The sequence below is a fragment of the Impatiens glandulifera genome, chromosome 8 (genome assembly GCF_907164915.1).
Source record: "Impatiens glandulifera chromosome 8, dImpGla2.1, whole genome shotgun sequence".
Classification (NCBI taxonomy): domain Eukaryota; kingdom Viridiplantae; phylum Streptophyta; class Magnoliopsida; order Ericales; family Balsaminaceae; genus Impatiens; species Impatiens glandulifera.
The window spans coordinates 11,853,680-11,925,768 of record NC_061869.1 but is presented as its reverse complement, the minus strand read 5'-3'; the positions used below and the strand labels follow the sequence as shown (position 1 = coordinate 11,925,768).

The 72,089-nt window shown below is 32.8% G+C and overlaps 5 protein-coding genes and 1 long non-coding RNA gene across 8 annotated transcripts; 2 read left to right on the top strand and 4 right to left on the bottom strand.

Moving 5' to 3' along the window:
• The first annotated feature begins 444 nt into the window (after nucleotides 1-444).
• On the top strand, nucleotides 445-3,756 carry LOC124912215 (beta-glucosidase BoGH3B-like). The gene is made up of 8 exons (XM_047452782.1): nucleotides 445-658; nucleotides 731-935; nucleotides 1,188-1,278; nucleotides 1,374-1,519; nucleotides 1,730-1,973; nucleotides 2,058-2,162; nucleotides 2,415-2,802; nucleotides 3,224-3,756. Exons 1-8 carry the CDS (start codon nucleotides 445-447, stop codon nucleotides 3,712-3,714), a joined length of 1,884 nt encoding a protein of 627 aa, XP_047308738.1. The 3' UTR covers nucleotides 3,715-3,756.
• A 45,662-nt stretch (nucleotides 3,757-49,418) lies between these two features.
• On the top strand, nucleotides 49,419-51,936 carry LOC124913002 (ARS-binding protein 1-like). The gene is made up of 2 exons (XM_047453628.1): nucleotides 49,419-49,961; nucleotides 51,871-51,936. Exons 1-2 carry the CDS (start codon nucleotides 49,419-49,421, stop codon nucleotides 51,934-51,936), a joined length of 609 nt encoding a protein of 202 aa, XP_047309584.1.
• Nucleotides 51,770-54,898, bottom strand: LOC124911841 (pentatricopeptide repeat-containing protein At5g18390, mitochondrial). Of its 3 annotated transcripts, none has more exons than XM_047452370.1 (4): nucleotides 54,715-54,898; nucleotides 52,337-54,035; nucleotides 52,151-52,227; nucleotides 51,770-52,074 (listed from the first exon to the last, which is right to left on the bottom strand). In XM_047452370.1, exon 2 carries the CDS (start codon nucleotides 53,991-53,993, stop codon nucleotides 52,554-52,556), a length of 1,440 nt encoding a protein of 479 aa, XP_047308326.1. In that variant the 5' UTR covers nucleotides 53,994-54,035; nucleotides 54,715-54,898; the 3' UTR covers nucleotides 51,770-52,074; nucleotides 52,151-52,227; nucleotides 52,337-52,553. The 3 variants fall into 3 exon arrangements, with proteins under 3 accessions (XP_047308326.1, XP_047308327.1, XP_047308325.1); XM_047452371.1 differs by having other exon boundaries at nucleotides 51,770-52,071; XM_047452369.1 differs by having other exon boundaries at nucleotides 51,770-52,227.
• Nucleotides 54,899-57,238: 2,340 nt separating this feature from the next.
• On the bottom strand, nucleotides 57,239-58,648 carry LOC124911842 (F-box/kelch-repeat protein At3g23880-like). Its single transcript, XM_047452372.1, has one exon. It carries the CDS (start codon nucleotides 58,609-58,611, stop codon nucleotides 57,418-57,420), a length of 1,194 nt encoding a protein of 397 aa, XP_047308328.1. The 5' UTR covers nucleotides 58,612-58,648; the 3' UTR covers nucleotides 57,239-57,417.
• A 445-nt stretch (nucleotides 58,649-59,093) lies between these two features.
• LOC124913000 lies at nucleotides 59,094-64,137 on the bottom strand. The gene is made up of 14 exons (XM_047453626.1): nucleotides 63,975-64,137; nucleotides 63,613-63,697; nucleotides 62,572-62,626; nucleotides 62,186-62,236; nucleotides 61,561-61,659; nucleotides 61,374-61,484; nucleotides 61,210-61,278; nucleotides 61,011-61,124; nucleotides 60,280-60,426; nucleotides 60,091-60,093; nucleotides 59,573-59,875; nucleotides 59,365-59,447; nucleotides 59,218-59,293; nucleotides 59,094-59,138 (listed from the first exon to the last, which is right to left on the bottom strand). The coding sequence occupies exons 1-14, from the start codon at nucleotides 64,135-64,137 to the stop codon at nucleotides 59,094-59,096; spliced, it is 1,404 nt and encodes a 467-aa protein (XP_047309582.1).
• A 466-nt stretch (nucleotides 64,138-64,603) lies between these two features.
• LOC124911511 lies at nucleotides 64,604-65,279 on the bottom strand. The gene is made up of 3 exons (XR_007096618.1): nucleotides 65,139-65,279; nucleotides 64,793-64,844; nucleotides 64,604-64,694 (listed from the first exon to the last, which is right to left on the bottom strand). It is a non-coding gene; the product is annotated as an uncharacterized LOC124911511 (long non-coding RNA).
• Nucleotides 65,280-72,089: the final 6,810 nt, after the last annotated feature.

Sequence of the window (72,089 nt, the reverse complement as noted above, 5' to 3'; positions counted from 1 at the left end):
TAGACCCTAATATCAATAATTATATGTGGTAGTTATTGTTTAGACAAAGTAAACACATTTACTTAAAAAGTTTAATAATATTATATATGGTATTTATCCGTTTAGACCCTAATATCAATAATTATATGTGGTAGTTATTGTTTAGACAAAGTAAACACATTTACTTAAAAAGTTTAATAATATTATCCATAACTATTTTCTATAAAATTAAACCCAATAAACATGTTGGTATATATGGTATTTATCGGTTTAGACCCTAATATCAATAATTATATGTGGTAGTTATTGTTTAGACAAAGTACACATTTACTTATTCACCTATTTTCTCTCTCACTCACTCTCTTTAGTAATATATATAGATGTATACTTTCTTCACCTCTTTCCATATAATTAAGTTTCATATATAATTAAGGTTTTTTATTGATAGATTGAAGAAGCTAGGAAATGGGGAGGAACATCACATTTTTGTTTTTAGGGTTTTTGGCAACATGGGTCATAGCAACTGCAGATCATATCAAATACAAAGATCCTAAAGAACCGTTAAATATTCGATTAAAAGATTTAATGGACAGAATGACTTTAGAAGAAAAAATCGGCCAGATGGTGCAAATCGACAGATCTGTTGCTTCAACAGATGTAATGAAGAACTACTTCATTGGTAATACTTATTTAATTATAACTCATAAACTTAATATTGAATGATTATTAATTTTTTATTTATTTTTTTCAGGAAGTGTTTTGAGTGGTGGAGGCAGTGTTCCAGCTAAACAGGCATCGCCTCAAGTATGGATAAACATGGTGAATGAATTTCAGAATGGTTCAATGGCTACTCGTCTTGGGATTCCTATGGTTTATGGAATTGATGCGGTTCATGGCAATAATAATATCTATAAAGCCACACTTTTTCCTCATAATGTTGGGCTTGGAGCTACTAGGTAAGTAAATCCGCAGTTTATTCATTGAGGTTACTTGAAAACTGTCATTTTTTCGTGTTAGTGTCGTTGTCACAATTAAATTTACAATTGTGATTAGCTTTTTCTAATTAACATGATTGGTCTTAATGTTTCACAAAATATTTTTATATTGTCATAAAACTCACATAAAATAAAACTATAAAATACTTTCCTAGTAGTAAAAAAAAATAAAACTTTAATTGCTTGATTAGCTCTATATGTTCATGCTACTAGGGATCCTGACTTGGTTAAGAGAATTGGAGCGGCGACTGCTCTGGAGGTTAGAGCGACCGGCATCCAATATGCATTTGCACCTTGTATTGCGGTAAGAACCAAAAGGAAAATAAAGAAAACAAATGTCAATGGTTTTGAATTTTCCCTTTATGATTTGAAATGTATACATGTCTTTGTTCATGACAGGTTTGTAGGGATCCGAGATGGGGACGATGTTTCGAGAGTTATAGCGAAGATCATAAAGTGGTTCAAAAAATGACATCTATTATATTGGGATTACAAGGAGAACAACCTTCTACTGTTGGAAAGGGTGTCCCTTATCTTGGTGGCAGGTAAGTTATGTTAAAAGCATTGCATGGGACCGGAAATGTTATAGTGTAACACTAAGTTTTCGAATTTTGATCTCTTATTTTTCTTGATACTTATTTTTGTTTTGTTTCTATGACATGATGTGAATTTTCAATAAACTACCATATTTAATATAAGTATCATAATAATTTATTCTTCAAGTACTTAATAAAAATGTCACCTATATTGGTTAGGGACAAAGTGGCTGCATGTGCGAAACACTTTGTGGGCGATGGAGGAACGACCAAGGGAATCAATGAGAATAACACGGTGATCGATAGGCACGGCTTGCTTCGCATTCACATGCCAGGCTATTACAACTCTATTATTAATGGTGTATCAACCGTAATGATTTCTTATTCGAGCTGGAACGGGGTAAAGATGCACGAACACAAAGAACTCATCAGCGGTTTTCTCAAGAATACGTTGCGTTTCAGGGTAAGATATGTTCCTAAACCTCGATATCTTCGTTGAGATTTTACATTGAAAATTGAATACAAATTTTATCTTCTTCTTTTTCAGGGTTTTGTCATTTCAGATTGGCAGGGAATTGATCGGATATCAACTCCAGCTCATGCAAACTACACATACTCTATTTTAGCTGGAGTTGGTGCTGGCATTGACATGGTTAATATTATATTATTATTATTCCTTTTATTTATACTTATTTGGGAATTATTATTTTGTTACAATCACAAACACTTTTCAAAATTGTCAAATTAAAAGATGAAATTCATTTTGATTGAACATTTTTATAACTAATATTATTGGTTTTGATGTTACACAAAATGAATGTTTTTTTTAGCAAATAAGCTAAAAAAAAACATATTAATATTATCTAATTTCAAATTCTTACTGAAATTAATGAACATGTTATAGATTATGGTTCCTTTCAACTACACCGAGTTCATTGACGGATTAACCACTTTGGTGAATACAAATTACATACCCATGAGCCGAATTAACGATGCGGTTAGAAGAATTTTACGAGTCAAATTTGTGATGGGCTTGTTTGAAGAGCCATTTGCTGATACTAGCTTTGTCAAATATCTGGGATGTAAAGAGCATAGAGAATTGGCCAGGGAAGCTGTTAGGAAAAGCCTAGTACTTTTGAAGAATGGTGAAGCTACAGATGAACCCCTCTTGCCACTCCCAAAGAAGGCAACAAAAATTCTTGTAGCCGGAACACATGCACACAATCTCGGAAATCAATGCGGTGGTTGGTCGATCGAGTGGCAAGGAGTTAGCGGAAACAATCAAACCGACGGTACCTATTTTCTCATACACACTAACTCAGCCACAATAAATTTTGTTTATTTTAAGAGGAATTGAAATTACTTTTATTATACAAGTAGACGAATTTAAAATACGAAACTATTACTTAAAGTTACATATACAATACTTTTTAACCATTTTTTTATTTAACTTATTGTGACAATTTTAAAGGGATTTGTTAATTTACTTGATTTCCACTTTGAACAATTACACATTCTTCAATCTTTGTTCATATTTATTTTATCATTCTATTCATGCTCCCCAAAACTCTTGAGTTTCTTTCCTTCCAAATTCATTAAACTATTCATGTTGATAACTCTTTTGATAAAGTTCTAGTATTTAGGGACATCATTAATCTTCATACACTTAATTATAACTATGTATTTTCTTGGCTATCTTGTGGGATGTTTTAGGTACAACTATCTTGACCGCAATAAAGAACACTGTCGATAAGGATACCGAAGTTGTCTACCAAGAGGACGTTTCAGATATAAAGTTTGTTGAGAACAACAATTTCACGTACGCGATCGTTGTGATTGGAGAGCCACCCTATGCCGAGACTCAAGGGGACAGTTTGAATTTGACGATCCCCGAACAAGGATTAAACACATTACAAAACGTTTGTGGGGCAGTCAAGTGCGTTGTGGTTCTTGTTACGGGTAGACCGGTAGTAATTGAACCGTTGGTTCATCAGATGGATGCCTTGGTTGCGGCTTGGCTGCCAGGATCGGAAGGGCAGGGTGTTGCCGATGTCTTGTTTGGGGACTATGGATTTACCGGAAAGCTTCCGAGGACTTGGTTTAGGACGGTTGAGCAACTACCTATGAATGTAGGGGATGAAAAATATGATCCTCTCTACCCATTTGGATTTGGTCTCACCACTAAGCCTATTAAGGCTAATTAGGAGGGGGTTTTTTGAACTCATTTTGAGAAACTTTTATTTTAGCTTTTTGTCATGCTTTATTATAATTAGGAAGGGGGTTTTTTGAACTCATTTTGAGAAACTTTTATTTTAGCTTTTTGTCATGCTTTATTATTTTTTAAGTGATTTAGAATAATTACATTTCTAGTTTGATTGGCTGCCTAAGTTATTATTATGAAGAAAAATATCCATTAGAGAATAAACATAAATTTGTAGCATCTTGTTTTTTGAATTAAGTGTCATCATGTTCAAATTATTGATATTAATAGGGGAAATTGAATCAAATCCTTCAAGTCTTCAAGAAAATATAGACGAGGAGGACAAATGGGAGTGGAGAAAGGTGATAATGGGAATTATCAAATTTCATTTGGAGTATAATTAATAAATGCATGATTTTTAGGAATACTCAAGTAATTGGACAAGAATATATAAAATTTGAAGAGAACTGAGAAATTTTTTTGATAGAGAAGAGATTTGAAAGGAAAGGAATTCTTAGTAATATAAAAAAATTGTGAAAACATACTCCTAATTAATACCAAGAAATTATGATGTTGAACTTTCTTTGAATATATATATATATATATATTTTTTAATGTAAGAATATTTTATTTATTTTTTAAATTAATTTTTTTTCTCTAGATAAATTTGCACTTGTCCTGACTCCAGTGGATTAATTTAGTTTTTTCTTATTATTAATAAGAATGTTCTTATTTTTTTGTTGTGTTTTTTTATTTGGCCATTGTTAAACATTTTTGTGTGGATGATTTCTTTAGATTCAGTCAAAATATTTTAATGTTTTTAATTTTTTTTTACGACTCTCATTCATATTATTCTGTTTGGATCATTTAAAAAAATGTTCTCATTTTCTCAAACAATTATTTAGTATATGAAGTATAATCATGTTTCATTTATCAACTTGCCGATTATTTTCTATGGGATTCTCATTATCAATATTGGGTGCAAGGCATTAATTCACATTGTTCATATAATACAATAGTCTCACAAGTAAAGTATGATTAAAAATCAATCATATATTTGGCATTTTGTCTCTCTTGATTGTAATCAAAGCAAGAGAAGCATGATTAAAACACACCATAAACATGTCTCTCTTGATTGTAATAAAAACAAGATTAGGACACACACAAAAAAACATGTACACCCTTGTCTCATATATTTATAACATTATTTTTCGATTTTTAGTTAGAATATTTTACAACTTTCTACATTAGATGTGAGCATAACTTTAAAATTGAAAATAATAATAGACTTGTACTAGACCTTGTCAGACACAAAAAGAATGAATATTTGATTAGTATTTTGTTATTTGTGTTTTGTAAATAAAATAAAATTGTCAGATAATAATAAAATTCTTATGAAAAAATATAATAATTAAAGGGTATGTTTGGATGATAGGAATTGGTATTGAAACTTTAGTTTCACAAGAATTGAAATTAAATTACAATTTCATTCTTATATTTGAGAAAATTATAATAAATGTAATGTTTGAAAAAAGAATATAATAAAAATAATTTTAATATATATTATTTATTTTATAAAATATTGGCTATACACAACCATTTATGATAGCTCAAGTGTCAAGAGTTTTGTTTAAGTTTAGATTTTCAATAAATAAAAAATATCGATTTGATATTTTAACTTCAGATATTAAAAAAATATCGATTCAACAATTTAAATTATTAAATTCAAAATAAGATATAATTTTACCTGTTAACTTTTTAAATTAAAATTATATATATTAATTTAAAATGTTAACTTAATAAATTAAAAAAGAAAAAAAATATGAGTTCGATATTTTAACATCCTAAGTAAAAAAAAACATGCACTCCCTTATTGATACAAGGAATTGATTTTCATGAAAAAAAATTCACCAGTTGCTAAGATAGTACAATCATGATTGTAATTGCCTTAGCAGCCCAAGATTGACACCTTCACCGGGTCGATCTAAACAATGCATTTTAAAATAAATACATTGTCAACAATGCATTTTAAAATAAATACATTAATGAAGATATGTATATGAATCCTCCTTCTACTTGGTAAGGTTTGGAAACTTGTTAAAAGTCTTTCTGGACATAAACAAGCTTCTCGGGAATGGAATAAAGAATCCACTTATCGACTTATTTAGTATGGTTTCAAACCATCTTCTAATGATAACTATCTTTTTTGTTAAGAATGATGAATCAAAGATCATTGTTTTGCTTTTTGTATGTTGATGACATATTACTGTGTAGAAATGATTTAGAAGAAATTAATAAGGTCAAAGATTTCATCAAAAAAAAATTTTATTAAAGATCTTGATGAAGCTAAATATTTCTAGCTTAGAAATAAAAAATAAAACAAGCATTATAATCTGTGTTAATAAAAAAAAAAAAAGCATTACAGATATTTTTAAAGAAAAAATTGGTAAGTGTAAAACCAAAAAAAAATAGTATGCTTAAAGGTTTAAAACTTGAAAAAGAATCTCACGCACGTTGAAAAGAACCTGATAAATATAAGAGACTGGTTGGAAAACTTATATACTTGAATTTTAAAAAATTTGATATTAATTTTAGTGTGCAATAACTTAGCAGTGTCGGCCTTAAGATTTGGGCTGCCCCAGCCTGGGGTAAAAAAAAGATCGAAAATATTGTTGCTCTAAATCTATTTTAAAAATGGATTAAAAAAATAATTTGTAATGAGATTTGAACCCACAATCAACTAAAGATTTTAAATATTTATCTTTCACCACTAAGATACAACACTTTTTTTTTTAAAAATTATAATATTATTTTATAAAAATATCATACTAATTTTAATAATTGAGCTGCCCTAGCCAAAGGCTTGTTAGGCTTAACTTTGTCAATTTATTCATTCCCTTAATACACATCATTCATAATCATTGATAAGCTGTTTTGAGAGTGGTTAGATATTTGAAAGAATGTCCTTCTTTAGGACTGTTTTATTCTACTAATAGTTGTACATGTTTAGAATTTTTTTCAGATTTTGATTGAGTCAATTGTTCCAATAGTAGAAGGTCATTATTAAGTTATTGTATAAAGCTAGAAAAAATCAGTCATTTATTGAAAAACAAAAAAACAAACGAGCGATAGTGTCTCGATCTAGTGATGAGGCTGAATATAGAAGCTTAAGATCATTGTTTGTGAGCTTCTCTAAATTTTATATATTCTTACAGACTTGAATCATACTGTTGTTCTCCCTACTACCCTTTAGTGTGATAATAAATCTGCAATTCAGATTTCTGAAAATTTTGTATTTATGAAAGAACTAAACACTTGAAAATTGACTGCCATTAGGTTGGGGATAAATTTAAGAAAGGGTTTATATTCTTAAACACATTCCTTCCAAATCTCAAATTGTTGATTTCTTCACAAAGTCTTTGGAACATGTTAAATTTCAAAATCTATTGTCCAAGATGAATCTTGGAGAGTCATCTTGAAGAGAGTGTGTCAAATTATGTTCTTATAATCTTTGAATAATTTTGATTTTATATGGGTATGCCATGATTGATTGAGTACGTAAAAGTAGATAATTATTTTTATCATAGTATAAAGTTTAAGGACCAATTTAAAAAATTGAGAAAGTCTAAGGACTTCAACAATATTTCATCATCAATTTGAATAAACGCGAGCATAACCTCATTTTGAGAGTTATCGCTTCTTTGTTATTTCTTCATTTTTTTACAACTTAGTTTCTTGGTATTGATATTGAATTTTAATAAAAGGTAAATAAAAGAATAAGAGAAAAAATGAAAAAAATAATAATAAAAGTGTTGGCATAGTGGTCATAATTTCCTGTAAAATGAAATTGGTGTGGTCATAATTTGTTAGGTTAATTTTGTTACTTATCTTGTGACTTTTTACATTTTATTTCCAAACTTTAACAATAATGAATTAGTTGAATTTTCTATTTGATCAAGTTCCATAGATGATTTGTTGATGTAGTAGAGTTTTTATCAAACTTCTCGAATTAAGGCAAAATTCACAAAGTCTGGTTGACGATGCATCGCAACGATTTCACGATTTTCATTTACTTTGGATGGCATGAGGATCCGTCGGAATCGGCGATGTAAGTATATAACCAGAACATATATAAGTTTTGTTTGTTGTGTTAAAAATATTTTTTCATTACAAAATCGTTGAAATGTTCTTGTTTTTTTGCCACATTTCATCGCAATGTCACCCACCAAATTATTTGTTCTTGACTAATTACAAATTGTCCAATTCTTAGTTCAACTAGATTGCACTTGTCTGAAAACAAATTTCTAACCATTATAACTCCAAATTGCAAAAATATAAACAAATATGTGCTCTATAGAGATAAATTCATTTTTTCTATCATTCCATACATAACCAATCATTAGTATCAATTCAACGTGGCTTAATGTTGAAATCACATGTTCAAGATTGCGTAGACTATTGCAATTGTTAAAAGTTGCATTTTCAATAATTTTTTCTAACAAAATCTTTAACATTTGAAATTAAATAATATACTTTCATTTTATTAGGTATCAGTTATCTTCTTTCCTCAATTTTCTATTTTCTGAAAACTAATCATAAACTTTTTCGTGTTTCCAAGGGAAAAGTTTGTAGAATAATATCAATCTCTAAATTCATTTCTTTATATAATCTATTAATGTGTTTCTTCTAATTGTTTAGGGAATTTGAATTTGAAAGTTCATTGCAACTTTCTGAAGTTCTATGGACTATATATATGACGGATAATCTCCAAGTATGTTTATCATTTTTGGGGACGATGGAGCCGCACTCATTCCTCCTTTCACTCCATTTTCACTTTCAAAAGAACAACTCTTACTTATCAACTTCATAATGCAAAGCTCCCTTTAAATTTGGCAGTACTTATGAAAAATGCTCAACAATTATAGGTATATTCAATATGCTTTTTTGAAAAATGTTGCTTTTACATTTTCTGTAATAAATGAGTTCAAGTTTTGTTTCATGTCCATTTCTAGTAAAAAAAATATTTTTATTAAGATTTATTTAATTTATACTTGATTTTAAATTTTACAAGACAGTTGAAACTATAATAATTAATGTCTGATAATAATTTACTCAATGTATATATTAAGCAGGTTATGAGTTTATTTCTATTTAATAACTTAAACTATCTTTTATATTTTAGTATTTTGGTTGATTTGAATCATTTGATTACTGAATAATGAGTTATTTAGATTAAATCAAAATAAAGAAACAAGTCCTAACTAATTTATGTGAAATTTATCAGAAATGTTAATGCAGCGCCTTGGATAAATTTTAGTAACAAATCCCAAATTTATTTCTTGATAGATTATCTTATGTCAATATTGATGATGTGTTTCTTCTACTTGTTTAGGGAATTTGAATTTGAAAGTTTATTGAAACTTTATGAAGTTCTTTGTACTCGATATATGACGGATAATCTCCAAATTTATATGGCGGTCGCTATCTTGAAAAGATATCGACATGAAATAGTCGATAACAAAATGGATTTCGGAGATATCCACATGTTCATAGACAATTTGTCAATTAAACCTGACCTGAAATCAACCCTATGAGATGCAGAAGATCTGTTTATCTTTTTGTGATGATGGATTAACGTTCATTCCTAGTGACACACCATTTTCACTTCCAAAAGAACAACTCTTACATGTTAACCTTGAGCTAAGTTCAAATCATGCAAAGCTTTCTCTTGAAAAAATATCGAAATGAAATAGTCGATAAAAAAATGGATTTCGGAGATATCCACATGTTCATAAACGATTTGTCAATGAAACTTGACCTGAAATCAACCCTATGGGATGCAGAAACTCAGTTTATCTTTTTTGGGATGATGGAGTCATGCCCATTCCTCGTGACACACCATTTTCACTTCCGAAAGAGCAACTGCTACGAGTCAACCTTGATCTAAGTTCAGATCATGCAAAGCTTCCTTTAAATTCTACTTGTGAAAAATGCTCAACAATCACAGGAATATTCAATATGTTTTTTGGAAAATGTTGTTTTTACATTTTCTATAATAAATAAGTTCAAGTTTTGTTTCATATATTGTCTCCATTTCTAGTAAAAGAATTTTTTTTTTATTAAGATTTAATTATTTTATACTGGATTTTAAATTTTATAACATGATTCTCACCGGCAGTTGAAACTCATTGTATTAAACAAATATAATTGGGTATTTTGGATTAAATATAAATGATGAAACAATGCCTAACTAATATAAAACTGGACGCGCTCCTTGACAGAATGCCAAACACACATCAATATAATACCGAAGTTGAATAAAAGGACAGAAGCGCCTATCCAAAATACCGATTTGGATATAAAACCGAAAGCGCCTCTTCAGAATACCGATGTTAATCAAATGCCGAATTTGATCAACTATCGGGCAACTTCGTTTCGGTTTTCTTCACTTTGATCATACATGTAAACAATAGCACAACTTAGTCTTATTATACACTAAAACTTAATCAAAAACTTTAACTTAACAATTTCTCCATTTTTGGTTGTTTAACCTAAATTATCAAAACCCATAATTTTATAATTGATTAATTATTCTAAGTTAATTAACAATTTTAATCTAACAATAATATATATATCTATATATATAAGTGATCAGTATTTAAAAAAAAGAGTTTGATCAAAAATTTACGAATTATTTTAATAAACACTCAAAATAGGTCAATGATTAATAAACATTTTAATAAAACACCTTAAGAAAATATTTTATGAAAAAGTTCCTAAAATTTCATATTTTAGGGGGATGTACGTGTTTTATTCATAACAATGGGAAAAATCATTTGACTGATTTTGATGCTAAGGCATATGCTGGAATTATGTTAGGTTATTCTTCAGTTAGTAAATCTTATAGAGTGTTTAATAAACAAACTTTAACTGTTAAAGAATCTGCTCATATCGTTTTTGATGAGTCTGTTGAAAGCAACTCCAACGAGATCATTGAAGTTGCTAACAAGTTAGAAGCGGTTAGTCTTCAATCTAATAGTGATGATGAAGTTCTGATCAATAAGAACAACACGTCTGATCAGCTGGGTGACTCGGTTGATATCCAACCAGTCTATAAGTCAGCAGATGACTAACAGTCTGCATGTCATGGGGTCATTTGACCAGACGTCTAATCCTTAAGGACCAAACATCAAATGGAACATAAATTTTTCACCCGAGCTAATAATTGGTAATCCTAATGCTCCTTTTAGGACCAAACACCAATTAATTGATGAATTTATAAACTCTTCCTTTATTTCTTAAATTAAGCCTAATAAAATCGATGAAACACTGCTTGATCCAAATTGGATCAATGTTATGCAAGAGGAGTTGAATTAATTTGAAAGAAATAAAGTGTGACATCTAATTCCAAGACCGAATGATCAATCGCTTATTGGAACCAGATGAGTTTTTCGAAATAAGCTTAGTGAAGATGGCTTGGCTGTGAGAAACAAAGTCAGTTTAGTGGCCCAAGGTTATAGGCAGGAGGAAAAAATTGACTTTGAGGAGTCATTCGCCCTTGTTGCTAGACTTGAAGCTATCTGAATCTTCCTAGCTTATGCATCTTTTAAAAACATCAAAGTTTATTAAATGGATGTGAAATGTGCATTTCTAAATAAAATTCTTAATGAGGATGTGTATGTTGAATAGCCGCCAGACTTTCAAGATCACTCATTTCCTAATCACATTTTCAAACTCGATAAAGCTTTATATGATCTTAAACAAGCTCATAGAGCTTGATATGATACTTTGACTAAGTTCTTGTTTGATCATAATTTTATCATTGATACAATAGATAAAACATTGTTTAGATTTGTTCAAGATTCACATATATTACTTGTTCAAATTTATGTTGATGATATCATATCTTGATCAACTAACCCCAAATTATGTAAGAAATTTTCTAAGTTGATGTAGGAAAAAATTGAAATGAGTATGATGAGATAACTGATGTTCTTCCTTGGTCTTCAATTTCGTCAACTTTAAGATGACATATTCATCAATCAAGCGAAATATACCAGGGAGCTGCTGAAGAAATTCGACATGGAGAGATGCTTTGCTGCTTCAACTCCAATGAACTCATCCAACAAGATGGATAAGAATGAAGATGGTCAGTCTGTCGACATCACTTCTTATATAGGAATCATTGGATCTCTACTTTATCTAACAGCTAGTCGGTCAGACATCCTGTTTGTTGTCGGCGTTTGCGGAAGATTCTAGGCTAACCCAAAACAATCTCATTATATTGTTGTTAAACGTATCTTGAAGTATTTAAATGAAACTCAAAATATGAGACGGTGGTATTAGAAGGATTCCAGTCTCAATTTAATTAGCTATTCTGATGCAGATTATGCAGGCTACAAGATAGATCAGAAGAGCACCAGTAGAACTTGTCAGTTACTTGGTGATCGTCTGATTTCTTGGTTTAGCAAGAAGTAGACGTCTGTCTCCACGTCTACAATAGAGGCATAGTACCTTGTTGCAGGCAGTTGTTGTGCTCAATTGTTATGGGTTCAACATCAGCTCATGGATTACGACATCCATGTAGACGAATCTCCGATCTTCTGTGACAACACCAGAGCAATTTCCATAACATACAATCCGGTGTTGCATTCCAGAATCAAGCATATCGACATTCGACGCCATTTCATCCGGGAGCATGTCAATCAAAAGCATATTCGACTGGAATATGTTCTAACAGATCAGCAAGTGGCCGACATATTCACGAAGCCACTCCCCGAGACTAAGTTTTCTTAATTTATAAATGTTTTGGGTCACCTAAACTAATTTAAATTAAGTATGCACAAATTGAGGGGGAAATTTGTTGATAAGTTGAAAGACAAACGTGTTAAGACGGATGTCTCAAATCGAACTGAATATATCAGTCGTCTGAAGACGTTGTACATCAGACAGACTGTGCTTAAGAAACTTGCAATTTAAGCGTAGTCAGACGTCTAAATGTGAGGCAGGTGTCTACTGACCCGGCTGTTTCTATGTATTAGCAGACGCCTTCCGAACAGACGTCTTACTTAGCTTAGACGCAAGGTATGCGGATAGTACAGACAAACGTCTGTCTACAAGCGCTCTTCACACACCTCATCTTAAGACGAGTGGGACAACTGTCCTATTTATTAATGAGTTATCTTTCTATTTTCCCTTTTAGACAGTAAACATTCATATTTCGAAATATTTTGAGGGAAAATATTTATAAGATAAGATAAAATCTTATTAATATCTTCAAATAACGAATAACATGAAGACGCGTGTCTATCATTGTTAAATATATGATCAACACGTCTAACGGTTCATTACCTCATGTTTTATAATTAATTATAGCTTTTATGTTTCTTTTAATGATGACTTTTATAGATGTTTTTTATTTTAAATAATGACGGTTTATTATAATGATGTCCTTTGGGGCACGTGTCAGTTCAAAGCTATATAAGGTTTCCTTGTACGCCTAAAATATTTTCATATTCTCGAGCTTTTCTAAAACCCTAAAAATCTTTTTATCGCCTCTCTAGAATCAAGCTTTATTCTTCATTGTTTACTTTTCTAAATCCTAAGATGACTAAGAAAATCATTTCCTTCGCTTAAAACACCGTGTAGGTATTGTATCGGATTGTAGTGCCCTCGCGGGAACGCGGAGAAGAATTTCAAACACGGAGCAGAATTGGAATATCTATAGGAACTGGAATTTACCGTTTTTTGAACTCACTAGAACTGAAAGCATTGTAATCAGATAATTCATTTACGTTTTTAGTTTTTTAGCTTTTATTCAGAATGTTACGACTTCAAAATCATTCTAGGCCTGTCTAGAATGATCTCTTAAACTCGTGGTTTTTTTCCCGTTTTTGGGAATTTTGAATGAAATGACGTTAAGTCGTTTTTTTCAAAAAAACACCATGTAGGTAGATTTGACTCTGTTTATTCGTCTGGGCTGCCGGAGATGGTGGTGATGTTCAGATCCTTGGAGGCTTTCGGCCTCAGAAATTTCTTGGCGGTCCATTCTCTTCGTGACTCGGAGGTCCGTGAGTTCTTTGAAACAACGAAGCTGGTTGGTGATTCTATTTCAACAATGGTGAAGGGTGCTGAAATCTCCTTATCTAAAGATCTATTTGTTAGATTAAATTAATATTGAACATTTAATATAATAATTCTACAGGATTTTGATAATTTATCTTAAATAATCAAAAAGGGAGAAATTATTAAGTTAAAGTCTTTTATTAATTTTAAGTGTAACAATAAGACTAAGTTGTGTTAAATTGATTATGTGTAGGTTCAAAGTGAAGAAAACCGAAATGGGAATTAAGTCTGGTAGTTGATCAAATTCGGTATTTGACCAACTTCAGTTTTTGGAGAAGCGCTTTCGGCATTTTGTTCACTTCAGTTTTTGGAGAAGCGCTTCTGGCTTTTTGTTCACTTCAGTTTTTGGAGAAGCGCTTCCAGCATTTTGTTCACTTTGGTTTTGGGAGAAGAGCTTCCGGCATTTTGTTCACTTCGATTATTTGAGAAGCGCTTCTAGCATTTTGTTCACTTTGATTTTTGGAGAAGCGCTTCGGTATTTTATTCACTTTGGTTTTTGGAGAATCGATTCTGGCATTTGATCATCTTTGGTATTTTGAGAAACGCTTCTATTATTTAACCTCTTCGGTTTTATATGAAGCGTTTCCGGTATTTAACATCTTCGATTGTATATGAAGCGCTTCGGGTATTTAACCTCTTTGGTTTTATATGAATCGCTTCTGGTATTTTAACCTTTTCGGTTTTATATGAAGTGCTTCCAGTATTTTAACCTCTTCGGTTTTGTATGAAGCGCTTCCGGTATTTAACCTTTTCGGTTTTATATGAAGCGCTTCTAGTATTTTAACCTCTTCGGTTTTATATGAAGCGCTTCCGGTCTTTTAACCTCTTCAGTTTTATATGAAACACTTCTGGTATTTTAACCTCTTCGGTTTTTGAGAAGCGTTTCCGGCTTTTCATTATCTTCGATATTTGCTAAGCACTTCTAGTTTTTTCCAAAGCTCCAGTTTTATGAAGCGCTTCCAGTATTTAATCAAAATCAGTGTTTGATAAAGTTCTACTTTTGTGAAGTACATTCAGTTCTTGATCAAATTTGATATTTGATCAAACATCTGAAATCCCTCTTCAGCGCATTAGCCGAATCCGTTGCTGGCAGTCTAACACAGCAGCTGAACTAAATCTATAGAAGACTGCCATGTGCCAAACGAATTCAGACTTCTTGTGACGTATGTTCCTAGTACACCACGATCTCTTAATTAATATTTGGCGCACTACCATCATCTAGTACACTCATGATCAAACACATATTCTCTGATGTACTACCCTAACACACATCAACCAAAATAGGACACGCAACAGCTGAAGCAAATTTGTCTGTTGAGGAGTTATCTATTTAAAAAGAAGTTTGAGGACAATTTTCAACACTAGTTTTTCGCAATCTCTCTCGATAATCGCTCGATTAACATTGGTCTTTCACACATACAATCTTGCAATCAATCTTCGTGAACCAACTCAAGCTTTCAAACATTTTACAATATCAAGTTTTCTAAGATTAATATTACCCTATAATTCACATACTGTTCTTTCTATGTGAGATATCAGTATTGTAAGTTGATAGAATATGTTCTGTTCAACAGAGTGTTGTGTGCTAAGAGTTCGGAAAAAGGCATTGTCTAAGTCATGGTTGTCCGACCGAGTTTGTGTAACTTTTTTATTCAAACCAAATCTTCTAGTGAATATCCTTCTACTTGTAGAAGAAGAGGTGACATATGAGAGTTTATTCCAAACATCCATAAACAAACTATGTGTCTTGTGTTCTTTTGATTCTGCATTTTTCAATCCTTTATTTACCGTTTCAAGTCAAAATAAATAGTTCTGCACTTGACTCCGGTCAAGAGTTTGTGAAGACTTGTGAAGAATAGAAGTAGAATCTAACCTCTAACAGGGTTATATTCGTCTTGAAGTTAAAGAAGTGTTCAACATAGTCAGACCCCCGTCTCTATTGTTGCACCTGATCCTAAAAACTATCCATCACGTTTTCTATGACTGTTAAGTATAGGATTAGTGGCACGCTTGGTCTTGGTGGCATCAGAATAGGAGGATTCTTGAGGTACAACTTTATCTTCTCAAATGCGTTCTGACAAGCTTCATCTTATACGAATCTTTCATTTTTCCTTAAAAGTTTAAACAAATGATCACATGTCATAGTCAACTTGTTTATGAATTGACTTATATAATAGATCTTGCCTAGAAAGCCTCGCACTTCTTTCTCGCTTCGTGGAGATGGCATTGTCGCGATCGCTTCTATCTTGCTCGGATCAACCTCAATATCTTTTTGTGTGATTAGGAAACCTAGCATTTTCCCGTCGTTACTCCAAATGTGCACTTCTCCGGGTTGAGCCTAAGTTGGAACTTCCGGATGCATTGTAAGAATTTATCAAGATTCTGGATATGCCCCTCCCGATCTCATGACTTGACAATCATATCATCCACATAGACTTCTACCTCCTTGTGGATCATATCGTGAAGAATCATTGTAGAAGATTGTTGATACGTTTCTCTTGTGTTCTTCAGCCCGAAAGGCATGACTCGACAACAAAATGTTCTGACTTCTATGATGAACGTTATCTTTTCTTTGTCTTCTAAAGCCATGAGTACTTGATTGTAGTATGAGAGTTCGTCCATGAATGATAGGAGTTGATGATCTGCTTCGTGATCCACTAGAATGTCGTGTGTGGAAGTGGGAAACTGTCTTTAGGGCTTGCTTTGTTGAGATCTCGATAGTCTATGCACACTCGGATCTTTCCATTTTTCTTCATTACTAGGACTATATTGGCGATCCACTTTGAATAATCTACCACTTTGAGGAATCCCGCATTAAGCTGTTTTTGAACTTCTTCTCTGATATTGTCCACGATGTCTGCCTTCATTCTTTAGAGCTTATGCTTCACTGGTTTTGTATCTTCATAAATGGTATGCAGTGTTGGATGAATCTAGATCGATACTTGACATATCTTTATAAGACCATACAAAAATATTTTTGTTTGTTTTCAAAAGTTCAATTAGATTTTCTCGTTTTAAATCATTTAAAATTTTATCGATTAAAACAATCTAAGGATCTTCTTTAGTGTTAAAATTTATCTCAATTGTTTCTTCTGTAGTGGACAAATCCTCCTCTTGTTTATCTAGATAATGAATCATCTCATAGAACATTTCAGATTTAAACATTTCATCGGTGTTCATATAGTCAAATGTTTCTTCTTCGTTGTTAAAAACATTGTTTAAAGTGTCCATAGACTTAGAGTTATTAAAATAATGTTCTGCATGTGAATGAAATTCATAACGATAGATTTTAAGTTCGAATAATTTTTAGAGAATGCGTGTTTCGTCAGGTATGCATCGACCTCCTCGCTATTCGTGACGTCATCATAGTCAGAATCTGTGTGGATCAACTCTTCTGGACTGAATGGCTTAGAAGGGCTTGTGTATACATCGTCATTAGAGTTGTTCCTTGATCTCGGTTCACGTTCACATTATAGTTCGTGCATTTCCTCCAGTACATCCTGTCAATCATTTGGTTCCCCATAATCATGAAAGAAAAGGGGTTTGAGTAAGAAGACAATCAGAAAAGATTTCCAAACCTATAAATCAACATTTGGAGGTTGGGTGTATGAACAGTTCTGGGAATTGGAATTGAGGAAGGGTTTCTCCTTGTTTTACGAACTGGCCATTCAGGGTAGGTGGGATCGAAATGTATGTGTCAACTATTTTACCTATGATTCCCTCATGGATCCCAGATATCTTGTAACCCATACTAAGTCGATTCACATTTCCTACCATCTACACTAAACCCAGTATTTCTGAAGATTGTGGACCTAAACCAAAACCTAGAAAATAATTCATCATGTTCATGAAATACAACACTAGAGGAGAAAAATAGTCAAATACTGGTATTTTGTACGGATCGTTACCTTTCCCTGATAGCATACCCATGGTAAAATCTTTGAGGTGAACCTCTTCAGACGTAGCATGTGCTAAGCTAGTACCTACCGTGACATACGACTCAACATTTATTGTGATCAACTTTTCTCGTGACACAAATCAAACATTCTAATGCAAAGTTGACGATACTGCCTTCATCTAGTATAACCATGGTCGACCCAAAATGATATTATATGACGACTTCATATCAATGACAACAAACTCTACTTCAGACGATGCTCCTACTATTTTTACAATTGTTTTGAAGGTACCCATGATTTCTTTTTTCTCGCTATCGAAACCGCGAACACATAAGTCTGAAGGTACAATACTTTCTCTCTAAACACCGATCTTCTCTAACATTCTCCACAGACAAGTATTCAAGGCTGATCCATTATCAACTAAGTCCATCGGAACAGATTTCCCTTCCATACTCACAGAAATGTATAATATTTTAGAATGATCTGCATCATATGAAGGTAAATCTTAATCATCAAATTCTATCTTCGGTTATGTTCCTACCCTAAATACCATTCCAACCATATGTTCTGGGCAAGTATTCACTAGATATTATCTTGGGAAAGCTCGTTTAGTAAAGCCCGACACACTACAACAAAACATAGATTTAGTGACCTATAATTGACAACGCTTAATAAGCGTTGGTAAAAGTCGTGAGAGAAAATAAGTTTTTCCCAACCTTTAATATCTATTACAACCTTTAAAATTTTATTTAATTTTTACTTCTTTTTAATTTTTTTAAAAATAAAATAACAGGTCGAGTCTTCTAATTTGAATGGGTCAACCAGGATAGGGTTTCTTAGGTGAGCCCTAATAAACATTCATTTCCTCTTCTCTCTAGTATCTCTCTAATCTTCCACACGATATCTCTCTAATCTTCCACACGATAGAGGTTTATCAGGTGATCCCTAACACTCAACCTACGTAGCTTCCTTAGGTAACCAATCAACTCTGGTAACTCGATAATCTTGTCTTTATTTGTTAGATCTACTTGGAATCTAAGAGTATTATTAGTCCATATAAGTTGTACAGGATGAGGGCACACCTTGTGTATCGATTTTCATTTCCAATAATTTTATTCAAGCTGATTATGATTCTGTTTATTGCTCGCCTTCATATTTCCGCAACTTTTTTGATCTCTAGAACCAAGCTTGCCTTCACTCTCGTGGCTGATGCTTTTGTGTTGTCTATTTGATATCCTTTGATGCGATTTTCTTCATTCATGTGTTGATGCTTTTCATTTTGACATCTGAAAAACAAGGTAAGGAAGCAAAGAAAGAACTGGTGGTTTATCTGATTGACGCCTCTCCCAAAATGTTCGGCACCACCTGTATAAGGGTTAGGAACCGAGAACCCACTTTTTAAGTACATGGGCGTAAAAACATTCATATATGGAATGTGAAATGAATCTTCTAGCGTATTCATGTCTCTAGTCATTCTATATGGTTATGGCATTCCATATTATATAACATAGTTCTTTGCTTTAGGAATTTTAGATGCACAAGGATACAAAGATACTGTGATAGTCAATCCATTGGAACAACAATGTTAATGAAGAAAAAAACTTGTTATGAAATATGAACTAAGTTACATGATTGTTGTAATTGAAAGTTTCTTTCACACTATATGAAGGAAAATGAAAGTGAAGAAACTCATTTTCATGTTGTCATTAGTTGTGTTGCTCAGGCGCTGAAGACTCGGATTATTAATAGTTCTTACGATAAAGTCGCGATATGCTTCTTTAACACGGTGATAATTTTTAATGCATTCCTCTTTAAATTTAGGCTTCTTAGCTATTTTATTTTAATTCATTATCAATTCACACTAATTTTATAAATCATATTATCATTTAAGAAATCTTACATATATAGAATGGAATGGAATAGAATGGAATGGAATGGAGTGGAGTCGATGGACTAACATTTTGTTTCAGAAAAGCATGTGAATTATCATGAAGAAGTTGTATTAAAGCCTTATGTGGCGACATGTATGTACCATACGTCTTACTATATTTGCGAGTTGATAAACCTTTTATTGTCTCTTCAAATTTGTCAAGTTATTAAGGAGTTTTTGTTCTATATATATATATATATATATATATATATATATATATATATATATGATGAAAAAGCTGATAGAGTTTAACTTGTCTTCTTTGTTATATCAGAATAAATGTTTAATTTTTCTAGTTTTTTCATTTTTTTTTCAGGTATCCAGCATATTAAATATTTTTCTTCACACAGAGAAGGATGACAATCTCGACTTAGTTATTTTGAAGGTAAGCAGCACATAGAAATCTCTATATATGGGTGATCTTTGTTTATTATTTTTTTTCTTACATTTTTCAGTTTGTAAGTTGCATTTTGCTTTCAGAGTTTAATTTTAATTTGACAAATGTTTTATTCTTAATAGTAACCAATATGGTAACAGGGTAAAGGAAGAGCTTTTTGTGCAGGTGGTGATGTTGCAACTGTGGTTCATGAGATTTATAATGGTATAGTTATCCAGATGAAGGAAAATTGAGCTGATATGGTTTTTGTTTACAGAATATATAAGAGTCTATAACTAATTGTAGTTTGTTACCTTATTTTATACATTAGGAAACACAAAATTTGGTACTGATTTTTTCAGGACATAATTCACTTTAAATTATGTGATGGCCACATATACCAAGCCCCGGGTGATTAAGCAATCAACATGGTTTCTTTGTTTACTTTTTGTCTTTTTTGTTGTTGCACGTTTTTATCTTTTCCTTTGATTGAAAATTTGTTTGAAGATTTCTATTCTTAATGGAATTGTCATGGGAGGTGGGGTAGGCGCTTCAATACATGGCAATTTTCCAGTTGCTACAGAAAATATTTGGAGATGCAGAATGTCTTATATATCTACTCTCGAAATATGATTTTATTTCAATTTAGATTCTTTCAATATTCATTTCCTATTTCTAAGAGTGTTACAGATAAATATCTTTGCTTTGAATTACTGAAAGGGCTGAAATTTTTTCCTAACATGAATTGGGTCTAGCTAAAATTGATTTCTTTTTCTTTATGTATTTTTATCTGAACCTGCAGGTATTTGCAATGCCAGAAACCAGTATAGGACTCTTCCCGGATGTGGGTGTCAATTAATTTTTACGCAGGCTTCCTGGATTTTTGGGTATTTTATAGAGTAATTATTTTGGTTTTAGGATTGATATGCGTAAACATTCAATTGGTTCATCTTATCTCTTTCATGTTGATTAAGATAAATTTTGACATAATGTGGCAGGTGAATATGTTAGCCTTACTGGTTGTAGCTTGGATGGTGCCGACATGCTAGCCTGTGGCCTTGCGACCCATTTTGTCCCCGTTGAGGTAAATTTCATTAAAATCAGTCAACCCAAAAGTTGAATAGCATCAGCTATGATAGAAATACAACCAAGTATAGGTACAAGTCATAAGTAGTCGTGAAATGAAGAAAATACAACAAGGTTCAATGAAACTCACTCAAAGCGGAAATTCTTACAATAACGCTCATTTCCTAATGTCATAGTTGACTACAGAAAAAAAATCATATTTGTTCTCTTTTTTATTTTTGTCATCTCCTTCTTCATTCTTCATTATTATATTACCAATATTAGTAAATTTCGTTACATTCTTCTTTCACAGAAGCGATTAATTATCTTTTTCTACTTTTCTGCCATCTTTCATTTGGCAACTAAAAACATTGATGATCACAAATACATCATTAATGTTTTCCCTCTGTCTTCCATTGATGAACAGAGATTGCCTTCATTAGAAGCTGCTCTACAAATGTAAACTCAAGAAATCTAGCCATTGTTTCTGCAATTATTGATGAATACTCTGAGCTACCAAATCTAAAAGAGACGAGTGCATATAGCAGGTAATTATTTATCTGATATTTATTGCATCCTTTAGTGATTTTCTTACTTTTCTTCACTATTTCTTCCGTTTTTTGCTTGCATATTTAATCTTTTCTTTACTTTATCCCCTTTTGGTTTTGATTTTGAGCTTTTGCTTGGTGGCAGGTTGGATATTATCAACAATTGTTTCTCTAGAAGAACAGTTGAAGAAATCTTAGATGCACTAGTAAGTAAACCAGAATCCTGTATTAATCATCTAAATTTAATATCTTCTCTACCTAATAATGATCACATCTAGAATTCCTGTATTAATCATCTAAATTTTCCTAACTCAAAAAACAACTTTGATCATTTGCAATATAAAGCCTTTTAGGGCTCTTGTGACCATTTTAAGAGAAGTGTGGATCTCTCTTGCAAGTACATATTGATTCTGAAACTGTATTATCATGTAGTTTAGAAATGGAATGTCAAATATCATAGCTATTTGTTCTTTTAGGTTTCTGCAACATGTAGTTTATTAAAAAAATTCTGACTGAAGTGTTACGCTCCTTCAATATATTTTTTTTGGAAAATTAAAGGAGAACTAGCATTGAGTCACTTTTCTATCTAGGATTTCCTATGTTACTTCAGGCTCATTGTGTTCTTCATTTCTATGGACCAGCTTTCTGATTCAATAATTTTCAACCATGACCAACCCCGGTGTTTTGGCTACCTGGTTTGTTTACTTATTTTGTTTCCATTTGTAAACAAGGCTCATATTATTATTATTGACTTTGAATTTTCTACCGGTAGGATTATTATTATTATTATAGGAAATTTGATTAAACGTTTGAAATTTACAATTTTTTTTCTCTTTACAGGTATGTGCAGATCCTTCAAGATTTCAGGCTTACCCACGAGACATCATTTGTCCGAGCACTAATTTCTGTAGTCGGAGTCCATTCTTCTTCAATATTGTAATTATATCTCTTATTTTTTTGGCTGGTCCATTGATAACAATATGTTACAGGGATGCTTCTTTCAATAATTTTTCAGATCAGTGACTAAGTCTGACTATTTAACGTTGTGAAATGGTTCATAAGTGTAAGAGTTTCCTCTTTAGAATGAATTTCATTAAGAGAGGATGATGATGATCTTCATTTGTTCTACTGGTGCATGTTCATATGGGTCCAGAAAGTGAATTTAACTTCCAAAAGGATAGCCAAAGGTCATTGGAGAATGATTTCAAGACAGTTGTAGGAGTAAGTTTATTTATCTAAACAAATATGATTTTTTGGATTAAAAAATGCGTATTTTGCTGAAAATTGTATTGTTTTTAATATTAATAGTCTTGTCTTGTGGGCGTCATTTGTGATCTTCTTGCTCCTGAATATTAATGGTGAAACATGGTTCTTTTGGGAATAGTTGTGGCTTTTCTTTCCAACATGAATTATGAACTCATAAAAATCTTTTTTTAGGATGGCATATATTGTTTTGGGGATCATTGATTCATGTAGTGGTAAGGATTAAGGAATCTTTTTTTTGAACTTGTCATTTTTATGAATTCAGATGTATACTGCATTTTTCAGATAATCTTAACAGTTGTGCTTCAAGTTATTATGACAAAAATGGCTATGGAAATCACCCAAAGACATGCAGTTGGGCAATGAATTCCTCTCGTGCAGGCATTGGATAAGCACTTTTGGTTTGGACGGCCACAATTAGTTCATCATCTTATCCATTTTTCACTTTTTCAGGTGATGAATTAATTGTTCGTCTTTGAATTCTTGATATCTGTTTGATAATCCTTGTTTTTCTTCTTCTTATACAGAATGCATTCCAGATATAGTTAAAATCATTTATCTTAAAAATATTCAGTAAACTTAAGTTTTTTTTTCTTTCAAATTTTGTCTAGGCATTTTTTATTTCTTATCTTAAAAAGAATATTCTTTTATATAGTTGTAGGAGGCCCAAAAAGAAGATCAAGTAGATGAAAATATTATCAATTTTCAGTTTTCAATTTCAGCTTTGTTGTACAAAATAGTCAAAATTATTAGAGAATTTATGTTAATTTTGTTATAATTAAATATATCAATAATTAGTATGAAATAGTTTTTTAATGATTATTTAATTTGTAATAAATAAAAATAAATATTCAGATAAAATTGTCAAAAAAAATTAAAAAAATCAATATTAGACATTTTGCAACGCTTGCATTCATGATACCGACGCTTAAATAAGCGTCGTTAAAACTTGCGCCCACCCTACTTCTGGCGACGCAAGAATAAGTGCCGGTAATATTTTTGGCGACGCTATTAAGGGTTGGCAGAAGTCTTTTAAGCGTCGCCGAAAGTCTTTTTTGTTGTAGTGACAGTGCTCAATATAATACATCAAGAGTTCCCACATTGACACATTGGTATTTGTCTTCTTTAGTTGGGTGAATAGACTGTCGTCGGCATTCTGAGCACGTGGAACATCAACTCCTCTTACCCTTTTCTTGTTAGTTTCAATTTGCTTATCAAGAGGCACTACTTTCATGAACATGAGCTGATAGTCTATGCCTCTTCGTGTCGCATTTACCTTCCAAAAATCATGAAATTACAAAAACTTCACATTCTTCAGTTTGAAACTACCAATCGTTTGCGAATTCCACATTTGCTTGTACTTGCTTACCTTCCCACCCATTTTCTTGGTCAGATTCTTCGAAATCACCAAAATCGAAAACGACGATCATCCAATTATCAGTATTGATCGAGCAAGGGATGTCCAACATCTTTTCTATTTCCGCGTCTAACTCTACATGATTGACATTGTGTTTCGCTAGAGGGTTGGACTTTACTTAGTATGCTAGGATAGTACCATCGTTGATAAGATCCTGAATTTTATGTTTGAGGGCGAAGAAAAAGTCAGTAGAGTGCCATTTCGCTTGGTGGTATTTACACTACTCATTGGTAAATTTTCTCATTATTTACTTCCCCGAGTGAGGGGTCAATACTTGGATGATTTTTCTCGGTAACAACACTTCTAGAGCCTTGGATATTGATATTCCCAAATAAACGAACGTCCTGCAAGGCTTAGTAGTATTGGTTCCTATTTGAGGTGACGTATGAACCTACCTTGGTGGAAACAGTTATCTTTGAGGAAACATTTGTTTTGAAAGACGCGTCGCTTCATTGTTCCTTTCCTCCCAGACGTTGGAAACATGACCAATTTTCGCCTTCTTTCGTGGATTATACCTAGGGGCGTTGAGTATGGCTTTTCCACCTTCTTTAGCTTCCTTTCTAAGGGCATCATCATACCCATCATCAACACTTGTTAAGTCTTTCAAGAAGTGATATTTTGGACTTAGGAGTTTCTTCGTATACTGTACGTTCATATTAACGTAAAGCATTTCGACTTGTGCTTGTTCACTAGGCAGTTTGTCTAATTTAGACGCAACTTCTTTATATTTGTTCGCGTAGCCTTCAAAAGTTTCGTTTTCCCCTTGGTGAATCTGACGCAGCTTCCGCTCGAGTTTTTCAACCTTGACAAACATAGCGAACTGACTAATGAACACCTTGGCCAATTCTTCCATGGTCTAGTACTTTGCAATATTTTGACGCGTATGTCCTTCTAAAGTCGTGTCTGACAAGTACCTAAGGAATATTTGAGTCATTGTGATCTCTCCTAAATTACGTGGCATCATATTTATGATATACTCATTTATGAAGGTCGTAGTATCCTTCTTTCCCGAGTACTTTGGAAGTTTTGGCAATTTCAGTCCATGAGGTATGGAAGCATTTTTCGCAGCTTCCATACTATACCTCCAGGATTCCATGGCCCTGGACGTACCTCTAGTAGTTGGCTCACTTTTCTTCTTTAAGATTTTAGCTTGTACCTTCTTCATGTTGTTAATTTCCTCAGCTTGATCGAGAACAACATCAGCTATTGAACCACGTTGTCCATCAATGGATCGAGATACTTGACTCCCTTTTCTCATTTTCCTTCCAGCATTTGCTCTTTCGTTGACCTCTTTAAACTCAGCATCACGCTCTTCTATTATCGCTTTCCCTTTTTTGATTTGGGCAATACATGCCAATTGTCTATAGGCCTTAGCTTCTTCATCAGAATCATACCAATCTTCTGCATTCACTCCTTCATCATTCTTAGGGTTTGAAATATTTTAGTTAGATGAATTCAGGTTAGAAGTATGAGGATGAGGTTGTGAATCAATAGGAGGAACCATCGCTTCCACTCGTGCCATTAGAAGTGTTATCTTGTGTTCTAGAACCCTCAAATCATCCTTGGTGGTCATAGATTCTGATTTGATGCTAGTAAAGTAACTTGTCCTTCGACCTGGTGTAGATTTCTCCTCCGAGTTAGACATAGCTCTTGCGTAACGTCCAGAAATTGGGTCACGTACATAGTAGCGACATGTGATTAGATCTCGTGAAGTGGCCAAAGATTAAAGATTTGTGTTCAAAGGAATACAATGAGTTTGAAACCTTTAGCGAGATAAGACAAGCAATGCGTTGCTCGTATGCACATAATCCCTAATACGCAATAGACGCTCAATTTACCCATTCGTAAATATAGAGAGTAGAAAATGATGAGTAACATAGGAATGAGTTATTTTAATAAAATCCTAAGTGTTTTGGATAAAGTCACAAACACATGACATAAAATGAAAACAAGCACCCCTTATCCTCTCATTAAAAATTTTGCTCTCAAGAACGATAAGGTTTAAATAGAGAGATGTATTCCCGCGATGTTCTGAGTGGGTAAGATTTCCTCATGCCTCGCTCATCTTTCTTGGCCTTCCTCCGAGCAAGTCTCGTGTCTCTTTTCCATGCCTCGAGATATTTCAATGCTTATTGTTAATTTTTTGGCTCTCATGGCCTCGAGTTCCCTTTGAATACTCAAAATTTGTCTACGTTTCCCGATGGTGCTTTTCTTGACCGTGCTTACCTCTAGAATCAAAGTAATAAATATACAAAGAAAGAAAACTAGTTAAATTAGATTCTTCTTTTAGCTTTTCTAGGTTTTCTCGATTTTCCTCCTTTAAAATTATTAGATTTAGCCTCAAAGTTTTGGAATTGTACACATATTTCATAGCATTTTAAAATTTTGAATGGGGAGCACCTAGATATATCTATATGCATACATGTATTTATCATATAGATAGTAGTCAAGTAAAGGGCTTCGTGAGGAGGCTTTGTTGCTCGACAAGACGAGACGAGGCAACGATTGACAAAATCGGATTTTTGGAATTCTGATCTAAAGTTGACGTGGCTTAAGAGAAGAGCTTGTCCGTCAACAAGGAAAGTCCTTAGACCGTCAAGGCAAGTGGGGCTCCTCAATTTTGATGTTCCCATCATCACTATTTCAAAATCCCTCAATTTTAAGAGTAGGGGATATTTGAAAATAAGAGAGGATTAGTCCAAGGTTTTTCCTAGGTTTTTCTCAACTCACAAAAATTGCATAAAATCCTCCTTGGCTTAGGTTGAGGGTGTCATCCACATTGACTACCCCTAGCACATAAAATGTAAATGTGTGAGCTTCATCCACGATGTATACAACGATGTAATGTTATCATGGAGTATGAATTAAAGCATAAGAAAATTTAAATACTTGGCCAAAATTAGTTTTAGAGTTAAACGTCCAATATCCCTAGTGATCGATTTAAAAAAAATTGATCGACGAGTTTGAAAATCTGGGACGCTCTTTTTTAAATTTTGCTAACGTGAGGAGAATTAATTTTAAGGTTTGAAAAAATTAAATTTATAAAATTAGGCTTTGTAGACAACTCCATAACTTACCATCTAGTCGAATCTAGAAGAGATTGAAATTTTTTAATGGGATGTATGTCACATGCCTACTTTAACTTTTTCAAAATTAATTAACCTCACAACTAGAGAATTTTCACCTAATTTTAAAAATTAGGAAATTAAGAGAGTGAGTTCGGCGTTTGTTTACGTGTGGGAAAGGGTTTTTAGACGTTATGTCCCAATACTCCCCTAAAGTCTCTACTAATTAATTTTGACCGTTTTTTAAATTCCTTACGCTTTACAATTTAGAATTTTCTATTTTAACATTCATAAAGTCTCTACTAATTAATTTTGACCGTTTTTAAATTCCTTACGCTTTACAATTTAGAATTTTCCATTTTAACATTCAAAGAGTTGGCATTAGATGAAAGACAAAGAAAGAATAAACAAAGACCATACTTAAAGAAAAAAAAGAACAAAAAAATCACACATAAAGTCATTTTAAAGAATCAAAACTAAGAAATTATTAATAAAAATTTAATTAACTTAAGTCTAGATTATTTTAAAAAAAAACTTTATTGAAATGAATTATATAGAGACTCAAAAAATTTTGATTGATTTTTTTTTAAATGATTTTGAGTTTAAGAGGAAAAAGTTCTAAGTCTAAAAAAATCCTAAGTCTAAGTTAGGACTAGGTTCAATTTTAATTAAGAATTTGATTTTTAAAAAATAATTTCCAAGGATCAAGAAAACAACAAACTATTAATTCAAAAAATAAAAAAAAAAAGGTCAACCAAACAATCATAAGTCTAAAAAAATAGAAAAAAAAAACTGAAGTAATGCATCAAGCGTCGCTAGCAGAGCGTCAGAAGCCTGGTTCGGCAGCTGCAGCAGAGCAAGTGTCGTCTGGAAAGCGTCGGGACCCTTGAAGAAGCGCTGGAAGCTGAAGAACAAGCGTCAGGAATCCGCCGCTACTAGGGGTGTTCAACCGTCCGGTTAACCAGTTAACTAGTTAAACAGTTCCGGTTAAGACCGGTTTTGACTTTTATTTTACAAACCGGTTAACCGGCCATTAATATAATCAGTTTTACAGGTTCTGTTTCTACCAGTTTTGGTCAGTTCCGGTTGGTTAATCGGGTTTAACCAGGAACCGATAATTCAATTTTTTAAATTAAGTAATAAATTTTAAAATAATTGTTTTTTAAATTATTGTTTGCACTTTCATATTATATTATTCTCCATCCTTTCTTGTTTATATTATATTATATTATATTATATTATATTATATTATATTATATTATATTATATTGATATATTTAGAAATATGTTATAATATATTATTTTATTATTAAAATATAATATATTTTATAGCTATTTTGTTGAACTATTGATTTTGTTAATTTATAATTCTAAGTCATTGTATCTTTATAAAAACAATTATACATATTTTAATGAAATTATTTCAGTTTGTTTTTAATTTATTTTTGTTAAATTTTATATAAATTATAGTATTTTTAAAAACTAATTCTATAAAAATTATAATTTAAAAACAAAAAAGATTTATAAATTATAAATATTATTTATAAAATAACAAATAAAAATTATAAAATATAAAAATATATAAATAAATTATTACCGGTTTACCGTTAGAAAAATAGGTAAACCGAAAACCGAACCATTTAACCGGTAAAAAACCGGTTAACCGAAACCGCTAGAACCGGTTAACCAATAAACCGTTAAAATGAAATCGGTTAACTATCGGTTCGGTTGGGTTATCGGTTTTCCGGTTTTTTTGCACAGCCCTAACCGCTACAACAACAAAGTCCGCAGCTCCTAAATTTGAACCTATATTCTAACTAACTAGGATATTGGTGATTCAAATGGATTGCAAATTAAATATAACTTTATAATAATGTTAATAACACATAAATAAACAAATATATAAATTAAAACCCTAAATCTATCATCCATGGTCGATTTTGTTTTTCTCTTATATCCTAAGTTAAAATACTTTAATTTATCCTCTCTCTTATCTTCGATCAAGCTACTTCGTTCCTTCTGTGATGAGAATGAAAGTGAAAAGAAATTAAAGCAAAACAAAAAGTAATTATAAAATCATGAAATCATTAATTCAGGCAAACTAAAATAAAAATAAAACAAACAAAAAGATCAAGGGAGAGGGATGAAAATTTTAATCAAGAAACTTGAACACAACCACACTAGTTGATCCTATTGCGTTTTGAATGTGGGCATTTTTTTGTGGAGAATAGGATGGGAAACCTAGGGGATCTAGTATTTTTGCAAGGTGTTAAAAGGGGGTATTTATAGGAAAACCATGAAACCCTAGGGCCCAAATTCCCACTTAACACCCTGGTTAAAATAATTTTTTTAAATTAATTAAAAATAGCCTAGTCTTAAGGGATTAATTTTTTTAATATAAAAAAAAGGTAAGTCAATTCCCCCGTCAATTCCCCCCATATCCTTGCTCACTCACCCCCCCCCCATATCCTTGCTCACTCACCCCCCCATATCCTTGCTCACTCACGTTTGGGAGGCACTTTGAAGATCCTTCAACCTCACCATCATAAATATGAAGTTGTATTCACCTTTTCATCTTTAGCATTTGATTCCATGGGTCGGATCTTGGGCATGGGTCAGTCCATAGGTCGGGTCACTGGTCGGATCCGTGATCCGGATCTTGCATACGATCTTGGATTTACCTTCGAAGAGTCACACAAAATATTTTGTTAAAAAAAATAAATTTAAAACAAACAAGCAATTTTATTTTTAATTATTCATATTTCTAAGTAATAATTCTAATTATTATGAATGCTAACTCAGTCAAATTCAAAAATTAAATTGTAAAATCTAATTTAACAACTAATAAGATAACTGAACTAACAACAAAATAAAAAAAATCATATGAAACAATTTTTTTTTAAAATTATAAAAAAAAACTTTAATTTATATATTTTGAAGTTTTTTTATTTATTTATAAATATCCAAGGTATTTACTTAAATGAATCCTTAAATACTCAAAGTATAATAACTTTCCTAAGTGTTGTAACTTTGACAAATTAGCACTTAACTTATTAAGAATCCAAAATTAATCATTTCCAAAAACTCAATTGTTCTAAAATTAATTGTCTTTAAAATAAATCGTACAATGAGCCCGTTAATGAATTGGAGAAATATGTATAAGCTCAGATTTATTAAAAGTATAAACTATAAAATTGGGGGGGTAAAAAATGATTCTCTATAATACTTCTTACCTTCTATGGTGATGAGTTTACCGTTAGCCATAAATCGTATTTTCTATTGCAGGGTGGATGCAAAAGTCTTAGCCTGATGCAACCAATTTTTTTCAAGATTAGGTTGTATAATGGTTTCATATTTATCACACGAAATTCTACATCAAATGGTATGCTGACTATGTAAATCGTTGTTCGGAAGCTACCCATAATTTCTCGACGAGAATTGTTAAAACCTCGAACACTTAGGTTTAATGGAATTATTTAATCAACGGAGATTTCAATTTCTTGAAGAGTCATACATGGACATATGTTCAGTGTTAAACCATTGTCGATTAGAGCCATGAGAATAACTTTATAGGTCAATTTTACAGAAATATAAAGTGCCTTAACATGGGTTTTATCAAGAGCAGGTAAATCTTTATCCTCGAATCATATTATGTTGATTTGTGGAGTTGCTGAAATAATTTCAACCAACTCTTCAGGGGTTGTGTTAGCTAGCATGCTAGCCTTTCTTAACTCATTTATCACGGTTTGCATATGTTCTATAGAGTACATCATGATTTCATAGATGGAAATATTGACATTCGTCTTCTTTAGTTGAGTAAAAAGATTATCGCCTGAGTTTTGGGCTCTAGGAAATAGTAGGTTTTAGATGGTCTAGGAATGTTAGTCGTATTGGTAGGGGTTGTTTTCATAAAATGGGTTGGAAGTCAGATACACTTCGTGTTACTAAGGCTTCATGTTGTTCATCTCTTAAAGAATTGGTATTGGGATTATCAGGGACCCATCAATTTTGAGATATTGTTGGAGGAGGTGGAATCGTTCGATACTCCTTTTTAGGCCATGGATTAACCATATTTACTTTAAGACTGTTATTAAGTTTGTCCACAAAGACCATATTCACCTAGTGATCGGGTAACGAGTTTCTCGTGATCTCAGGTTTATGGATGATCTTTTGATCAATTAGGTCTTGGCACTAGTGTTTAAGGGCACTATGATAGGATCGGCGTAATCAATAGAGACGGGGGTCTGGCGATTGATAACGACTTCGGAAAAACGATTTGATAGAAATCATGTTAGGGATTTAAATCACTTTCTATTATGCGCAACCTCTTGCAAACTTTTGAACGATTCAAGTGCGGAAATGTTTGCTTGAGTTTGAAGCTAAGAACAAAGAATGAAAAGATGACAAAAGAAATAACACAGCAGTTTGTTTATGGATGTTCGGAGTAAACTCTCCTACGTAACATCTTCTTCCAACTACCGGAAGGATTCACTAAGCTTTCAACGAATCAAATACAATCACATGACTAGCTCACTGTTGAACAGAAAAGACTTTGTTCAACTTACAATATGAAGAATATCACTCACTCAACTAATACAATGCTTTGATTCTAACTCTCTCTTGATTAACACACAGTAAAAGCAAGAAATCAGCTGATAGTTAAGATAGAATAATCTGAGTATCGATAGATCGATGATTCTTCTGTTGTCCTTGAGGATCTTTAAATATGAGCAGGTACCAATGGTCGAATCTTCATAATGACACGTTGCGAGCTTCCATTGGGACGCCTCCATAGTACACAGCAGACTCTGAGTACAAGGATCGTGGTCGTACCAATCTGGTAGTGCGCCAAATAACACAACAGTTTGTTTATGGATGTTCGGAGTAAACTCTCCTACGTAACATCTTCTTCCAACTACCGGAAGGATTCACTAAGCTTTCAACGAATCAAATACAATCACATGACTAGCTCACTGTTGAACAGAAAAGACTTTGTTCAACTTACAATATGAAGAATATCACTCACTCAACTAATACAATGCTTTGATTCTAACTCTCTCTTGATTAACACACAGTAAAAGCAAGAAATCAGCTGATAGTTAAGATAGAATAATCTGAGTATCGATAGATCGATGATTCTTCTGTTGTCCTTGAGGATCTTTAAATATGAGCAGGTACCAATGGTCGAATCTTCATAATGACACGTTGCGAGCTTCCATTGGGACGCCTCCATAGTACATAGCAGACTCTGAGTACAAGGATCGTGGTCGTACCAATCTGGTAGTGCGCCAAATATTCTTCAAGGATATTCCTACAAAAACAAGTTGTGGGAAGAATATTTTCTTACGTGGCATTAATCAATTGGATACATTTGGCTGTCGTACTAATCTTCACAAGAAAGTGGAGCAGGAGTAGCGTACAGCTAGAGAACGTGGGTAGGCGGGTGCTAGCTTCAAGAAACTGCTTAAACATGGCATTAGACGTATTTCACTTAGACGACCTCGTTTAATGAAATTAGACGTCCCCGTCTAAAAACAAGCTCCATTAGACCACCTAGTCTAATGGGATTAGACTTCACGTGTAATTATATTTCACTTCAGACTAATCTGAAGAAGTTAGACTGCACCTCTAACTTTCACTAGTTAGACTGCACGTCTAACTTTCTCTTTCCATTAGACCTCGCATCTAATTACAATTAACTTCACACTAATCTTAAGGAGTTAGACTTCACGTCTAACTTTCACCAGTTAGACTGCACGTCTAACTTTCTCTTTCCATTAAACCTCACGTCTAATTACAATTCACTTCAGACTAATCTGAAGGAGTTAGACTGCACGTCTAACTTTATTTTTCCATTAGACCTCACGTCTAATTACAATTCACTTCAGACTAATCTGAAGGAGTTAGACTGTACGTTTAACTTTCACCAGTTAGATTGCACGTCTAACTTTCACCAGTTAGACTGTACGTCTAACTCACCTAGTTAGATTGCACGTCTAACTCCATGTGTTAGATTGCACGTCTAACTCAACTAGTTAGACTGCACATCTAACTTTGTGTGTTAGATTGCACGTCTAACTCAACTAGTTGGACTGCACGTCTAACTCCGTGTGTTAGACTGCACGTCTAACTCCGTGTGTTAAATTGCACGTCTAACTCCGCTAGTTAGACTGCACGTCTAACTCCGTGTGTTAGATTGCACGTCTAACTCCGCTAGTTAGACTGCACGTCTAACTCCGCTAGTTAGACTGCACGTCTAACTCCGCTAGTTAGACTGCACGTCTAACTCAACTAGTTAGACTGCACGTCTAACTCCGCTAGTTAGAGTGTATGTCTAACTCCGTGCATCCAATGCCAAATCGGTCTAATGAACCTTATTAAAAGACCAAGTCTAATATAACCTATTTTTGATACACCTGCACCAAAAGCAATTAGACGCATAGATTGAGTTTAATATACATTCATCATCAAAATTCTAATAGTCAACTTACTTTGACACTTCGTCAAAATAATTTGACCCAACAATTTCCCCCTTTTTGATGATGATGTTAAAATATTTGCATAGATAACAAACTAAGCATTCATCATATAGATAAGAAGTAAAACTTGTTCATCCATCTTACATAAACACTTTTCAAAAACCACCAATATTCAGAAACATGTTTTAAAAAGCCAAAAACATAAAACTGACATAAAAATAGTTCAAGGAGGAGAGTTCATAAGTTAACAGAGTAGGAGAAAGGAGATTATTGTTCTTCCCTTTTCACTTGAGGATCGATCAGGAAACGAGTTCCTTCATAGCTCATCCCTTCACCTGTCATCTTTTGACCGGTTAGAAGATTGCGAAAAAGAGGAAGAGGGCGACCACCACGACCAGTTCCGACACTTCTGCCACCACAAGCGGCTTCATCACTTCGGCCACCACGAGTGCCACCACTGCTTTGGCCTCCGCGATCACTACCACTACTTAGGCCTCCACGATCACTACCGCTTCGACCTCCGCCTCTTTTAGTTGGCCTTGGGTTTTCATCATTTGTTGGCATTCGTTTAGATCTTATGCCAGTTGTTACACCGTCACATCTTCTGTCTCTAACAGCATTGCCCTGAGTGATGGTATTATGTTCTTTCCCAGTATCATCTTTCGCATTCTCTTCAACTTGAAATTTCCTTGTGATAGAGTCAGCATACTCTAGTCTTTCAGCATATGTTCTTCTCATTCTGCCTTGAATTTCAACCAGTTGATTCTGATTTAATTTCATTGCTTCCATAACCTCTCTTTGATTATCAAGATTGATCTGTCTTTCAAGGCTCATCATTTCAGATTGCCGACTGAAGAGTTTCTTTTCAAACCTTCCAAAATTCGTATTGGAGAATTCAACCTCATATGTGTTTTTCTTCAATGTTAGCTCCAACTCTTTATGGGTTTTGACAAGATCAGCAAAGTTCTTCTTGTCTTCCTTTTGGGCTTTCATAATTTTCGACATGTTGGATTGCATAACTGCCACATTCTTCTGAAGCGTTGTTAACAAGGTTGACATCGACTTAATGAAATTTGTTCCGTCAGCTAAAGATCCTTCATTAGATGAATATTCTTGTGAATCTGCTGCCATGGACTGAAGTTGGTATGAACTTGTATGGACTGCTCAGGTTCATCCTCCTCTGATCCACCATCAGATTTATTTTGATCTTTTTCTTCCAACTCCTTCTCTGCCCTGTTAATCCTTTCTAGCAAGTTTCCTGAATTGTGAAGAGAATTAAGAATGTTCTCAAAAACATTTGTAGCATTGATATTGGGAAATAGTAGAGGCTTGAAAGTTTGAGCAGTCTGATCTTGTTCCCCCTCAGATGAGGAACTACTCTCAGCTTATTTTTCTTTTGAGGGTGCACCCTCTGATCTGACAATCTCAGGCTAACTAACTTCAGCCTCTTTTCCTTGAGATCCCTCTGTTTTGACAGCAGGGGATTTTACCACTTCTTCTTCTTGAGTCACAAGAGCTTGAACAGCCTCTTCTACGACATCTCTTTCTTTCGATATAAGATCTTGAACGGGTTCTTGATCAGCATTATTTTCAAGAGCTTGAGCAGGCTCTTGAATCACTTTTTCTTCTTCTATAGAAGGGTTCAACTGAATATGTTCTTCGGCTTGCTCAATAGAAGGTTGAGCTTTTAAACGATTCTCTTCTGCATAAATACTTTTAAGTTCGATCAGATGAGCAGCAGCTTGCTCATCTTTATCTGTAACATCATTATATAAGTCCATTTGATCATCTTTATCAGAGGAACTTCCGAATGGGCTAGCTCATGAGAAACTTGCTTCATCAACGTACCGATTAACCACTGAGCTATAGTTCTCCATAATCTCGTCCAACCTCTTCAAAGCTTTTGCTTCTGCTTCAACACCTTTCTCAATGGGATTGAAGTTGGCTTTTCTGGCCTCGAGAATGGGAAAAAGAGCTCTTCCCCTCAGGTTTGCTTCCACCAGATCTTTTCACTTAAGAGCTTCATAAACTTCTGAAGTCTTAGCCCACTTCAAAACCCTTTTCTCATTTTTGACTAGCTCTCTCCATTGACTGATTATCCCTTTACCTTTGATGACTTCGGTGTACTTGATAGACATTCTCTTCAGTACCCAGGTATCAAAGATCTATATCTTCTCAGCAGCAGCAGCTCTGGCCTGATCCATCATGAGGTTAACAATACACGTTGCCTCCGAAACTTCTTCATCGACGTTTGAAACAATATCCTTTCCTTTTCCGATCACTTCTTTGGGCTTTGGAAAGGGCCGTGGTTCTCCAAAGACAATTCCAGCGAATTGTCTTGCAAAACGCATGATTTCATGAGCAGTCAATGGTTTTACGAACAGTCCTGGTACAGCTTCTGCTGGAACAATCTTTCCACCCACCAAAGACTCCGTTGGAACAAGGTTTGGAACGTGAGGAAGTTCTAAAAGAGTAGACTTAACCTTTTCAGGTTCATCACCAGCAACAACAGAGGTAGGAGCATCCACTTGCTCTAGTTCAGTACGTTTTGTAGCACTCGCAGCTACAAGATCAGGTTGATAAATAGGAGATGCAACCCTGTTCAGAATTTCAGTGGTTGGACAAACTGGCTCAACAGTTGGCCCGGGAGCAAATTCCTTTTTAGGAATAAAAACAGATTTTTCTTGTTCCATCTCAGGAACATTAAATTTGGGCACATTGGTCAGGGATTGAGAAGAGGTTACCTTCGATGACGCCTTCATCAATTTAGACGCACGGGGATAGGGAACCGGAGATAGGGAAGACAGGGGAATTGTGGCAAGTTCGACTAGACCTTGCCTGACTCTGGAATCAACTATTCCATAATCCTTCTTCGATGAGCTCTTAAGGCTGGTAGAGCTAGCCTCAGACTCGTTCACGGTCTTTGTTCGTTTGGCTCATGTAGACAGGACAGAAGTCGCTGGATGTTTTGATCGGGTAACAAACCTTCCTGTTGTCTGTTGACTCGAGGCTCCGGAAAGAGACTCTTTGTTGTTCTTCATTTTGACTAGGGTGTTTACGACTATGAAGACAGTGTACACCCTGGTTGGGTTGATTGGTTCATAATCCTCCATCGGGACTCCCAAATGTTCCAATAAACGACTTATCTGAGCAGCAAAGTTGATGCTCTCCTTGTTCTCTTGGTTAATTGAACAGCAGAGGTTTTGGAACAACGTTAAAGCCCAATTGACTTGAATCCCCTTTGAGATGGCAGACATATAGTCAAACTAATCTTAACTATAGAGATTGAATGATTCTGCCTTCCCCTGAAGTGCTTTCGACACCACATCATTCAGCAAAATAAATTGTGGTTTGAGAGCCTTCTTACTCCCATTAAGTCGAATCGTGGAGCCGTCGGCAGAAAAGACCATCTTCATTTCCTCCGTCACTACCGTTGACAGATGTCGGTTGAACGTATTCCCTTCTGATGGAAGTTCAAAGAACTCCGCATATGCCGCCTCGTTGAAAGAGATTTTTATTCCGTTAATAGTTGCCACAATAGAATCATCCACCATTGTTGCAGACTTGAAGAACTCCCTCACTTTCTTCTCGTGGAAGATGAAAGACCCTCCCATATACTTTCCCAAACCAAAATACTCGAGGGATCTAAACATTTCGACCACCTCTTGTTGATCGAACATGTAAACGGAAGAAAAATCCACCTGCAAAGTACAGTGATCGAGCATGATTCTCTTGTTTCCCATTTTTCAGAAGAATACGAATAGACACACAAAGAACAAGAGTTTTTGAGAGAGAAAAACAACGAAATCTAGGGTTCTTAGAAATCTTGAGTGAAAGAAACTTTCAATCTCATGCAAAACTATCCTTATATAGGCTGTCAAAAATCATATAGGATAACCGTCGTTTTTCCTAGGGGTATGACCCATCAATTAATTTTAGACGTCCTTTCTAAAGAGTCATCATTATATTGAGGGTATATTAGTCAATCTCTCTCAACATTGAAAGACACGTGTCTTCATGTTATTAGGAGATGACTGTTTTTATTTTTGAGCGAGAAAAAGTAGATATATTTTCACGTGGGACAGTTGTCCTTGATCGGTCTAATACACACGTAGTTAGACGTTTTTCTTACTTCATCCATCTATGACAACTAAACGTCTATTAGACACATGGGTCTATTAGATGCACGCGTCTAATCACGTGTCATAAATATGTGTCTAATGTTTATTAGACGCATAGATTGAGTTTAATATACATTAATCATCAAAATTCCAATAGTCAACTTACTTTGACACTTGGTCAAAATAATTTGACCCAACACACTATAATTATCAATAAAGTGATATTTCATCTGACGGTATGCACACCACGCATTCTCAAATTTACCAAGGAATTCTTTATATTCTCTTGAAGTTAAGGGCTTAATTAGATTCCTTTTGTTGAAGGAGAGTAAAATTTTGACTTAGGGTCATACTTAAATCATCAAAAGTTCTAGGAGGTCTTGGGACCTATGGTATTAATTGTTTAGAAGCCATCGGGGCATTTATTTTAACCGATATAGGTTTGCTCGGACTTGGCTTAAGAGAGGGCAGAGCTTGCCAAGTGGTTGTGACCTGATGAACTTCCGTTTTGACTTTTCTTTGAGGTCGCGCATGAGAAGCGTATGTCTTCACGGTTTTACCCTCCTTCCTTTCTTTTTCAAACACTTCATCGAGATTATTACTAGTCTTGAGAAGTTTCTTCATGTTTTGGAAGTTTTTAACGGAAAATCCAACAAAATATCGGCCATTAACATTATCCAAATCATATTAACTTGTCTTTGTTCATTGGGAAAAGAATCAATTTTTTTAGCAACAGCTTTCCATCTTTCGATAAAAACCGAAAATTTCTCATTTTCAACTTTTCACGTTCTTGAGCTTCTTCTCAGGTCGTTCTAAGCTAAGATGCATATTGAACCGTTCTATTAAGGTTGATGTGAGTCCATCGATAGTTTGAAGGTACGCTACCATTTTTGGTGATACCAACGTAGGGTTGCATCATCTAAGTATTGTAGAAATAGATGGAGGATCGTTGATCTCCTAGATGTAGAGGTTCCATAGCCATCATATATGTTTGGAAGAAAGTTGTAGGATCACTCTTGCCCACATATTTTGATATCGATGGAAGTTTTACACCAAATGAGATGACTGCTCGTTCAATAGTTTTCATATTATTTTTTCAATCATTGTACTCTTCAATACTACCTTTGGTTAATTGGTTTAACTGAGCTTGAATCTTGGCTTGGTTGGTATTCAACTAAGCTATTTGTACCTCATATTCCGTAGGAGGAATAATCATAGGGTTTACACCCTTTTGGGCATTGTTGGGTCAACATCAGTCGATCCCGGATGGGTCCTAATTGACATGTTATCCTCATATTCAAACTCATTGTAAAGAGAGGTTTCTTCCATGCTATGGCTAGTTTGAAGGTTGAACCTAATCAGATTGAAGATAGGTGGGACATAATTTTGTGCATGTCGTGACGAGGATGGTTGATCCTAAACATGAATAGTAGGCTTAGTTATCAAATTTGCTAATACCACTAACCGTTCTGTTACTTGTTGAAGAGTAGTCTTCATTTCAGCAAACTCAGTTGGAGATACCGCATCAAATTTTAGAGTTCCTTCTGCCATTTCTTGGCGCACAAAATGTCTAGTTTTTGGGTCTTTATTTTGCGGGGTCGTACTGTTCAAAGTGATTGAAGACTGTGATTGAGGTAAGTATTGCAATAGTAAAAACAAGAGAAAATGTATATACAAGTAATATGACATATAATATGAATATATCATATATTTTCTTTATAGAACTCCGATATGATTCAAAATTTCGGAGTTCCGTGTTACATGGTTTTGTTAGTTCCATTTCACTATAGCTAGGTTTCTAACTTTTTTTTGCTATACAATAATGGTAAAGCTAAAGTTTCCCCCTTTTTTTAGTTTTAGGGGAAATGAGTCATGCTACAGCAGGTAGAGGTAATGAAACCTTCGCTCTTTTCTTTTTGTTGGCAATGGTACTCTTCCATGATTTAATCCAAATAATCCTTTCGATCCTTCGAGATACCAATTTTGACTGCGTCATTCCACAGCTCTATGTATCTTGCGTAGGTATTGTGGTCAATAGGCCTGTCTATTTTAATTTACAACCACACAATCACGACAAAGAGACATACAGTCTCGTCTAAATTGCTTAAAAATTTTGCTGGTGTAGTAAGAGGTGGACTCACTCAAGACCCATAAGTTTAATTACGGGTTGATCATCTATTAGATAGGACATTTTCTTAATGACATACCACGGTATGAGATCGCGTATGGAATCGTTGTTGGGGATCAACGCTTTTGGCGTGGCACTCCTAATGCATCCACATTGGATGGCGGCACACATCTCACTATCGGGAACTGGGAGAGGATAATGATGGGTGCTCCTCTCTTGCTTAAATAGTAGGTAAAGTAGGATTCATTCAGGCTTAGCAATTGTACGCGTTTTTTTCATTCCCTTCCATTTTCTGGCGCACATGCCCTTTTTTAATTGGCATACACTCCCTTTTGAATTGGCCCGTACATGTGTTAAATCGATACACTTGCGAATGTATCGATCTAATTAACTTGAGAGTCGCCATTTTAATTTACTTCTTAAAGAAACTAAAGAAAAGAAAAATCAGAGATTCATTTTAAGAGTTCGGTGTTTGGTTACGTATTAGGAAAGGGCCTACGACGCTATGTCCTATACGCCTGTCTTTATAGACATTCTCTACTCCTAAGTAATTGGCCATATGATGTTTGAAGGAATGTTACGTTTTCGTTCTGAGTTTAGAACTTTTTTGATTGTGTGAGAGACACTAGCCAACTTTATAAAAGGGGTTAATCTTATTCATGAGGTGCTTAACAGGGATAAAGCATTGAAAAGCATTCAAAGGCATTGAAAGGTGTCGAAGAGCATTGCAAGGCAGAGAGAAATATTTTCAAAGAAAAGCAAGAATCAGGATTCCCGAGAAGGATCAAACAAGAATAGATGAGGAGAACAACAATTCAATTGGAGGACTATAATTTTATTCTTTTGCTCAAAGGAGAGAAGAGAATGGATTAACTCAAGGTCCTAAGTGTTTCTCCTTTTGAAATTCTCAGAGTTAAGAAAACTCTAAATACAGCATCTTAGAATGAGTAATTTTCAGAAAATAATTCCTAAAGTTCCCAAAAATTCACATAGTAGTCAAAATATTTTTAGAAGCTCAAAGGAATTGGATTTGGAATTTTCAAAATTATAGAACTCCCAATATGACATTGCAAAGATGGACATTTTTTTAAATGGGTTCCAAAAATTCCGAGAAAAATTTATTTTTGAGGAAAATAATATTTTTGAATTCTTGGGAAAATTCGAGAAAATTTGAAAGTGATTTGGATGTTTGAATCCTCATTTTAAAGTTTGTTTGTTAAATCTGGGAAACAAACAGGACCTTAAGTTTATTTTATTTTTGATTTTTTTTAAGTTTTAATTCAAAATAAAAGTAAAAGAAAGCCTCTGCGCTCAATTAAAAGAAGAAGAAGATTTGAGGACTATTTTAATTTCGAATTAAAAAATAATTCAAATTAAATTAGTAAATACCAATTTAAAAGTCAAAGAAGTTCATGGCTTCTTTGCAAATCCCAGAAAAGATGGGGAATGAGAATATAACAAATAACCCACTGGTCTTCCCCTCGTCTCTGACCAGACGATTTACGGCGACCTTCGCACCTGAGATCGCAGATCCGTCCGTCGCTATCCCCCGTCTATATGTTCAGCTCATCCACGCCCCATTTCTCTCCACTATGAGTCGCCATATGGATTCGATCAAGTCTCAGCCTCAAGAAGACCAGGATCGATTATCCCCCTAAACTGCAGAATCAACCAGACACCGTCTGAATCCTGCTTCCAGATCACAACAGAACTCGCTGCGACGATACGTCGAATCACCTAGAGCTCGTCTACGCACTGGAATTGCACCTAATCTTCTACAGCAGAAGAAACTGCACATCCAGCACCTTCTTCTTCTTGGAAAACGCAGGTTTTGTGATTTCAACAGAATAATTTCTTTTGTCTCCAGAACAAGGGCGAAATCCTAATCTAATCCAAACCTAAACTAACCTAAACCAACATCTATCAATCTAAATATCCAGCCAACAGCAAAACAAAACACAGCAGTAGGAACAACAAGAACAAGAAAAGCAAAACCAGGAATCAACAATGGGGAAAAAAATGCAATTGAATCTCTAATACGTGAATGGCATCAGTGTACAGAACCTATGCCTCAATCAATGACTCAATGATTACATTGGATAGGAATGTTACCTGAGAGAAAAGAGAAGTGAAATGAAAGGAGGTGTTAAGCTATTCGGGAATGCGGAAGTCTCTGCTGGAATTTGTTTCTTCCGTTCTTTGTGCTCGGGAGTAATCTCTCTACTGCAATATGTCTTCTCTTCTGCAGCTTTTAGTTCATGTCCTCTCCTGTGGTAGACGGAATGGGACGGAGCCTCCAAGAACGGCCTTCATCTAAGCAATCTCCGATGGAACTGCTCTCTTCGATTTTGTAACGGCTCTTTTATCTCTCTAGGATCGATCTCTCTTCTTTCTCCAGAACTGATTTTTTCAACCCCTAATCTCAACTGTCATTTTCCCTTTTATATATTCGGGAAATTGGACGAAATGACCCTGAAGAAAGGGTTATTTGCCTCCGTGGTCACCAGATAATTGAAATTGATCTGATGACCACTTTATTTTTTTTGGACAAATATACCCTTTTCGCGTAACGCGAAGGGACTTCACGTTTCGCGAAGGGAGTTTTTTTATATAAATACTTAAAATTTTTCATTTCGGCATTTTCTTTCTCTCACTTCTCTCTCTTCTCTCTTCCTTCTCTTTCCTCTCTTCTCTTGACGGCGGTGGCACGGCGTCGGCACGGCGAAACCCTAAACCAAAACCTAAACGAACACATTATACAGATCGACGAAGGGCTTCACGTTTCGCGAAGGCCCAGACGGTCGATGAGCCCTAATTTGTAAGTCAAGAACTTCTTCAGGTCGGTCTCTCTCTCCCTCCCTCGATCCGAATTAAGAATCATGTGAATGCTTATTGAATCTTCTTCTTCTAATGATTCATCTTTGATCTCGCCTAAGTTATTTTCGGATTAATTTGTCTTATCATAATGTCTTCTTACTTGCAGCTTCAATCTCGTGCATTGCTAGTTAGGGCTAGTATTTCTGTACTAGGATCTAGTTGATTATTGAAGAATTCTATCTGTATTCGATCTAGATCATAACCTAATCTCCTTTGTAATGTGTTTTGTTGGTCTCTCTTTGGCAGAAGCAGAAGAAACAAGATCAATTAGGGCTTGCAAGAGGAAGGAGATGGTGAAAGTATCTACCTTCTTTGGAATGACAGTGGGTGCCTTCGTCTTCTGGCAATCCATGCCTTAGTTGGAAAATAAATATTTTGATACTTAGATTTGCGAGTTTGTGATGGGCGTTATTTTTCAACAATTTTAGGCTGTCATTTGACATTATATGAAAAATGTAGATAATGCTATATTTTGATATTATATGAAATTCAATCTTGAAATCCGACAGATTCGATTAGGATCTCATTTCCATTTCGGAAGATCTTCACACTTTTTAATATGTTTATTTTATTTTCTTTCACAATGGTTTATTTGTCGCATTTAAACGACTATTCATTTCATCGACCATCTAAATAATATATATAAATCAAAATCTATAGGAACCCACCACAAAGCTTTATTTGAAACTGATATTTGTTACATGCATCTTTAACAGAAATCACAATTCAATAAGAAAATTGTCTAAAATTTCAACAATGATTTTGTAAGTTATTGGAACATACTATATCTGTAAGAGTATACATCTTTTTCCTGAAGACTGTATATCTGTAAGAGTATACATCTTTTTCCTGAAGACTGTACTCCTAAAAGATTGAAACTAATATACAAAAGAAGCTGTTTCCTTCCTCTCATGCTGGCTCTTCTAGCAACATCCCTTGCCTTGAGAGGTGCAAGCTCACCGGCTTGAGATGCAAAGAAGGATTCGTAACCGGATGAATCAAATGCAAAACATGTATGTTTAGATCTCTCTCGAGGAAGCCATGCCATTGCAAATCTCCTCGATTCCTCTGGATTGAGCTGGTAGTACCAACCTCCACCAACCCTATACTGCTACTAATATCTATTTCATTTGCATGCATTTCCTGAACCATCTGGTGATCATAAGGGAAGGCCAAACATCCTGACAGTTGAGTCAACACTTGTAGAACTGGAAATGGCTACAAATTTATAGATCACCAATGATTGGTAAACTTAAAACACAGCCAAGGCCACTACAACTCTCCATTTGAAAAGTATTTCTTATTCTTCCTTGTACAATTGAGGGTACTGTTTTGAAAGAGATGCACTCACATCCTATTATAAAACACAAACAATTACTTTTCCGGTTCACGATTATCCAAAATAAATAGAATCAGCCAGAGGCAAAGATATACCTTGTCAAAAAGTCCAAGAACTAAAACTGGTACTGAAGTGAAGATAACATTATACAAAGACTAAAATGTGAAAGTCATCGCGAAACGTGAAGCCCTTCGCGAAACGTGAAGCCCTTCGCGAAACGTGAAGCCCTTCGCGAAACGTGAAGGCCTTCGCGAAACGTGAAGTCGTGAAAATTAAATTAATGTTTCCTGAAACGAAATCGAATCAGAGCATTATTAACTGCAAACATATCATCGACAAGATGAACAACCAAGATGAACAATAAGATGAACAATAAGATAAACAATAAAAAAATCTCATGATTTAGGGTTTAAAGATGAACACAATGGAAATAATAACATAAATCGATCCAATCACCTGATATTAGAACGAGTTTTCGTCGTCGATCTGTATAATGTGTTCGTTTAGGTTTTGGTTTAGGGTTTCGCCGTGCCACCGCCGTGCCGACGTCGTGCCACCGCCGTCAAGAGAAGAGAGGAAAGAGAGGGAAGAGAGAAGAGAGAGAAGTGAGAGAAAGAAAATGCCGAAATAAAAAATTTTAAGTATTTATATAAAAAAAACTCCCTTCGCGAAACGCGAAGTCCCTTCGCGTTACGCGAAAAGGGTATTTTTGTCCAAAAAAAATAAAGTGGTCATCAGATCAATTTCAATTATCTGGTGACCACGGAGGCAAATAGCCCTTTCTTCAAGGTCATTTCGTCCAATTTCCCTATATTCTCTTTCAATTTCAGGGGTCATATTAGAAATACACCCTAAAATCAAGGGCACGCTTGTGAATAAAAAAAATCTTTTTAACTTTCCTTTTATTCCCGACTTCCTTTTATCAACTTGCATCATCATCCCAAATAAATTACCCTGGCCTCGTTTTTACTTCAAAAGTTGCGAATTTTTTATGGTAGATTCGGGACACCATGACCGTGAATCTCTTTTTCGAATCAACCCAAACGTACATTCCTAGCCCAAGTTACGATTTTTCAAAGTCTTCAGCTATTTATCCTCTCGGTTCATGTACCAGCTTCACAGCGGGAGACTTGGACTGAGTGGGAGGGCTACTTGATATCATTGGAAAGTTAATTCAAATATCTTTCCAATGGTATCTCACACACTTAATATGGATCATTGGCTCAAAAGTTATGATGCTTAGAAATGTGGCATAGCTTCAATTAGCTCCCAGGATTTGAGTCGGTAGTATTGCTTCCCTTGTACAGATCGATAGAGGGCCTTAAAGGTCGAATTACGCTTTGGGGTCGGTTCCATTAGAAATATACGTGAGTTAGCTTTCCATCCCAACTTTGATTACCCAAAAACATCGATCACAGCTCAAGTTACGAATTTTTAAGTGAAAGAGTGTTCGATTTAAACCTTTCAAGAACACCTTCCACTCATGTCCGAATTTCGTCCTGGTAGAGGGCACCAACGGGAGATTGGGATACACCATATGAAAGAGGACTCATTTATCTTTCAAAACATTCAAGATCATCGAATTTCATCTAGTATTCAAGCCAGGATAAATTTATGAAGTCTCCTTCTTCTAGAAGACCATTCAACTCTTTTCCATTTCCACTTGTCACATGTTCGGTCCCTTGTTGACCCGGGTTGACTCGTTGGTTGGCGGGTTGACTCAAGTTGACTATGGTTGACCCATTTTCTCGCTTTTCACTTTATGAGCGTTTTCTTCACAAATTTGCAAACAGTAATATTACACTCAAAATTCGAGATTTTTCAAAACGTACAACATGAACGTTTCACGGGTTCCGGGAATTGAGTTAGGGTGAAAAATGGCGATTCAACTCATAAAAGGGCTTTGAAATAACTCTTTGACACGTTTTCTCCAATAACAATATTAAACTTGAAATTCATGATTTCTCGCATCAGTTATTCTGAAAGTATGGGAGGACCCTAGACTTAAGTACTTTTGCAACTTGTCACTCGAAACCTCGCCTTTCAGGCTTTTCAAAGTCAGTTTTTCAAGAAGTGTTTCTATTTTTGTTTTCCCGGTTCAATAAACAAACATGAGTATTATTTTGTACCGGGTCTTTTTTATTAGGTATCTAGGGTGTAAAAATGGGGTGTTTACAGTAATATTTCATATGAGATCATTCTAGTGGGATCTTTATTTCCTTCCCTAAGGTGATAAGCCACTTTCAGTATCTTTGAGGATGGAGAGTGGTTGCTTGATGGGGCAAGGAGAAAGTGGGTCATCATGATCGTTATGGTGAGTAGGAAGGTACTGAAATTAAGCGAAATCTCTTCGCCTTGAGTAGCCAACTTTATCTAGCGTGGAAGGTCCATGTATTTTATAGTTAGGATCTTGTCCGTCGTGGTGTTTGTGTACTTGAATTCCTCATGAATAAGGCGCCTGAAGGACTGAACTCCGTGAAAGGCTTGAGCTTTAGGATGTTCTTGTTATTGATCATCATGATTGCTCTGAATTCTTCGATAGTCGTTAGATCTGGCAATCTCCTATGATGAAGGCCTTGTGCATTGGATCCCATTTTCGCTGCATTTCCATCATAAAGTTATGATAGATTCGGAAGTGAGTATACTTAGGAGCGACATTTAGGTCGTAATCTCGGTAATATCATTTTGTCTCATAGAAATGGTGGCTCCAAAGGAACATGATCTTCATTTTCTATTAAGGCCATTATGCGATCATATAATCACTTGACAAACATATCGTTTGATTTTGATAAAGTAAATATGATTAGAGATGTTCATTATATCTATTATATATGTATGCATGTTTAATAATAAACACATACATGTTGACTTGTTGAGGTTCTGTTGTTTGGGGACGTCAAACAACAGTTGGGCAAAGTAATCGGGTTTTGTGTGCTAAAGTGTGGTCGAGGTTTGGTTTGGAATTTCTCTCCATCGTCGTTAAGGTCGCATCCTGACAGATGTATCAAATTCATAGGGGGGATCGATTCTGGATTCCTAGATTTTCCTCACACAACATCTCTCGGTCACACACCTGTATGATCGGTCTTCAAGTAATTTGTAGAAGTACATAGTTTCAATTTAGTACTTCTTCACGTAGTCCTAAGTGATGTACCATTTTGGTCCCTATCAATTATTAGGATAAAGCCTAAGTACCCTTTGGGGTGATGAACCCTTCAAGGTGGACTATTATAAAGGTTTGAAATGTTATAAATAAAATTTTATATAGCCATACTTTTATTTATAAATCAAACATGACCTTAGAAGACTCTCCAAAAAGTTGTACGCACCCTTCCATTGGTACCGGTCCCTATGTTCGGTTCCTTGAGTTTTTTTCGATTTAAAATTTGGACCGGACTAAGCTCGTCAAAGGTATAAAAATATAGCCTCGATTTACATGCCAAAAATCTCTTTTAAATAAAATAGTAATTAAGAAAATTATTTGTACAAAAATATAGCTTTGGCGCTTAGTTTATAGATTTAAATATAAATCTTTTTGGTGTACGTGTAAAATGTAATAACACTAGAGTTTCTATAAGGGGTCTGTTGTTTAGTTACGTTCGGGAAAGGGCTTTCGTGTTATATCCTACGCGCCCATTGAAAACTGGTTTATTTCTTAAAAGTCTGGCTAGCAAAAAAATTATTTATAACATTTATTTTCTTAAATTAGTAGTTAGAGGTCCTAAACAATGATATGTTTGGATTACGTAAATAATTTTACAAAATTATTTAAAAGTGCGTATCTGCGATTGCTTGTTGTAAAAGATTGGTTAAGAACCTTTCAGGATTATTTGAAAATAGATTGGGGCTCCAAAATTACAAAAATAATTTTGAATTTTGAATAGTGGAACCAAAGACAGGAGTCATAGGGCTTTGGTCCCTTTTTATCAGTCAGGGACCGGAGAGGCTCGGTCTAGACCAATGGAGTTCTCGATTGGGGTTCGGGATTCTCTTTTAAATAAAATATTATTTAAGAAAATAATTTATACAAAAATGTAGCTTTGGAGCTTAGTTTATTGATTTAAATATAAATGTTTTGGTGTACGTGTAAATATTGAAAATACACTCGGGTAAAATAGTAAATTATCGCTAAACTTAGTGAATTACAGAATAATCTTACAGAAAGATTAAACACACAGCTTAGTAATTCAGAATTCGTAATGCGGAAGGGAGAACTCGTCGTTGTACTCTGGTCACATTTTATTTTGAAGTGTAACAACGGTTGAATCTTTCTCATAGATACGTGTCAGATTTCCGTTGATAATTTTTTTATCAATTTTTTAAACTAGACCTAGGGCAACAAAAATATATATTTTTTTTCTACCGGGGCTGGGACAGCCCAAAACTCGGGGCTAGCTCTGTGTAGAGTTATGCCAAACAAAAGTCCATATACAGTAGAAACTCTATAAAATAATACACTTGGGACGATCAAAATTTATTAATTAAAAGAGTTATTAATTAATCGATAAATTAATAATTATTAATTTATATATTAATTAATATTTTATTAATTTATAGTAAAATACTTAGTTTACAAACACCTTTAAGCTTCCACTTAATTATTGTATACAAATGTACTGTATATCAAATCAATGGCCCAATTTTAAAGAAATCTTCAATCTCCCACCTTATTATGCTTCTTGTGTTCAATGTATCACTTTATGGACATTAAAAATATTTTCTATATAAACAAGATCAAAATACTGCAGGTTAACACAAATAAATCATACACACAACATGGCTTCCCATCTTAAAGGTGTGAAAAAAACAATAATGACAGACGAGATTCGAAGAGCATTATGCAAGCACAACAAGGATAATCCAAGTCTCACTCAAAAGCAATTGCAAGAATAGGTTCATAGTAACTATGGTTTGCAGGTGAGTCAAGCGACAATATTGAATACAACTAAGCGGTCTTTAGAGTATCTCTCACTTGCTCCCAAAAAAAGCGATGTTAAGCGACACAAACCGGCAAAATTTTCTGACCTAGAAAAATCTCTCTATGAATGGATTCTTCAATATCAAGAACATGTGAATATGACAGGTGAACTAATCATCGAGAAGGCGAAAAAGTTCATAAAAGATATGTATCCAAACACAACTTCAAAAATTCAACTTTGTGACGCGGGGATCATACGAGCTTTTAAGATGCATTTTCGTCGTCGATTTTATAGAAATCTTTTGGAGGGTTATGAATTAGGGGTTTCAAATCCAGCAAAAATAAATGTGTTAGATGCAATGAATCTTGCAATTTCAGCATGGACTATGGATGTTCGTGCAAATGAGAACTCAGATGAAGGTGGTGAAAGCACTCAAGAACTCCAGAATTTGATCAAAGAGTTGAATTATCGCAATGCAATGGAAGTCGAAGATGTTCTGACTTACCCAGAAGAAAATGTAGTTGCACAGTTGTTGACTAATGAAGAAATCATTGAAAGCGTTATTGGAATTAATAAAGATGATATCGATAAAGAAGATGATAAAAGTTCTACAATGGAGCCCCCTTCGCGAAACGAAGCTATTAAAGCGGCAATCACATTGAACAATTTCTTGTTGAGCTATGAGAAAACAACACCAGAAGTTTTTACCATGCTGAGGAAAATTAGAGACGACAATCAAGGGGAAATTAATTTCAACAAAAAACAAAAGACAATTAAGTCATTTTTTAAGAAACCTTCATAAATTATTCATGTAATATGCTATATACAGTATAATGAATTATTAATTTATATTTTATATGAGGTCTAAAGAAATTATCAAAAATGTATTATCTTATAATTTTAGCGAATTATTAATTTAGCACCCTATCCCCGAGTCGGGACCGACCAAAAATATTAATTTAGAGAGTTTATTAAATAATCGAGTATTAATTTATCTAATTTGTATCGTAGTTAACTATAATGTCTCATGTTGTGTTGTGTTTTATTATCAAACAATTACGAAAAAAATAAAATAGTTCAAAAATAAGTGATTCTACGTTATTATTGTTATTACTATAATAATATTTTTTTTGTTACTCTTAAAATGATGAAATTTGTATTTTATATATGAAATGGAGGTTGTTTTACTTTAAAGTTGAAAAATGATGTTGAACATTGTCTAATAAATTTCAGAAATATAATATTCTTAAATTTTTGTCATTTTAAGTCTTTTTAAGTTTGAACTAAATAGAATTGGTAGTTTGTATAGTGACAGTAATAGATAATGTAGAAAAAAAAAAACTAAATGTAGCAAAACCTCATTGGGATATTCAAGAAATAATCTTAATCAAATATTACTTTGAAGTTTTTAAAAATTTATTTTTTCTAGGATATTAAAATAACCTCTCTTTTTCATTTTTTACCATTTTAATAAAAATCTCAAAATCTAAAGTTATCAAATTTAATTTATAAAAAAAATATTTAATTATTAAAACATCATCATTATTAGAGAATAAATATATCATTGTATAAATATTTAAAAATATATATCATTAATTATTAAAATAAATATTAAATTTAAATTGATTAAAATATATAAAAAAAAAAAAAAAAACTGTTATAATAACTGTTCATAAATTTACCTATTTTCATAATAAATTTTTATCAAATAAAACACAATTATAATCTCCGAAATTTATAAGGACGCTTTTAACCAAATTTGTTTATTTTCATAACAATTGCCCTGACAAATCTTGATCATATTTTATTAACAGAATTGTGTTTTCTAAAACACAATATTAAATTAAATTTGAAATAAAACAGCAAAACAAACTAAACATTTTGCTTTCTTTCCAAAATTTAGTTTATTTTTCAGAATTTAGAAATATTATAACTTATTCATGTCCTTGTTTTTGTTTTAAAATACACAATACTTTTTAGCAACAAAATTAGTAAACCAGCATTATATGAATCCACAAAATACTACAATTAAATAAATGTTTTGAAAATGAAAATAAATAAATTTTCAAAATTAATTGTTAAGCTGTTTTCCAATTGTTAAAAACTAAACAGATTAATCTTCATCAAGAAAATACTACTGTCTATTTTTTCAATCCACAAAATAAAGACGTGCAAAAAAAAATCATATAATTTAAAGTCAATATTGTTTGATTTAATGGCCTTTAATTGAATTACATTATTAACAAAACTTTTATTTTAATTTTATAATAGTCCAATTTCAACACTAATTTATCAGTTAATATCATACTCAAGTCAATTTATGTTGCATATTCTAGTAAATCAAATATTAGATATGAAATACTCTTAAAAAATTTAGATTTCTTCAAGTCTTACAATAAGATTTCACTTAGTTCATCCTTTTAGAAATTATTCTGAATAGTGTATTCTAATTATCTTTACACTATCTTCATATTATGAAACATCTAAGCCATTTTCAATACTAAATTACAGAATAAACGCAAACATTGTATATAATCAAATTTAAATAATTTATATACAAATTATGCACGACATCTTTCAATTAAAAGTTTATTCTAACATTGTCTCAGGTATATGAATCTGTTGGTATCTCAGCTTTCATTTTAAAATGCCCCATTTTTGTGCAATTGTCTTGATCATAATACACTCTTCTGATTAGTACTGGCCTTGACATTTAATATTGACAGATCATTATAAGGAGGTTTTAGAAATCCTTAGAATTTCTGGAAGTGTAATTTTGCCTAGTTTATAGTTAGTAAACCAATTGCTATCTTCTGCATCCAAAAAAATATGAAGCCTAACTTATTTTCTAAAAATCATCAATATTATGATAACCAAAACTCTAGTTACCTTCCTGATAAAAATTTCCGGTTCAGATCTTGCATCACCTTGATGTATTGCCTTCTATGTTCCATATGTGGAGGCATCTGTAATATTCCTATACTTATCAGTTCCATATGTAATAAGAAAAAGGAATATCCAGATAACAAAAATAAAGTAATTCAACATAATCAAACTGAGATGACAGTTATATACCTTTCCACAGTTATTTTCTTTGTTTGAAAACACATCATTTCATTTGGTTTTCTCATCAAGTGGATCTGAAGGAGATTTCATTTACAAACAGGCTGAACTTAGTGCAACTCATATCCAGATACGCCTAATAGGTGTCCTAAGTTTGATATCAATTGTATCTGAATTTACATTCAGAAACAGATCCAGATATCCCATTACTTGAAACATATATTTACTTTCAAATGCCACGAAGGGATATCTCGAGTTGCTCTATCCTGTTGGCCAAATCGTGTCTACCGCAGTTTTTTAGTCCATCAGTAATCATGTCAAATGTTCTTGACAATGGCAACAAGTTTAACTCAGTCATTTCTATTAGATAATTTGCAGCCTCAACATACCTGCCTCCACGGCTACAGATTTTTATTAACATCGTGTAAACTGGCCGATTAGGAGGATGACCCTTCACCTTCATATCGCTGAAAAAACTTGAGGCGTCGTCAAATTGTCCTCTCTTACAGAGAGCCTTCAGAATTGGAGCGTATAAACTTGGAAACGGACGGTTCCCATCTTCAATTGATCTGTGGAGGATTGAAAATGCTTCAACTACCATACCAGCTTTTGATGCATTAGTTATCATGATCTTGTAAGTTTCTATGTCAGGACAAAGCCCTAATTTACACACGCTGTTGTATAAATTGATGCAGAAATCAACTTCTCCTGTCTTACAGATAGCTTCTGCTAAAGAATTGAATGTTTGAACGTCAGGGACGTATCCTTCCTTTGTCATCTTCCTCACCAACTCTTTAGCAGTTTCTAGATAACCTGCATTCAAAAGTCCATCTATAAGAAGATCTCGTCCGCGAACAGGGGGGTTGAATCCATTTCTGCTCATCTCTTCAAGGAATTCCTGTGCCTCTCTCATCTTCCCTGCTGAGCACCAACCGCTAACGAGTATTAAATAGGTTTTCTTGTCTGGCATTCCTCCCTTTCGAGCCATCCTTCGGATCAACGTATAAGCGCCCTGAAAATTCTTAACCTCGCAAAGGGCGTAAAGAAGAGAGTTGTACACTTCTGTTGTTTGTAAGCAATTGAAGTATTTCGACTTGTTGAAGAGCTCGACTGCTTCGTCAATTTGACGGTTCTTTCCATACTGTTCAATGATGAAAGAGAGGATGGATGGGGATATTGGGAGGTTCTTCTTCTTCATCTGTTCAGCTACCTTCCACATTGTCTCCCAATGGCGGGTGCTGGCTAGGGTTTTCAGTAGCTCCTCGAATTCAACAGTGGTGGACTCGTACGAAGGGTGATCGCGTGCCCAATTGAAGAAGCGAAATGACTCTATGCCAGAACGGCAACAACTGCGGAGAACTCGATAGACCAGGTCTGAATTAATCATGGGAGTTATGTGCATTTTGTTGAGGGTCCTCTCCATGTAGACATCTCTCCGGACAATGTTTGATATGTGGTGGATCACCGCGAAATAATCATCGTCTGAGGTACCTTTGGTATTGACTTTGGCAGCATCAAATCCTCTGGAGTCATTTGAATCTCTAAATCCTTTGAAGTGTTGGAGGAAGAAGAGAGGCATCATTGTGGAAGTAGCTTTTGGCAAAGTAATAAATCTTGAAAGTGATGATGATGAGGATACCATTGCCAACCTTAACATGTTAGAAAACATCTCTACGGCATCAATGGAGTCCAGAAATCAGACTGGGTTGCCCTAAGCCATTTTAATGTTAAAGGAAATAAGGACGTGATAGTTAAAATAAACTCTCACAAAATCAAAATTGTATTTAAGCATTAATTACATAAGAAAAATCAAAGTGTAACATCGGAAACATGAACTAACCTACACTAAACACCAACAATCAAACCTAATTAAATACCAACAAAATGCTTCTTTCTCAAATGGCCAATCAACACAATTTATAATCTCTTCTAAACCTCATTCACAATTCAATGCTAAGTTCAATCCCGATCAATCTCTAATACCCAACCAAATGCTTCTTTCTCAAATGGACTACATCAAACCCAATCCAAAACCCTACACCATCCAGTTTGACAACAAATCACAATCTTCACTTCACCTTATTTACATGCTATCATCAAAGCCAAAACATATCAATTTCCAACTTCCCATCATCTTCTCAAATAAATCTATATCAACTCATATAAATCCCAACAATCAATTGAATTTGAACCTATTCAAGATAACTTAGATACTAAATGGAACTAATAATAATCCAGCAATCAACCATTTTCAAATAACAAGTAATAGAAACCAAAGTCTTAACAAATATCAATAACTTCAATCCAAAATTTCAATATATCATTAAAGCTATTACAAAAATCTTAGTACAAAAACTCTAATACCTAAACTAGGAATTAGAATTACTCACTTGGAATCAAAACAGACCCAATTCAAGCCGTTGTTCTACTCCGCTCCAGACCGACTTACTAGATTCAAATTCCAATCTTTGCTCTCAATTTTCTTCTACGCGTACCTCATAACCCTAGCCGCGTCATTTCCTTCACGCAAGGACAAAAGCCCTATTTCCTTTCTTCAATCTCGTTCGGGACCATAAGACCTGTTTGATTTGGGAATTAGAGTCTCCGGGTCTTTTTTGATTTCGGTCATGCAAAAATCGAGAGATTCAATTATTATTACTGGCTCGAATTTTGAGCATGAGACCTCAACTTTAAATTGAATTTTGAACTATTACAATTTTAGTAATAAAATATTTTTTAAAAATTAAACTATCTTAATTCTTTTTTCTTAATTAATTTATTATATTTATAAATAATTAAAACATTCCACAATTTAAAACATGTATAAAATATATTTAATTTAAAATATTAATACGTTCAAATTGTATATCCTAATTCTACTTACGTTATTTACTTTTTAATACTATCAAAAATTAATATCAAAATCTTTTTTTTTTCAAATTTTCACAAAAAAATTTTCACATCACACCTCTTTTAGTTGTTATATTACTCTTGAACAAAATAAATGACATAAATCTTAAAAAAATACTGTTTAAAAAATATATGTTAAAAACGTCTATAAATATTACTTCATTTACCAAAGTAAATTAATTATAAAAATGAAAAATAACACGTTAGAATAAAGTTAATATATATATATATATATATATATATATATATATATATATTTGAGAAAATACACAAAATTCAAAACATGATCTCTATATAATATAATTGACAAGTTCTAGACTTAAAAAGAATTGAGAAAAAAATTAAAATAAAGCATAAATTCAAAGTCTTTTTTAAGTCTAGTTATTTCCCTTTCTCCTAAAAAAATTGAATAAAATTACACATTTTTGTTTTTAAGGATTTGTATTGAACATTATTTATTATGCTAAATATTATCTGTACACTTTAAATATTAATTTTATTTATTTCTCTAATATTTTAAATTATTAATATGATTATACAAAATCATTAATAAATTAAATATAAATTGATAAGTTCGCGCAATAAATTTTGTAATTTTATGTTGTTGAAATGATCAATTAGTATTATAATAAATTATGAATGGAAATTTAAAAAAAAAAAAAAAAATCTTTTAGTTTATGCATTTATTTTAGATGCATCTGAATTGAATTTGGATCAAAATAATTTCAAATGTACTATGTTGTGAAATAGAAAGTCATCTAGATTCACACCTAGATGAAAACAAAATTTGTAACAAAAAATTGTTTACAATTAAAGTCATTATTGTACATTGAGATTATATATACAACTAGGTTATGCTTTTAAGTGTCCTTTTTGATTCGATAATTATAGTGACTTGATTTAAATAAAATAGTAAGCAAGATTAATTCAAATTTGTGGTCATCAAACTTTATTTTGAATATGACAGTAGAAGTTTTGTGAATGACAAACTGCACACATTTTAGAGAACTCAAATTTGTGTATTGAGTGGTAAAGGCGTCTCCAACCGGACTGCAAAAGCAAAATGGAGCTCCAATTTTTCTCCAACCGAACGGCAAACGGCTCCTGCAAAATGAGAATGCAATCTCTCTCCAGACAGAAACGCATAAATGCGTATTTGCTGTTCATCCTGCATAATGTTCATCCTGAATATATTTTTTTAAAATTTTATTTAAGTCCTTTAAATATATAACTTGTTTATATAAATTATTTGGTCCTTTAATTTTTAATTTTAAGATAAAAAGTTATAATATTTTTTAAATGTATAATTAAATCATTAAATTGTAATATATTTGAAATTTTATTTAATTTATTTTATATTTATATTTTATTATATATTTTTACGTTATATTTTATAACTTAGATTTTATAAATTATAAGTTTATAATTTTAAACAATACGAATAAACATAGAAAATACATTAAAAAAAATTATCGTGAAAAGATATATAATTAATTTTATTAAAGGAATGAGAAAAGATTATGGTTAAATATGTAAAGTTGGTAAATATATAGATAATATTAATAAAATTAAAAAGTTAGTGTAAGAAAGGAATATTCTAAGAATATTCTTTTGAATTTGGAAATGAGTTTTTAGGTTGGAGATAAATTAGTGTTTGATGTGATATTTACTGCATTTTGAATTTGAGAATGGGTTTGTGGGTTGGAGATAGTCTAATAGTATTAAACCAAAAAAAAACTTCATTTAAAAGTGTCAGGTCATCAAGGTGTACCAATTCCCTAGATAGTATCAATTTAAAACAGTGACTGAAACAACATGCATACATTCCCAAACCTGGATAGTAGAGAATGAAAATATAAGAATACCTCATTTCCTTCTTTAAAGTCTATATTTTACAATAGTTACAAAATCTCTATAATAATCACATCATTCACAGTCACATAATGGAATCAAGATAAGTCCAAGTAAATGGAGGAAAGTAACATATTTTCAAATAAGCTCAATTGTAAAATGAAGAAGAAAATTATAGAAGTATCAATCAATGACATCCACTGGAAAGTTCAAATCTATTCTAACTCATAGAAAAATGCATAAATATTATCACAACTAAAATAACTTAAACCTAAAAGACTAAAGGTGAAACTATAAATGAAAAAAATAAAACATAATGGAATTGCACATACTTAAAACCTCCTTCCAACTGGAATCAATGTCTCGTAGTAGTTACAGCCTCCTTTTATGTACCGGATAGAACGACACTCAACATACTTAATACTCTTGGTGCTGCTCGAAGGTTCAAACAGCATCACATTATCTTTACACCCAAAGAGAATAACTTGACCCTTTATCCAACTACCCAAATTAAATGAATGGCTGCAGATTTCCTCTGGCACCTCAAAAGACATATATTTGGACCATGATTCAAAATTCCCAAACTCCCTCATAACCCATATGTCAATCAATGCTGCTGTTGTAACGGTTGAGGTTGATGAAATTGCTGATGCTATTGCAAGGAATCCATTAAGCTCCAAGATCCTCACTTGTGCACCACCAAGTTTGTTTTTGTTCACAAATGGAAGCGAAAAAGCATTTGGTATTTGAATCACATTGAATACCTCATTAACCATATCAAATGAAAGTATCGAAACTGTTCCGAAAAATATCCAATGCAAAACTCCGTTTACATTGACACCAGGGGATTGTATTAACTGGCCAATGCAAATATCATGCCTCATACCGTAACCTATATGAACCATTGCTACTTTTGTATCAAGTTTTCGCCAAGAATCTAGCTTCATTGAATATACCTCCATCTTTATGGATATATCTCCCTCCAACACACCCCAAAGACCCGGGGAGACTAGTCGAATTATCTTATAATCATTCTCAGATGATAAATAGACAAATCCATAGTAAAGGAGCTCTCTCGTGGAGATACTCGGTTTGGGAAGTTCGCTATAATGCTTAGTTGCAGGATTCCATATGACAAGCCAATCCATATCACTAAGCTTTAACGGGATTACACTTATAGCAACCAATCCGTTGCAGGAACCAATTACCGAAATGCGATTAAAGGGGGTGCGGACCGCTAAACCGAGGGGAATTTTCACTTCTTTTTCCACTAGTAGGGTGTCACAGCGTAGAAGAGGAAGAGTGAAATTTTGGATTTCAAAATTTCTACGTTCGAACAGAAGAGGACCGGTGCCATTGCGGCAGCTGAGAGAGGCGGAACAACAGAGCTGCTGTTGGACAAACTCGGGGCTGTCTATCTTTTTGAGCCAGGCCCTACAAACAGATCTGAACCGTAAGATAGATTTTACGGGCAATCTGGAAAGTATTTCCTCTAGAATAATATCTTCTGAAACATGTATTGCCATTGCTTAATGCTCTGAAACTATGTTAAAAACCCTTGCTTGATCCTCCCTTCAATAAGATACGACCGGCGGCGCTTTATAAAGAAAGGCTTCTAGTGGGCTTTACTTATGGGCCGGGCCGGGCCGTTTCTTCTAAAAGATTGCAATAACTTTATTTTTTAACGTTAATTTTAAATAACTTACTTTTTAGTTAGAAGATATAAATAAAGTAGACAACTTAATTAAGTTGGCTGATATTGTTTGATCATGATTAAGTTTCACGTTATATTCTAACAAATTTTGCGAGATATTTCAACCATCTTGATCACCCAAACTGAGTACTAAGTCACAAAACCACTCAATATAATGTCAAATAGTCGTCATATTCATTTATGTGAATTATCAATATATTCCAAAAGATTAACTAGTCTCTTATCTCTATTATGCGTGTAATGGGTGAGCAAGTCTTCACTAATTCGGTGATTGCTGCTCTTCGATCCAACAAGTTATAACTCATGCATTTGCAAATGAAACTTACCCTTCTTCTCAAACTGAAATTAAAATTGATATAACTAACGAATTATGTATAATTTCTAAAGCGAATTGAGACAAGTCCAAAAGAATTCATACCTTTTTTACTGTCAAACTTGACACAAACTGACCAACCCTACTTATCGCACCGGTTATCCAAGTCGTATTAACATTCCTGACAATTTCCACATACATTAGAGTTAGGCATTGTTTCATCATTTATATTTCCAAAATACCAAATTATACCTGCTTAATACATTGAGATTCGGTGAACTATTATCAGGTGTTTGTGTTTCTGCTGTAATATCTATTATGACAGTTTCAACTACCTGTTATAAAGTTTAAAATCCAGTATAAAATAAATAAATCTTAATCAAAAAAAATTCTTTTACTAGAACTCATTTATTACAGAAAATGTAAAAACAACATTTACCAAAAAGTATATTGAATATACCTGTGATTTTTTAGCGTTTTCCACAAATACTGCAGAATTTAAAGGGATTGCATGATCTGAACTTAGATCAAGGTTAAATCGTAACATTTGCTCTTTCGGAAGAGAAAATGGTGTGTCACGAGGAATAAGCGTGACTCCATCATCCCCAAAAAAGATAAACAGAGCTTCTGCATCCCATAGGGTTGATTTCAGGTCAAGTTTCATTGACAAATCGTCTATGAACATGTGGATATCTCCGAAATCCATTTTGTTATCGACTATTTCATGTCGATATCTTTTCAAGATGGCGACTGCCATATAAATCTGGAAATTATCCGTCATATATCGAGTCCAAAGAACTTCAGAAAGTTGCAATGAACTTTCAAATTTAAATTCCCTAAACAAGTAGAAGAAACAAATCATGAGATATTGACATAAGATAGTCTATTAAGAAATGAATTTGTGATTTGTCACTAAAATTTCATTTAAAATATATATAAATATATATATATATATGTTTATATGCTGCTACTACTTACCTCCTAAATTGCAACAGAATCCATTTGAAGCAGAAATTGAATTCAGAACAATCATTCTGCATTAATATATTATGTAATGGCACGTCTAACAACTTCAACAACTAGAAAAAAATAAAAATAATATTTAAAAGACCGACATAAATTTACATTAAAAAAAATTGTAAATACTTTCAAAAAAATATACGTTACCTTTCCTACAGCAGATAATTGACGCGTCACTAATTCGACATTGGAAAAATTTTGACCAATTCTTTTCATCAATTCCGTGAAACACCAAAAGGTTTCTGATTCGTCTTGCAGGATATAGAAAATTGACGAAAGAATATAACCCATCCCCTACAGAATTAAAGTGTATTATTTTATTTTGAATTGTAAAAGATTTTGTTAGAAAAGGTTATTGAAAAGGCAACTTCTAACAATTGCAACAGTCTACATAGCAATCTTGTAAATGTGATTTCAACATTATTCGTTGAATAAACTCATCCATTAAGCCAAGTTGAATTGATACTAATGAAGTAGAATAATCAAACTTGGCACATTCCAGTGAATCCTTCAAATGACTTTGTAATAGTTAATCAATCTAAAATATATGAAATCCCTTCTCTTTATATTTCTAGAAATTACTGAAACATATATTTACATTGAGAATAACAAAAAAAGTCTATTGCACCTAAACATAAAAAGGGAAGTATACAAGATAAATCCACTTATTGGTACCAATGAAGTTTTCAAGTCAAAACTAACAAAATCTTAGCTAGACGAGGTCAATAAAATGAACATGATCCTAATTTTAGTATTCTTACAACCAAATACGCTGATGTTTTGGGCAAGTCATTCAGCAATAAGATTAAAAAACCTTTAGTACAGTTAATTCATTTAATTGGAAGAGACCATAAGAATGAATAATAAGAAGCATGTACCTGGCAGTAACTAAAGTTAAAGTGGTATGAATACGTCACCAGTATGTCATTTAAATGTTTCACATTCGGATTTTCATCCCCTTGATAAAACGGAAGTGCTGTGTCAGTCCTTGCCTACATTAAAAGTTTAATAAGAACATGCTCCAACTCCAACCATCATGATAACATCACTTTTTAAGCAAAATAAAAATGAGCATACCACATCTAATGCAATAGATTCTGTCATCTCCTTCAAATTGTCACATCCTTCTTCTACGCTTAATAAACTCTGAAGAGAAAAAGGAAATTAAACTCTTTACTCATGTAAAACAAGGACTAAAATAGTTATAATGTGGATAATGATAATTGATCCCTAAGACAAACCTGCCACTCCTTTTTTATATTTTCGTATTCAAATTTTTTCAATGAAATAAAAAGTTGCTTTTCTACGCAAGTCGCATCATATGCATGATGTCCTAGTAACAACGGCCACACCTGCAATTGGAATAGAAGTTAACTATATATAAACATACATGTTTTCGTAGAATCTTCTCATATCAAATCTACAAACCTCACTCCTTATTTTGAGGTCTACCCCTCCGTAAAATATCCTCTTCCTTAAACCTTTTGGATCCACAATCCTTCCTTCACTGTCCAGGAAGGTAGACCACTGCAAATGGTGGTTATGTATAGATTGATGAAAAATGAATTTATCTATAGAGCACACATTTGTCTATATTTTTGCATTTTGGGAGTTATAATTGCTAGAAAAATTTCTTCAGCAAAGTGCAATCTAGTTGAACTAAAAATTGGATGATTTCTAAGCCAAGAACAAACAATTTGGTGGGTGGCGATGAAATGTGGAAAAAATAGTTAGTGATGACAAAGATTCCAGGATTGAACTTATGTAAACAAGAGAATTTCACTGATTTTGTAATGAAAAAAAATATACATACTTGATGAAAAATTGGATTAAATGACTAAAATATTGTTTGTAATTAATATTTTAAAATATTACAACAATAAATTAAAGGTATATTTAAGCTTCATTCACTTTTTTCCCGAAAACTTTGGAATGATAAGCTCAATTCTTCTATATAATGTTACTTTGACCAAAAACACAAAAGAAAAAGAAAGTGATTCATGTTGGAATAAGTGACCTCTATCAAACAAGGGTTAAGACATTGCTTGCTAACCTCTTCGCAACTAAGAGGAGTCAGGCGTGGTTGGCCGAAGATTAATGTCCGCTGCAAAATTTACAATAAATAAGATCAGCAAATCAACAACCGTTGTCTGTGCCTTATTCGGAGAACGCGACTAATATGAGAGCTCTTGCTAAGAAAAGACCGAATTTCAAATTTTATTTTACTAAGCGCCGGGTAACCGTTTGGCCCATAAAACTTAACAAAAGTTGGTTCTCTTAATTGTTTTTTGAATTGTAACCTTAATCAATCAGGAGCTTGATTGTATTGTCCGAGAGGACATTGATAATTCTTCTATAAATGAAATATGACTTTTTTCAAAAGAGAAAAAATAAAAATTCCAGGGGCACCTCTACAAACAAAGCTTAAATTGAATATACCTTCAAGGGATGTTGAAAATCCTTCAAAAAAAATGCATTTGCATCATCTTCAGACCTAACAGACAGTTTTCAATAGTTAAATTCTAACAACGACTGATCTACTAACTTGGCAATGAAATGAACAAAAACATGTAAAATATATCCGCAAAACAAAGCCAAAGAAGAAAAAATTCCAGCATAACTATTGCAGCCAATGAGACAAACATATCATCAAGCAACACTTGGTTACTAACAACACTTCAAATTATGAAAAGAAACTATTTTTTTTGTGTCAAGCTATCACAACAAAAACCTACTTAACAAGGTAAAAAACTATTTGCATCTACTTCCAGAAGGATTTCTTCAGACAAGACGTATTTTCTTTTCTTGCAGATAATCTACGCATGGAAATGAAAATAGGTTCACAAGAACCTTGAATTGTCTAGATACTGGTTGTTCCTCTTTGCATATACTTCACGATCACTTAATTTAAATAATTGTTCGTTCGTGGTTTGTCCGAATCTCATTATTAAAAAAATATATTAGCTTTTATTTTTAAGTCCTACAATATCAACAGATAAAGAAGCATTCAAATAGATAGTATATTCCCTAATCCTTACTAACAAGAAAATGGAAATATAAAAAGTTGTGTTTGAATTTTGTCATCAGGTAGCCTTCTGGCATTGCAAACTAGTATATCTCAACACCACAAATTCGAAGATGCTTAGTATCTTGTGTTGATTCAGTCATCAGGTGAAAATAGATACTCAAGCCGATAAATGAAAAAGCAGAAGCTGTTATAATTATATGGAAGATAATTGGCCATAAACGTTACCGAGCAAAAAGTAATCAAATGAATGATATTATCATAAATCAACTTCTTGTGGGTAAATTAAGATGTTTCAGGTTCACGAGAATCAGGCACCAAGATGTAAGAAAATCTTTAAAACATAATAGTCTTATTTAAATTAACTCCATAGCAAGAGAAGTTTATTTTTGGAGTTGGTTTGTGTCACACTAATAAACTTTCCAAAGCAAAAGGAAATCTGAATAATAACTAACCCCGCAAGGAGAAAATGCTGTTTGATAGTAGAAACGAACTCTTCAACTCCACCATCGTAGAAGTGGAGAGATGGATATGTTATTCCTGAAGGGTAACAAGAACACGTTAAAATGAAAGAACATAGAACTTTTTGATTGTTTTATATCATTAAAATAAGCTTAAAACAACCCAGTTACTTTAAACAAAGGCAGATGAATTCCATTATTTCACTATCAATTTACATCAGTAAAATCATTGATATGGCACAAATTATGTTATTAGAATTGATTAGGTAGGTGAAAGCTTGTTTTTCTCTGTGGTAGAGCGCAAAGGCTCGTGGCCACAAGGTTGTGGGTTCGAACTTTCACAAACAAAAAATTGCTTAGGTGAAAAACTATCTGATATGTCAGCATAAGATGTGAAATTTTGTGTAGATGGACATCAAGAGTGAATATATAATCAGCCTTCAACCAATTCAATGTGGTTTGATGGATGAGTTGTTCGAACAACTTTGAGATCACGTATTCAAGAGTTAGTATAGACATTTTTTTAAAGATAATATAAGGAGGAGGTGTTAAACTACATTTTCTAACATAAATCATGAGAATTATATCACACAAGGAGGACATAGGGAAAAAACATATCTGTAATTAAAAATGAAGAGATTGAAGACCTGAAAGGACTGAAAGCAATCAAGAACTGAGATTGAAGACCAACATATAACTAGGGATTGTGAGTTGAGACGAGAGTGATTGTAAAACACTATAGATTGTTCGGTGCTATCTCTCTTAATATTAATTTATGTATAAATATTACATTGACCCTAAGCTATCAAGTTGCATGTAAACTGTATACATTGTAAATAGAATAATTTCCCAAGTATGGAGTTTATAAGTTTAACCAGACTTAGTTAATACATGAAATACAATTACTAATACAGTAAGCAATAATCAATTTTCTAAGTCAAAGTGTCAATTACTAATACAGACATTACCTGATGACAGAACCACACTCACGTATTGCCATCTAAATGTCGGAGTGTGTCCACGAACTGACCGGATATCTGTGAAAGCAACTTCACGAATGGTGTAAAGAATCCTATCTGTATAAGATATTAGCCAAATTAAATTAATTAATTATAAATACCACGTCTATAATCCTAGCTAAATGCATACATTAAACTGAAGATTAATCATATACCATTTTCGTTCAACCTTTGATTTGTGGTTAGCCACTTGTATGGGATCCATGCCTATCATCAAATTAAGAATTCATAAATACAAGAAAATGACATCACTGTCATAGTTTGACCCCACCCACTAACAACAAGAGACAACAGAGTTAACTAAGTACATTTATATTTTATGTATATGAAGAATCCTCTATTCAAACTTCTACACTATATAATATCAAACATAAACACAAAGTTAACTATGTCTATGTATGCATAATACAAAGTGTTAATGACAAACAACATAGTTAACTTTGTATGTATATACAAACAACATATTAGACGTACATGATTAGCTAAAGTAGAATTACTTACCAAGAATAACAGAGATCCTTGTTTGCTTAACTTTAAACGCCCATTTATCCTTTCTGTATCAAATTGTATAGGATGAATTTCAACGTTATCCTTGAAATACACAATTTCAAAATCATCTTGCTCTCTTGATGAGGTCTTCTTACATCTCTGCAACAAATGAACGGAAACATAAATGAGAAAGAACTCCGATTGTTGTCGCTGAAACGTTTTTCGTGCCCTGATTTTCTTTATTGTGATGTATCAATTTTTATCATATTTTCTCAATCTAAGTGTTCACTGTACTCTATAGAAAAAAATTACTGAGTTGTTTCGTAGTCTCAACCTCTAAAGATCCGAGCATCTAATTTCTGGTAACACCAGAAACACAAAGGCTTTACAGGTAGATTGTTCAGTAAGGGAGCAAATCAATGAACAGGAGTTCGTAGCCGAAAATACAAGGTGAATTTCAATCTAGGTGAAGCTGAGGTGCGGACAATAATCAGATATATCTGTTTGCACAGAAGTCATACACATCTGCTTCGCATAAATCATATGTTTCATCTAAACAAAGGATTATTAAGTAGCATAATTTTCTCCTTAATCAATTGAACGAGTAGCAGTGAATGAGATATAAAGAAGATAAATCTAGGAAGAAAATAAAATTCAAATCATACTTGGTCATCCTCGATGGAGCTGACTACAGCTGATGATCCTTCGATCATCTTCTTCTTCGTCGAACTTGGTCACCACTCAATTAGCAGTGTGTTGAGAGCTTTAACACCGCAGTGGGTGAGAATGTACTGGAATAAAACGGACTCCCTAGCTCCCGTCCTATTCTTGAACTTTAACCGACTTTGGCGCCCTTTTTGAATGCTGATTACAATCTCCATTTTACCCTCTCGCGCGCCTTCAGAAATCGCGCCATAGACAACCAGTTTCAGCTCAATATTCATTCTCGGTTAACCGGTCTCGGCTGCCTGCTCTCAGCTCATATGTTTTAAAAGGGAAATTTGACGAAATGAGCTCTCAGCTCATATGTTTTAAAAGAGAAATTTGACGAAATGACCCTAAAATGCCCTTATTTGTATTAGTACCCACATTATTTTTTACCACTTTATTTATTTATTTATTTTTATTATTATTATTATTATTATTATTATTATTTTTGACAAAAATACTCTCATCGTGTAACGCGTAAGGCTTTTGCTTTCGTGAAGTAGAAAAATGTGAATAGTCCAAAATATCTTTACTATTTAATATAACTTCGACATCTTTTTTTCGATTCTGTTTCGCAAAGGGCCTTCTCGTTACGCGTAGGCGATGAATGTATTTTCTTTAAAAAAAATAAAGTGGTCACCAAAGTAATAAAATTATGCGGTGACACATAGACAATTAATGTGATCCTTAGAGTCATTTCGTCAAATTTCCCTTTTAAAATTTATCTCAAACTTTTTTTTAATTATATGATTTTAAGGTCAATTTTATTTTATTTATTTTAAAAACGTAATTTAAGTTATTTAAAAATTAATATTTTGTTACTATCCCAACTTATTTAAATATGTTAAAATTTCTAAAATTTTATTAAATATATTATATTAAAGAGTAAGACAATAAGAAATCAAAGTCACTATAAACATCCATCATTTATATTAAAGTTTAAGAACACATTTTAGAATTAATAATTAAGATAATATGTTTTCATAATTAATTAATCTTTATAATATACTCTTTAAAATAAGTACCAATTAAATCACAAACATAATTTCAAGTTTGAAATTTAAATATTTTAATTAATACATTGTTTATTATTATTGAATTTAATTTATAATTATAAATATATATATTTTTTATATATATAAATTCGAATGTATAAAAAGTAATTTTTTAATAAATTATTTAGAAATTTTAATTATAAAGGTAAAAATATTTTTAAAATTTAATATTTAATTATATAATATAAAATAATTAATAAAAAAAATATTGATATATATATATATAATTATTTACTAAACATATTCAAAGTAAAAGAAAATATAGATTCAAATTTAAAATATATATATATAATGATTTATCTAATAAATATGAAGAAAAAATTAAAAAATATATTTTAACCTAACAGAATTAAATGAAAAAAATTAATATAAAAGTGTGTCAAATAATAAAACAAATTAATTTATTTTTATTTAAATATATAATGAATTAATTTTTAAAAAAGCTATATATATATATATATATATTTAATATATAATTATATAAATTATAAAATTATTAATGTATGGAAACTATGCACATGCACATCATGGTTACTATGAATGAAAAACTAAAGTAATATCATTTAAATTTATTCATTATATTGATCTACTTTCCTTAGCTCCAAAAATGTTCAATGATATCTAATCATTCATCACACTTACCTTTATTTTGAACATTATACATTAATAAACTTGTTATTATTGACCATTTCTACCTTCACTTTAATCTTAATACCCAACTAATCAAACAAATAAATATATTTTTATTTAAATATATAACGAATTAACTTTTAAATATATATATATAATACATAATTATATAAATTATAAAATTATTAATACAAATAAAAATTTTAATATAAGAAGAATGAGGCACCTAGTTATTAATATATATTCACCATGAATGTAGAAACTAAATAATGTATTCTAAATCTATTAGAAATGTAAATTTATTCATTATTTTAATCTACTATCCAGAAATGGTAAATCGGATGATATCTCTAATTACTCACCATATTTACCATCATTTTAAACATTAGACACTAACAAACTCGTTATTATTGGTCACATTTACCCTCATTTTAGACATAATAATTTTGGGTTTTAAAAATTGGAGCCAAACAGGCCTTTAGGATTGAAATCCTAGGGTTTGGGCTCAATTTTAACCGATTTGGGCTCAAGTGGTTCGGTTTAGACCAAGATTGTCTGGATCGGGGATCGAAACACCTAGTCAATGGACTAGAGGGCTCGGTCCTGAATTTAGGTCGCTCGGTCCTAGGTTTGGGAGGCTCGGTCCCAAGTCTAATTTCCTCGATAGTGGACCTGGAAGTGTCTGTCCGAGGTTAGAATCCTTGGTCCTTGGTAAAAGACACCGATCAGATTCATTGGTCCTAGCTCAAGAACACTAGTCTTAGGTCTCGGTCTTGACTAGGGGTGTAAATGAGTCGAGTCGCTCGGTCAAAGTTCGATTCGAGTTCGGTCAAAATTGAATTCGAGTCGAGTTCGAGCCAACTCGTTTAAGATTCAAGCTGAATTTGAGCTTAGGTAAGACTCACTTGATGGCTCGTCGAGCTTTTTCTAGCCTAATCATATAATTTTTTTATTATATTTTATTATTTTATCAAAATTTGAAATATAACCATAAGACTATCTATGAGCTTATTGTTTATAGGTAGGGTTGTAAATGAATCACGTACTTTTGATTCGATTCGATATTCGTATTCGTAATTTTGTGATTCGAATTCGAATAAAAATATTCGATTCGATTCGAATAATAAACGAATACGAATACAAAATCAAGATATTCGATTCGGTATTCGCTAATATTCGATTAAATATTTGATTATATATATATATATTATATATAGATTATATTATATATATATATATATATACCATTTTATTAATTTTAATTTTATAAATATTATTTATTCTAAAACCCTAGTACATATATATATTTCTTCGGTTGAAAACTTGAAACCCACATCTAGTCATTCTGCTGTTAATCACTCAAAACCTACCACCGCCTCCATCTCATCTCTTCTCCAGTCGACGTTACTTTGGTCGCCGCCGCCGCCTCCATGTAGTTCTCTTCTCTGCTCGTCGTCTTCTCCACTCGACACTACTTCTGTGATTTCTCCGGTGAGTCTTTTTCTTCTCCGGTCATGTATTTCTTGACCAGTTGTAACACATATTTAATATGACTATTAAATATTGTATATCATTTAGAATATATATTTTTTTTTTAACATTTTAAGCTCTAATTACATAATTTTTTATGAAAGGGGGAGAAAACTATGATCGAGATAAATGATGATGAATGTGATGGTGCCTTGTGAATTGAGAATGTGAATGTTGATGGGGAGAAAGATAAGAAAGAAGGTAAAGATGATGAAGTTGAGAAAGAAGGTAAAAATGTGGAAGATTGTAAAGATGATGAAGTTGAGGAAGATAAGGGGCATTTTGAAAGGAAAAATATAAAGATTTACAAGCCATGAAGGATTTGAATATTGATTTACAAACCACTTTAATGAAATGTTCTTTTGATAACTATTGTTTATGTTATGCTACGCGGAAGTTTTAATTAATGACTTGCATTGCATTGTATTGGGAGTTGAATATTGAAATCGTAATTTGAACATTATTATTTAATTTTTATTAGATAATTTTATTGAATATTGTTATATATTATGTAAAAATATTAATTTTCAAATTTTCGAATAAATTGTATAAAATATGTTATAAAAAAAATCGAATTGAATACTCGAATCGAATCGAATAATACGAATATCAATTTCAAATCGAATACGAATCACATTAATTATTCGAAAAAATTTCGAATACGAATATAAATATTCGAATAGTTTCACGAATACGAATCGTATACAATAATATTCGCTTCGATTCGATTCGTTTACAACCTACTTCACTTCAGTTACACTTACAAATAAATGATGTCTATTTAAAAATAACTCTTCAAATATTAATTGAAAATTAGGTGAACAATAATCAGAGTTAACTAAACAAATAGAAAATACTATATAGTATGAAGTTAAGGAAACTCAAAGAAGAAAAAATAAATTATCATCTTAACCCTTGTTAACATATAATCTAAAAATATAATGTCACTCTTCCCTCTTTTTTATTAAATCATTCAATTAATTACTTACAATACTAAACTATTTTTTATTTTAAATTATTATTTTTATTTTACCATTATATATTAATATATTTTAAATTCTTTTTATTAAAAATAATTTATCTCAAAATCATTATCAATCATTCAAATAAACGAATATTTAAATAACTCAAATTGGAACCAGACTTTCTTGGCACAATAAATACCAAAATAATTATACTTTAAACGATGGAGATCTTGTCTAAATTACAAAAATCCTCCATAGATCAATTGAAGATGGGAACCGTCCGTTTCCAAGCTTATACGCTCCAATTCTGAAGGCTCTCTGTAAGAGAGGACAATTTGACGACGGCTTAAGTTTTTTCAGCGATAGGAAGGTGAAGGGTCATCCTCCTAATCGGCCAGTTTACACGATGTTAATAAAAATCTGTAGCCGTGGAGGCAGGTATGTTGAGGCTGCAAATTATCTAATAGAAATGACTGAGTTAAACTTGCTGCCATTGTCAAGAACATTTGACATGATTACTGATGGACTAAAAAACTGCGGTAGACACGATTTGGCCAACAGGATAGAAGTCCAAAAAACTGCGGTAGACACGATTTGGCCAACAGGATAGAGCAACTCGAGATATCCCCTTCGTGGCATTTGAAAGAAAATATATGTTTCAAGTAATGGGGGTATCTGGATCTGTTTCTGAATGTAAATTCAGATAAGATTGATATCAAACTTAGGACACCTATTAGTTTGAGCCTGTTTGTAAATGGAATCTCCTTCAGATCCACTTGATGAGAAAACCGAATGAAATGATGTGTTTCCTAACAAAGAAAATAACTGTGGAAAGGTATGTAACTGTTATCTCAGTTTGATTATGTTGAATTACTTTACTTTTGTTATCTGGATATTCCTTTTTCTTATTACATATGGAACTGATAAGTATAAGATATTACAGATGCCTCTTTGATCAGGAAGGTAACTAGTTTTTTGGTTATCACAATATTGATGATTTTGAGAAAATAAGTATTTCTAAGGATTTCTAAAACCTCCTTATAATGATCTGTCAATATTAAATGTCAAGGCCAGTACTAATCAGAAGAGTGTATTATGATCAAGACAATTGCACAAAAATGGGGTACCAACAGATTCATATTTTGGAGACAATGTTAGAATAAACTTGTAATTGAAAGATGTGGTGCAAAATTTGTATATAAAGTATTTAAATTTGATTATACACTATGTTTGCGTTTATTCTGAAATTTTAGTGTTGAAAATGGCTTAGATGTTTCATAATATGAAGATAGTGTAAAGATACTTAGAATACACCTAAATAATAGTATGTATATAGATTGTCAAATTAATTGATTTTTTTTAATGTTTAGAACTGTTTTATAATATAAATTATTTTTTATAGCACTCTATTCAGAATAATTTCTAAAAGGATGAACCAAGTGAAATCTTATTATAAGACTTAAAGAAATCTAAAAATTTTAAGAGTATTTCATATGGAATATTTGATTTACTAGAATATATTACCTAAGTTGACTTTAGTATTTGGATATAGGCTGTAATAAAATTATCTAATATATGACAATTTAATTGACTATAAATATTTTGATGGTTGAGTATGATATTCACTTATAAATTAGTGCTGAAATTGGACTATGTGTAACCAATTTAAGTGGATGTATCACAAAATTAAAATTAAAGTTTTGTTAATAATGTAATTCAATTAAAGACCATTAAATCAAACAATATTGACTTTAGATTATATGAATTTATTTTTTTTTTTTATTTTTTTGTATAAAATATCATGTCTTTATTTTGTGAATTGAAAAAAATAGAGGGTGGTATTTTCTTGATGACGATTAATCTGTTTAGTTTTAGCAATTGAAAAAACATAAAAACAATTAATATCGAAAATTTTTTATTTTCATATTCAAAACATTTATTTAATTGTATTATTTTGTGGATTCATATAATGCTGATTGACAAAGAATTTTGTTGCTGAAAACTATTGTTTATTTTAAAACAAAAGCAAAGGCTTGATAAGTTATAATATTTCTAAATTCTGAAAAATAAACTAA

Coding starts and splice junctions, on each gene's coding strand:
- LOC124912215 (XM_047452782.1), top strand. CDS start 445: ATGGGGAGGAACATCACATTTTTGTTTTTAGGGTTTTTGGCAACATGG. Junction 659..730: donor AATGAAGAACTACTTCATTG/GTAATACTTATT, acceptor TATTTTTTTCAG/GAAGTGTTTTGAGTGGTGGA. Junction 2,163..2,414: donor TTGGTGCTGGCATTGACATG/GTTAATATTATA, acceptor AACATGTTATAG/ATTATGGTTCCTTTCAACTA.
- LOC124913002 (XM_047453628.1), top strand. CDS start 49,419: ATGACAGGTGAACTAATCATCGAGAAGGCGAAAAAGTTCATAAAAGAT. Junction 49,962..51,870: donor ATGAGAAAACAACACCAGAA/GTTTTTACCATG, acceptor ACATTGTCTCAG/GTATATGAATCTGTTGGTAT.
- LOC124911841 (XM_047452369.1), bottom strand. CDS start 53,993: ATGTTTTCTAACATGTTAAGGTTGGCAATGGTATCCTCATCATCATCA.
- LOC124911842 (XM_047452372.1), bottom strand. CDS start 58,611: ATGGCAATACATGTTTCAGAAGATATTATTCTAGAGGAAATACTTTCC.
- LOC124913000 (XM_047453626.1), bottom strand. CDS start 64,137: ATGTCTATACTAACTCTTGAATACGTGATCTCAAAGTTGTTCGAACAA. Junction 62,627..63,612: donor CAGCATTTTCTCCTTGCGGG/GTTAGTTATTAT, acceptor ACTGTCTGTTAG/GTCTGAAGATGATGCAAATG. Junction 61,279..61,373: donor ATATAAAAAAGGAGTGGCAG/GTTTGTCTTAGG, acceptor TTTTCTCTTCAG/AGTTTATTAAGCGTAGAAGA.